Source organism: Atractosteus spatula, chromosome 14 (assembly GCF_055471065.1).
Source record: "Atractosteus spatula isolate fAtrSpa1 chromosome 14, fAtrSpa1.hap1, whole genome shotgun sequence".
NCBI classification, from domain to species: Eukaryota; Metazoa; Chordata; class Actinopteri; order Semionotiformes; family Lepisosteidae; genus Atractosteus; species Atractosteus spatula.
In genome coordinates, this window is record NC_142719.1 from 3607586 (window position 1) to 3675358 (window position 67773).

Consider the following 67773-nt stretch of genomic DNA (forward strand, 5'->3'; position numbering starts at 1 on the left):
AGGTTCAGCTGCCTTTGCCTTCTGTGATGTTTGAATGATTATCCAGAGCGAATCATTCAGTATTGCAAGACATTCTCATCCTTTCAGAAAGCTCCCACGGGGGTTACAGCAGAGCTGGGCGTGCTTTCTGTGAGAATCTAGTTTCTCCTTTGCTTTTCTGTCCTGCTGCTGTTCACAGATACAAGACACTTCTGCTGGTTTAGTAACTGCCCTCAGAGCTCAGATGTGTAGGCTGTTAACTATGCAAAAATGCAGCTGGGTTGCAGCCCTGTGATAATGTTCCCCAATCTTCATGTTTTCCTTTTAATATCTATTAATATTCCAGTATTTTTTTTTTATTGGCAATTTTTGTACATTTTTTTTCTACGTTGTCAATTGGCTATATTCCAAATTGTTTGAAAATGAGATGTTTTTATACATCTAGGTCTTGGATTTTTTTTATAGGTGTTGGGTATTTTGGGGAAAAAAAAAAGTTCTACAAGAAAGTGCCATACACTGGCATGTAAAAATAATAACCAAGCAACAGGTGTGTTACTAATAAAAATGTCTAAATGAGAAGGAATGGAGAAAAACATCTCCTTTTGCTTTAGGGTGGAGCCCGAGAGCTTTTTACTGGATTGGTGAGCCAGAGTTTACTTGCACCTGTAGATGTAAATAACAGGCAACATATCCATAAGAAGAATGTGAGAATATTGTTTGGAACAAAAAAAAGTAATGCACTCCTCTATTCACTGAAGTGCCAATCTGACCAATAAAGTCCCTGAAGGTTTGTCTGAGTATCTTCTTGGTCTTTATGACTTCTTGTTTTGTACTTGAATGTGCACAATTTTTTGTGCAAACTTTGCTGCTTTATTTGCTTAACTGATGAAGTTACATTACCTGCTACATTTTTTTAAAAAGTGGTGTCCTTTACTGTTCTTGCACTAAATTCTTTATATTGGATCAGAATTATTTAATTGTCAGGTTGATCTGTTTTTCTAATTTATTGTGTAGTACTGTTTTTCAGATCTGCTAGTGATGGAAGCCATGGTATCTGTATCCTGAGTTTTGGTCATTGTTTTTGTATGAACCTTACCTGCCGTGCTGAGGGTGCACCTCCCTGTAATTCATGGCAGCATGCTGCAGAAGTTAGCCACGGTTTTTGGGCAGCACCTGCTTGGCTCTTCCATGTCGAGCGATCGCAAGCTCTTCTGGTTTTTGTATCAGTTCAGTGGTTGTGGTCACAGAATGGTCAGCACAAAGTGTTTCTGGGCTTTCAAACCTCTGGTCAGTCATTAGACCTCCACGGTCTGTTCACCAGCTTTGCAGGTTTTTTTTTCCAGTCTTCTTTGAATGTTGTGAATGTTGGTGGTCAGTGGGGGTTACTGACATTAGTCAGCTGGGATTAGGATGGGATAAAATTGACTGGCGGAATTTCTGAATTTCTAGTTAAAAAAATCTCCTTACAGACCTCCCGAATCAAACTGTGAAAACATGAACCATGCAGATATAGCAATAGAAACCTCCCCCCATTTGTGCGGACAAAGGATAAATTCACCCTTCTCGTTTGAAGTGGTTGGGAATATTCTACAAATCTGGTGGAATTTTAAGCACAGGTTTGTTTCTTACATATCAATCAAGAGACTTGGAAGAACAAATCCAGTTGCAAGTTGTAGCACTAACTTCATGTGTTGATAGCTGTATTCTCACACTGCAAAAGTGTTCGTTGTCTTCTGTCATGAATTCCACAAATCGGGATCAGCCAGTAGCTTAAAATAGGCACATCCATATACTGATCCTTCAAGTCTGTTTTAATTCCCTCCTTCCTGTCTAGCTTCCATTTCCGATACATCTTGGTGTTATTATTTTACTGTTTCCTTTACAGAGCTTTTATGCAAGGTGTTTGTGCTGTTATGTTGCATATTTTAAACACTTATTGTATGTATTCCAGTTCAGTTTACAGGGTAGTTATGCACATTTCATATGTGCCACAGAGCAGAGTTCTATGGTTCAGGATGGATCACGTACTTGTAATGAGGTGGGGAGTGAGGACAGAATTGGAAAGGGCTGTAGAAAGTGTTTCTGCAGATTTGATATATGCTATACTGGATAACCCTGAGATCCTTTTTGGTCCTTTATTTTCTTTTTGTATTTGATTTTGGCTTGCTTGTGACTGACGCTTTGACACTGACTCTTCTTCAGCCGACCCTGTGAATGAGTGTGAGGACAGATTCAGACGTGAACACGAACAGAACATGATACACATATACATGAACATGAAACAGAAATTAACAAAATAAATGAAAAAGGTTATGTAGGGTTACAAATACTGTAAGAGAATAAAAGTTCAATAAAAATGTCATTGAAATCTTGTTGCAATCTTTGTTTTGTGTTTTCTTTGTGTTGTGACCAGTTATAGGAACTTAGAAAATCTACCAATTGTCTTGCATACCTTAGTATGCACCAGAATCGGGAGAGATGCATACATACAGTACCAGTGTGATTAAAATAAAGTCTGCATTCTGATGTTTCCTTGGTGAAACAGAATATACTGCCCTGAAGAAGAAACTGACATAAATTCTGAACATATCTAGTTAATTGTGATGGACTGGAAACATCCTTTACATAAAAACTGGGACCAGGAAGTATTCGCCCCTAACGGGCGGAGTGGTGGCTCTGTGGCTGGAAGGTAGCCAGTTCAAATCCCACGGCCGACAGAGGAATCCTAATCCGTCGGGCCCTTGAGCAATGCTCTTGACCCCAAGTGCTCCAGTGGTGCTGTATAAAGGGCTGACCCCAAGCTTCTCTCTCTCCGTCTGTGTGCCTGTGTCCTATGGAGAACAAGCTGGGGTATGCGAAAAGAGCAATTCCTAATGCAGGAAACTGTATATGGCTAATAAAGTAATCTTATCTGATCTTAATTTAATTGATTAATCTGATCCCTCAATTTACCTTCGGGATCAATAAAGTCTTATGATTAGCCTCAAGACTTCTTTGAGCTGCATGTCCAGTGTATAGGTCCCATTGATTCAAATGAAACTTGTGGCGCCTCTGCAGTAAGATGACATATTGCTTCCTAACAGGAACATGTGTCTTGCCGTATGATAGTCTCATGCAGAGTGTGATCAAGATTTAGACTGGGATGTGACTTTTTGGTGAGACAATCTCCAATCTCCTTCAGATGTCACAAACAGCATTAGTGCAGTGCTGAGACATTACATGCCAAACACTGTGTCCATGCTAAAAATGAGGTACCCAGAGGATGCCCACATGCAAAGATGTGGGTTGCAGATCAGGATCTTGGATCAGGGTCACACACCTCCGTAATGGAGCAGCCCATGCTGGAATATTCCGGTCTGACAGCCTCTGCGAGGTGAGGACGCATTTGAGTCAAAGATACCGACTGCACTTGGGCCCTGGGTTCAATTCTCCGTGTGCCGTGTGAGTGGAGTTTGCATGTTCCCCCCCATTTCTTGCAGGGTTCCTCCAGGTGCTCCCAGTTTGCTCCCACAGCCCCTGGTCAAAGACATACTGGTAAGTTAACTGACCTCTGGGAAAGTTGGCACTGCTGTGAGTGCCTGTGTCTGTGTGTGCCCTGCAATGGGCTGGTGTCCCACCTAGGGAATACTCTGCTTGGACCCCAGGCACTTGTCAGGATAGGCTCTGGCTTCTCCGTGACCAAGTACTGGATAAAGCTGTTAAAAAACCATTGATAAATATAAAATCCAAGTGTAAATACATCAGAAAGCAGGGAACCATTGGCAATTTTCAAATGTGTGAAAAAACAATGTGTTATTTGGTTAGGATTCCCATGAACCCCCAGTGGGGTTACCATACAGACGTCTTTTTCCAGACATGTCCACTCTTGTAGTTCTTAATTCTCTGTCCAGGAGGAATTTTCAAAACATCTTAAACAGACGGAGATTTTTTTCCTTAGATACTTTAATAGACCCTCCTACAAATACCACTGTCATCCGTCGACAGAGTGACCTCTCTTGAATGTTCAAATGGAAACCCTACCTAAAGTAGTAAAAAAAAAAAGTTTCATTTATGGTTATATACTACCACTACCTTAAAGGTTTATTTTAAATTACAAGCTGGTATCACTGCTTAAAGTATTATGCTCAAATCATAAAATATATAATCGACCTTAACAGGTGCCAATAATAGAGTATGAGCAGTTACCATTATTTATTTAGGTCTGGACAATAATTTAGAATTGTCTTTTGTGTACGGGGGCGAATTTGTTAGCTTTAGGAGTACCATAATTGTTTTATCCAAGTAAGTTTCGCTTTTTACCAACAGCTTTTTGTGTCACGCTTATGGGAAACAGAAAGTTTATTTTTCCAAATGCATTGTGGTGATTGAAGTCCTCTAGAAGCAGGAAGAAACTACATCGACCATGAAGCATTGCGAAACTCCGGACCACCCTCTCCAACTTTCCCCCAACGTCTTTTCCTTTTATCTTGCACATCCGCTTATGGCGTCGCCAATCAGAATGTACCAATTCACCGGTATTTCCGGTGTGTCAGTTGGCAGGAAAGCAGAGTGTTGAAGTATTTTATTTGCTCGTTTGAGACGATACAGATAATATTCCAGTGGTAAGTGTCGTAAAAATAACAAAATGCCTAGTTTTTTTTTTTTAGCAAGACTGGAATTACGAAACTGTGTTTTGTATGTCTAGGCGATTACGTGAAGTTGTGAGTAGCTGGTGAACGAAGAAATATTCGGTTCTTTTCAGTAATCCTATTTTGCTGATATCGTAGTGACTTTTGTCGTTAGCTGTGATCCACATGGATTTTTATGTTCGATTATATTCTAAAGAGATTTAAGTTTAGCTCACCTTTTTTTTGCTTAGAAAGTCTGTTACTAGTTTTGTATCACTGTTGGTTTTAAAGGGGACTGTCTGTTACAGTCGGCCAAATGTAACTTGATTTGCCTTTTTTAGTCGTGTTGTCCCACCTACGTGATGCTATTCAAATGCGTTATCATGGACAACTCTACGCATGTTTTAAAGTAATGATTGTATTTGTTGAGGGGTTAACAGAAACTTTGGGTTGATACACGAAGCGAAAATAAAACAATGTCCGATATCAATAAGACACTTAAGTGTCGTAGCGCTGGCTTCTGGCGGTTGGAGCCACTCAAGTTCAGTGCTTTCCAAAACAAAAAATAACGTTGTCATAACGGAGTCTCATGTCAATTTTAGTGTAGGTACGCAGGCGTATCGGGGTCTTACTCCAGTCCTGTTGGAGCCTTGATCCCGAATAATATTGTAGAGGCTGGTTTTGAAATCAGTGTAAGTGGCTTCAAAGAAACGGCTAATCGTGGCAAACATGTCACTGAAGTAACAGAACGAGTCAGTTGTTGTACTGTCTCCTGTTTCTCACGTTTGGCTTCATCTTAGTTTGGTTCTGCGAAATCCAGGAAATGTGTGCGCATTTCTAAATGTGCTCCTTGCTTAATTTGGGGATCTTTCCCCTGGAATGATGTAAAATCACGCAAGAGAAATGAATTCTTAATACGGTTCGTAGCTCACGACAGGATAAGTGTGCCTGTCGCCTGAAGGGTGTCGGAAGGGAGCAGGGGTGCGCGCTCAGAAGAAGATCCGTGTCTGTTTCACAGTTTCGTCGTTCTTTCTCTTCTGCTCTGAGAGGAGGAAATGTTGTCTTTGAAATCCATCCATGTTTTTTCTGACCGTTTTAACCAGTGCAGGGGCGCCGGGGAGCCGGAGCCTCTCCCTGTCCATCGCAGAGCACACACGGATACCAACGCACACACTCGCATCTGGGCCAGTTTTCCCAGAGCCCAGTTACCCCGCCAGCATGTCTTTGGACTGTGGGGGGAAGCCCACACAAACACAGGGAGAACATACAAACTCTGTGAACATAGCAGCTCAGGTCAGGAGCTGGGCCCAGGGCCTCAGCATTGAGAGGCAGTAGCACTAACCACTGCGCCAATGTGCCGCCCGAGCCTTTCCCTTGAAATTCAAAATTGAAACGGTAATCCCTTGCATACATGACGTGTAAGCCATTGGAATGGCTTGCTTTTTAGAGGCCACTTTCCCCAGCACTGGCAGCAGGCATGGGTCACTGTCAGGCATGGGTAATGATCATCACGACCTCAGTTACAGTGTAACCGCAGCAACAGCAGCGTCTAGTGAAAACAGCGGCCACTGCAGAGCTCCAGCCATCATGCCTTGCCCTTCCTCTTGGCAGCCGCTGTGATGAAGAAGCAGGACAGCGAAGGGCCCGAGCAGCTGTGCGGGGGCAGTGGGGCTCAGCCCGGAGAAGGGGAAGCCGCTGGGGGCGGCGGGGCGGCTCTGGAGCGCGCTGGCAGCCAGGAGTCTGCGGACAACCAGCAGCCCGACACTCCGCCTCCGGAGACGCAGGCCAAGAACGGGGGTGAGTCTTGTCCGCTGCTGGGGCCAAGTCGGAATCTGCTCCCGCATCTGTGGAGCGCTGCAGAGAAGTAACCCGGAGATCATGCACTACTTCGCACTCCATGTCTTCTGACGGAACCTACCACCCCAACCTCTTAGTCTTGTGGGAAACCATTTAAGCAGCTAGCCCTAGTCTTGGCTGAAGTTCAGGACAGAAGAAATTGAAATAGAATACAGTCGAGACAGTCTAACAGCCAGTGGGGATAGGTTTGGTTCCTGCTAGTGTAGCTCACATGATTGCAGTCCAGGCTTGCGTTGGAGCTACCAGAAAGAGAAAACTGATTGGGGCTTTAAACATCTTCAATCACCAGTAAACATTAATCTATTTTTTTTATTCCGGCGATAGGTAAAAGATGTTTTTCATTGCACATCTCGTCATATCACAGGCTTTACGAATGCAGTGTCCTTATATTATTGCAGCTCCCCAGCAGGGAACAAATATCACAACCTTGCCGACGCACTAGGAAACGGATGAAATGACAATCCAGAATGTCCATACGTGATGTTTGCTTCTTGTCCTGAAGGGCTGCCATCCAGCAAGCTGTCTTAAAGACGACTTAAAGGCCCCACTGGTGAAAGGCTTGGAATTCTCTGGAAAGAGCTTTCCAGTCCCTGTTAGAGAGGACCAAAATGTAGCTGTTATTTTAGATTTCATTGTCATGAACAGCCTTAGGATCCCTTGTGGTTGGTGAACTTGTCAATATAAAGGGTTATTATTCCAATTAAACCCTTATTCCTCAGGTCTTCAGGTGATGATGCTTCTGTCTTTTTATGTACCAGCGTTACTTAGACCTACCACCATTCAGAGTGCTTACACTCTTTCCATGCTCTCCTGTATCCTGGTGGGACCTGCAAATCTCCATTGGATACAAATGTAGCATCTTAAAAAATGTTGATCTGAAACCTAGAGCTGTTAGACTGTGTCTCTGAGTGAGGTTGGCTTGAGCGGTTTAGAAGACTGTCTGCCTCAGTAATTGCAGACGTTACTGGTGTCGGAGCCGCACTGACGGTGCGTGTCCCGCCCTCCGCAGCTGTGGGTGGAGACGGCGAATCTGTGTCCCGCGACATGTCGGAGGAGCTGAGCCGGCAGCTGGAGGACATCCTGAACACGTACTGCCAGGAGGACAGCGGGGAGGACGGGGCGCAGCCGGAGCCAGCAGAGGGCAGGAGCGAGTCGCCCCGCAATGGCGAGCCCGACTTGGACTGCCTGGTGGTCAACGGCCTGGCGGAGAAGGAAGACGGCAAGACGGAGGAGCCCAAGCTCAACGGGGACATCGCCGACAAAGACCAGAAGAAACCGCAGGAGAAGAAAAAGGTTAAGGGCCTCGGTAAGACTTTTCACTCGCTGATCACTGCACTTTGGCGCAGTGGAGCTGTTCTCCTGCGGCTTTAGACTCAGTTGATATATTTTAGATTGAATTGAGGGCAACAAAGACGAGACATTGTCCAGCACGTGTGGTTTGGACATGTGAGCCCGCCTGTCTTCAGTAATGTCAGTGGTCCTGTTCAAATTGCGCCTTCCTTTGTCCTTCAGGAAAGGAGATCACGCTGCTGATGCAGACCCTGAACACCCTCAGCACCCCAGAGGAGAAACTGGCTGCGCTCTGCAAGAAATATGCCGAGCTGGTGAGTGTCGTGAACCCGAGAGGTGTAAGGACTCAAGGGGTGAGATTTTTTCCAAGTGCTCATAGGTCGTTCTTCCTCTTCTAGCTGGAAGAACACAGGAACTCGCAGAAGCAGATGAGAGCGCTGCAGAAGAAGCAAACCCAGCTGATCCAGGAGAAGGACCACCTGAGGAACGAGCACAGCAAAGCCATCCTGGCCCGCAGCAAGCTGGAGAGCCTGTGCCGGGAGCTGCAGAGGCACAACCGCACACTGAAGGTGAGCTGCCACTGTCCTCGCTACGCACGCTGCTGCTCCAGACAGACCAGAGAGTCCTAGGCCTCAGCCCAGTCTTCGGTCGCCACATCAGTCCTCGTCCTCACTAATGTTATTCTAGATCCTTCTTTGCTGTTTGTCTTGCTTTTCAATTGACCTTTATCAGGAAAATGTGAATCTGTACTAAAAGAAACTCTTATTGCAGAAGATCTGTATCGTGTTTATTGTAAAAGGTGGCATATAATGCTGATGATTAAGAAAAAACCTAAAGATTTATGTTGTAAAGAGACAAAGGCCAATAGGGACGTCATTGGTGCCTGTTATTTTGCGCCATGTAAAGGTAGAAATATGAATATGAAAGCATCGGAATGTTTCTCGACGGAATCTCAAGGCTGTGTCCTCATGTGTCGTTGGAGTCTGCCAGGGAGGCTTTGGATTGTGATTTAATTCCCGGTCCCCTCCTGCAGGAGGATGGGATGCAGCGCGCCCGCGTGGAGGAGGAGAAGAGGAAGGAGGTGACCTCGCACTTCCAGGTGACCCTGAACGACATCCAGGTGCAGATGGAGCAGCACAACGAGCGCAACGCCAGCCTGCGGCAGGAGAACATGGAGCTGGCCGAGAAGCTGAAGAAGCTGATCGAGCAGTACGAGCTGCGGGAGGAGGTGGGAATGAACACCGTGGCGCTATCTCCCAGGATCGCTGTCGCGGTGCAAGTGAAGACTGGTTTAGAAATGGCCTTCTGCAAAACATTTAGGGTTGTAAACTAATCAAACTAATCAAAAACTGAGAAACCAGATATTTGCATGTTATTTCTCTATGTCCAGTATGAGATTGCTTTCCATCTAATGTTAGTGTGCCATATCGCAATGTGTCTCAGGTTAAAGTCTTGAGTAACACCGCTGTCCGTGAAATTCCACTGTGTAAAGGGTTATCTGCGGATCCCAGGTATGTAGGTATATTCCTACCTAGCGATGTGAATAGGCTCTGACTTGTGCACATTGTAGGCGGGGTGTGTTTGGCGTATCCTGAGTGTACTGTAGCTTGCTTGTCTGTCTTGCAGCACATCGACAAGGTGTTCAAGCACAAGGACCTGCAGCAGCAGCTGGTTGATGCCAAACTGCAGCAAGCGCAGGAGCTCCTGAAGGAGTCCGAGGACAGGCATCAGAGAGAGAAGGATTTTGTAAGGGCTCTCCCCCTCAGTCAAACCGATCGGGGCTCACAAAACACTGAAAGAAGATCATTTTGTGAAGCAGGACTCTAAAAGAGAATTGCAAGATAAGAGTAACACAGGCAACTAGTAAAACTAAGAAAATGTAGAAACCCATAGACAGTTTCAATGGGGCTTGATGCTCATTTCAGATGAGTGGTATTCACAGTATGCGTAAAGCACTATGCACTCTTCTTGATTGGCTCGTTACATTTTTTTGCCAGATTAATGCCAGAAGACGTTATAATTAAGGACTTCTAGGCTGTTGATAAAAAAAAAGTACCAAGACTGTAAAATGTTAGGATTAAGACCTTCAAGGTTTTGTCATAAAGTACAAACTTTATTGAAAGAAAGAAACCATGTAGACGTTGACCTCTCTCTCAAACTAAAAGGGTGTCAAAGGGCAGGTGCTGATCTCCATAACCGAGTAGATTAGTAAGAGATGTGAGCACTGCAGCGATGAACGGTCCCAGTAGCTGCACCGTGCACTTCAAGCCTGGACTATATAAACTGACAGTAGTGGGAAAAAAAACAAAGTTATGAGAGGCTGGATTCTTTGTTCTTAAGGTCTGGTGCATTGTATTGAACCAGGCAATAATGTCAAACAGGTGTGTTTTTTTCATGAATAACATAATAGTAAGATAGCACAGTGAAAGGAAAACTTATTTCAGAAAAGGAGGAGGCCTTGAAATAGACATACAGTTGCTGTAGACTACACATTCATTATAAATAAACTTCTGTACGAACAATTAAGGGGAGGTTTAGCAGCATAATCTGACAAGCTAAGGAAGATGGATCTTTTTCTGTGGTTAGGTTAAGCAATTTCTACTCCATAATAAAGATGTAAATCTTTTCAGTCCATGACAATGAGAGTTGTGTCAATTATCGGTTAAAAAAGATTTATGAAAGCAAGGCAACAGTGGTTTTCTGAAAACAATGTAAGAACAACCTCCGTTATAAGGTAGATAGGATCACTTTATTGGCCATATACAATTTCTTGTATTAGGAATTTGTCTTTACGCATACCCCAACTTGCTCTCCATGAGGCACACAGACATGGGGTCAGAGCCATTTATACGGCACCCCTGGAGCAGTTGGGGTTAAGGGCCTTGCTCAGGGGCCTAACTGAGTATGATTCCTGGGCCGGCCGCAGGATACAAACCGGCAACCACCCAGCCACAGGCGCAGATCCTGAGCCACAGAGCCACCGCTCTGCCCTGTTACAGTATCAAGGTGTTTGTAACTCCATAGTTGTGCTGTATCGGTAGATTACTTGCTTTGGAAGATTTGTAAGGAGCATTTTTCCTGCGTAGTAACGTGCCTCCATGTTTTGGGTTTTTCCCAGCTTCTGAAAGAGGCAGTGGAGTCCCAGAGGATGTGTGAACTGATGAAGCAACAAGAGGTTCACCTTAAGCAACAGGTAACTTTGCTGCCCTTTGGATAAGATGTAAAACCAAGGTCCTGACTCTCTGTGGTTGTTAAATATCCCAGGGTGTTTTCAAAAAGAGTAGGGGTGTTTCCCCAGTGTTCTGGCCAAATTCTCCCCCTGGCCTTTTGCAATCATGGCTAACATTCCCCATCTCTGAACTGGCGTCATCACTCTGCTCTCCTCCCCACTGAGAGCTGGTGTGTGGTGAGCGGACTGGTGCATCATCCAGGTGGGGCTGCACACTGGTGGACTGGTGGAAGTCCCCATTACTGTAAAGCACCTTGAGTGGAGTGTCCAGAAAGTTGATATACAAGGGGAATGATTATTATTAACTTAAGGAACAGGTCATTAAAACTTCTGGGTGTTCTTGAAAAACAAAGGACGACAGTTGTGTGAAAAGGTGTATAATATGCATTTGCCAAGTTACCAACATTCTGTAGGTTCCATACTGAACTGAGCTACGTTAGACTTTTTAAAGCCGTTTTCCAATTCACATGCTATGTATTGAAAGCATGCTTACTATTTTTTTCTTTCCTCCCATTCCACAGTTGTCACTGTACACTGAGAAATTTGAAGAGTTCCAAAACACGCTCTCTAAAAGCAACGAAGTGTTCACAACGTTTAAGCAAGAGATGGAAAAGGTACTTTTGTTGGGGTATTTTTTAAGAAAGAATAAAATGTCAACTCTGCCAGCAAACCTAATCTGTTGCTGTCTGCTCACCTCCTTTTAGATGACGAAGAAGATAAAGAAGCTGGAGAAAGAGACCACCATGTACCGCTCCAGATGGGAGAGCAGCAACAAGGCCCTGCTGGAGATGGCTGAGGAGGTAAATGTGAAGTACTGGACTGAAATTTTATTAAGCAGGTTTATTTTCTTCATTTGACAATAATTGGTATTTTACATATACCGTGTCTTTGAACTATGGGAGGAAACCAGACCACCTGACAAAGACCCACATGACTACAGGGAAGAACACGCAGTCTCCATACAGAAGGCAGCCCATGTCCACCATGCCCATCAAACCTGAGACTCAAGAGCTGTGAGGCAGTAACGCTAACTGCAGCACCACCATGATGTCTGTTTCACTCCTGCAGACTTTTAAAATACCAAAACGTTCAAAAATAACAGAAGTCCTAATGAATGACAATATTCCACTATAAAATTATGTAGAACAACTAGAAATAGGAATTATACTGGGCACTTGTATTTTTAATCCTTTCCATACAGGGGCTAGAGGAAAAATAAAGTCTGTTAGGACTGTTCTCACTGGAGCAGTGGAAAATGGGTGTGAATCACATTGGCCACCAAGAGCAGATGTTTCAGTACTATACTTGTTGCTAGTATTGTATGCGTCGGAAACGTGAAGCTACTGTCCTTGCTCTAAAGAGCAAAAATTGCGGTACAGTGTTGCTTTTGTGCAACACTTCAATTTGTGTCTGAGGACATTTCCTTCTGAGCTGTGCTGACAGACGTTTTCGCTCCCCTTCAGAAAACTCTGCGGGACAAAGAGTTCGAGAGCCTGCAGGTGAAAGTGCAGCGCCTGGAGAAGCTGTGCCGAGCCCTGCAGATCGAGCGCAATGAGCTGAGCAGGAAGGTGCAGAGCCTGAGCCAGCAGGAGGAGGCGCCCGCGCCGGCGGCGGACTTCGACGAAGGTAGCGGAGACTTCCCGGACATCCCTGACCCAGAGACTCCTCCAGACCGCGCACAGGCCTGCTCCGATCCCTGTCAGTGCGCTGCAGACACAGCCGTGGAGTCAAACGCACAGGCCTCCCAGGCATAGCCCTACACTGCTGCACTCTCGGGTTTCCCACTGAACGCATTTCCTGGTCTAGTATTCGTGCAATTTTGTTTTGGGTGATACTAATCTTTGAGGCTCGTACCTTATCTGGCCAGGAAAGATTATTCCTTCACAAAAAATCTTACTATTATTTTTTATAAATATAATGCATACTGTATACACACACATTCCCTGCAGACACAAACATTGGGTAACAGTGCTGCCTTTGTAAAAAAAGAAACATGGAGCATAGCATTTAACACGCCTTTGCAGTGTGGTTTTTCATCACGTTCCTGTTGCTCCAGCGCTAACGTTTTCCCCTTATTAGGAACAGAATGCCTTCCTGCTCCAAATGCATCTCTTCATGGTCTTTGTCATTTTAGTTCAAGCAAATCTTGGGCTTCAGCAAAGTGTTCTCAGATACCTGACGACATTAGCTCAGCACGCCAGCTGAAGGCACCCTGAGTGCTACAGTCAGAACTATAAATCTTCTGCCTTAATGTGTTTCCTCAAAGGTGCATGGTGTGGTTTGGGGTTTAATGGAAGTTTTTCTTTTTACAAAGAATCTCTTGGTTCACAGATATCTCTGGGGCAGGACCCATAACCTTGATAAGTCAAGGTTCTTGAGGGACTTCAACAGTTCTTGAAACTCGGTGAGGATTTTCAGATTCAGGGAACTATCAGCATATCATTGAAACGTGTGAAATAATATCACAGAGTTTAAAAAGACCATTCTGTTTTTTACTTTTTGTTTTTAAGAACACTTAGGTTTTTCATATAATCAGCCCCGCACAGCTCCTGGTCCTGTTCTTCAGCTGTGTTTTCAGAATGTCCCCTTTCGTAAGACTAGTTTTACTTCTGCAACAAGACTGCAGCGCATTCATGAAGATCTCCTGGGGATTATCCTTATTAATATTATTTATATAATTTCAGTAGAGTTTTGGAATATGTATTACTACATTTAAAATTATGGTATACGTTTTGGTGCGCTCCCAGTACTGTTTGGGAAGAACATTAGCAACATTCCAAAGTAGCAAGACAGAATAGAAACTAATTTTTATAGTTCAAATAAAGAGTTTAGAGCTTTTAGGAAAAAATCCTGCAGGAAGAAGCAGTGAAACTATTGGGTTTAGCAAGTTCACAATTCCAGTGTTTTTAACCGACTTGCTCTAAATGGTTCTATGGGGCTTTGGGGGAGTCACAGATGCTTGTGCATGACAGTAACTAACAATATCACTGCTCAGGCCACTTCTTGAATGTTCATTGGCTAATCTTGAATGTGGAACTCCTTGTTTTTAATCATTGTCCTTGATTGCAAAAAATGTTAACAAGGTGTGCCAGGAAGGGGAATTGTTAACCTTTGGTTATATAGTTTTCATGCCATGCTGACCCAAGCAGATAGCGAATAAGATCTGCCCCTGCTAATGTTGACCTTTTCTCGAATTTTGTACTCTTTTTGTTATAAGACTCACGTTTCAGGTTGGACACAATAAAAAGGAAGAGAAACACAGACCGTTCCTGGTTTTACTATGCAATCGCCATCTCTCTTTGCAGTGAGTAATGCAAAGCATTTAACTAACTTCACACTTCTTTTACACAGCGCTTGTGTTGTTACAAAGTGTCCCTACTTACTCAGATCCTTCCCATCTTATCCGTCTTGATCTTTAGCAGCAGTTCATCTGATTCACTCTCAAAAATGCACAGACTCCACGGAATTGATAGAAAGTTTCCTTTCATTTAGTTGTGATTGTTTTGTGCTCTGCAGATTGCTAATTGAAAATACACGACTCAAGTCCATCGTGAATGTTAAGTAACAGGTTCGAGTGCAGACAACCAGATTTACACAAACGTTTGGGCTGGACTATGGAGCTGGAGTCTTTTTTTTTGCTTTGATTTTATTCCTAAGAGATAAGTCATAGTGAAGGAGACGTATTCTGCCTCATAAGCTGGTCAGTCCTAAGAGCTAAGACATTCCATGGAACAAGACCAGTTCAGTGGAGATCTTTGACATAAGCTTATGTTCTGTCATCATCATCTGATGACAAGGTAATAGGAATGTAGTGCACTGCTCGGGTATTTTTCAAAATGAGACACTAAGATTTTACACAGTAATTAAAAAATACCCGATGGGTCACAATGCTCTTGTTAAAAAAACAATATTCCCCCATCTGTGTGATGTTTTTTTTTTTTTTTCGGTTGTGCCTGGGTGGAAAGTTGTAAGGACTGTAACTGGTTACAGGCAACTTGAATCTTCTTTACTATGAGTTAAGCCTTCCACATCCACAGTATATGCTGCAGAATCTTAAAAGCAGGTCTTTACACATGGGCAACACGCCTTTGAATGTGTGTCACTGTCATTGTACTGTATTATGGAATGTTTTTTTCTTCACTGTTTATCGTACTTATAGGGTTAGCATGTCTAATTTTGCTTAAATCAGGTACCAAAGATCGCATTACACACACACACACTTTGTAAAATTGTTTTTGTGTGTTACATGTTACTCCTTGGTCATTTTCATACTGTCTGTAAACATTTATTTAGTAATAAAGGAAAAGAAATTAATCAAGTGAACATCTTGGTCACGCTGTCCCGGTTTTCTGTCAGTGCGTGTATCCAGACCCATGGGGTGTGTTCAAGAAATTATCTTCACGCTCATTCCTCCGAGCAAGTGCTGCATCCTGCGGAAAGGGTTTAACTATGGAAAACGAGGAAAGAACGACTTTGAAGTCGGGACACTTCGGTGCTGCTTCAGTATGGAAGAATGATCCCAGTCGGGGGTAATTGGGTACACAAGACTGCCTTTGAGTGTGCACCGCCTACTAGAGGATGCGCGGATTGCTTTCAAGCCAAGAAGAGTGGAAAAACAAGGTGCCAGGGGTGCCAACGTTTTTCCTCCGTTTTCACCTGCACCTATTTCGGGGAGCAGCAAGTCGCCGTGCAGATCCCCAAACCGCTCCGCCGGGGGGAACCGTCTGCTTCATCTGCATTCACCCGGCGTGTGCCTTCCGCGGTGCCAGGCGACGAGGCTGCGCTTGGCACACACCTGCTGGGGCACCGCCAGCCTGCATAGAAAGAAGAGGTCCCGCTGTGTAGCTGTACATCCGCCGAGATTCGGGGGGGTTTCTCCTCGGGGCACAGGAATGCTCGACTGGGTTTCTCACAGGCCTTTATTCCTAAATGCACTTTCGAAAGAGGCCGTGAAACTGGATTACCTGCTGCCCGGGGGCACGGGGTTATTTTGATTCTGCTTTTCTCCCTGAGGGCTCTTCGGGGAAAACTCTCCCTCTCTCTCTCTCCGTGCTACTTAATCTTTCGATTTAGTTCAATTGGGATTTCTCTCATTATTGATCAGAAACGTGCTCACCGCGGCTCCTCCGCGGAGATGTGAACTAAAACGCGTTTGTTCTGCTTTATTCTGGGGATTTGAAGGTGGAGACGCGGGGAAGGAGACGCGGTGCGTTGTCCCTTTAAATGCAAACGAGACCTTTCCCTGACGCCGGGCGGTGGGGTTTTGTTCGGGCTCAGATCTGAATGAGCGGCTCGGCGTGTCCGCAAATTGCGCGTTGAATTGGGGTCAGAATTTCAGACTCTAACGTCAGATTATATAAAGCCTCGTCCGAGCGAGACCACCTCAGTTTCCTGATTTTTTTTTTCTGCGCCCGTCTTTACGGTAAGGAGCGAAGCATTTCCGTCCGCTGCTTGGGAGAATTTGTCTGATGTGACTGAACAGCATTGCTGGCGGTCTTTCAGAGCGTGTTATCATCATCATTATTTACGCAACTTCAGTAACATCCAGACTGTACCAGACTGATTTGCACATTTGAGTGATTCAGTTTCTTAAAATGTTGCATTTTATGAATCCAAATTTCTAATTTCAGCTAAAAGGATAGTCCAGATAACCTTTTCTTAGTTTAAAGCCTCAATATTGACAGTGCTCAAAGGAATTATGCAGCTATAAATAGCTTTACACGCTGCGGTTATTATTTTCGTGATTTCTGCTGTCTTTGTGAGGAAATACATTTTACGAGCATAAAAATAATGGAAATGTGGTCGACTGCCATTGCTATTGTAAAATAAACTATTTTTTATCATTCAGAAAGGCATGCAGTGGTGCTTACTGTTATTGAAAATCGTTTTTCGTTAACACACGGATAGAATATTCATTCCTATTGTAATATGAAGGAGCTGTAAATTGTAAACTGTAAATTGTGAGTCTTTGTTAATTGGTTTGTAAAATTGACGCTTTTAATGTGTTTTGATTTCACTCCACACAAGTGGCCCACATACGAATCAGGTTTATTATTAGTGAATTGAATCGGAGAGAAACCAGACTGCACCATGCTTAAAGGGACAGATCTGAGGCCCGGGCTCGACTACATTTGTGGTTTAAAATGTAGTTCTGCTCGGGTTTCAACATCGGTTTACTGAAGCGGCTGCTCGTGTTGTTTTTAGGTTCTGCTTATATAGACCAGATCTGTTTTTACCCTTTAGAGCTACAGGTTCCGTGCGAGGCATCGTTTATAATCTCCAACACTGCTTATATTAATTCAATTTAAAAATCAGGAGATACATTAATCAAAAGTATATTGTTAGGGTTAGGGTCATATGATTTTTTTTTAAATTAACTTTCCTTTGATTCGCAAGTCGTTTGAGGAGATCAGAAGATTTTTTATTAACATAATAATAGAGCTTATTATTTGAACTCGGTGACACCGTCAGAACCTTCCACACAGCTAAAGGCCCGGCAGACATATCCTGCATTAACATCAGCACATCATGATCTCATTTAATACTTGCACTTGGCATAAAATATACATGCAGACAGTTATCCATATAAAATGCTTGTTTTGCGCTTCAAATCATGAAAAGTACGAAGGAAGAGTCCGGGTGGAACCTTATACTGCTCAAGTTGATGTTTTTGTGTGTTAAGACTTGATGGTCAGCATACCACAGCACTCTTTTTGACCAGGGTGTACTAGATGGGGCAGCACAGTGGTGCAGGGGTCAGCATTGCTGCCACACAGCACAGGAGCCCTGGGATCACTTCCTGGGGTGCTGTCTGCGTGGAGTTTGCATGTTCTCCCCACGTTCCCGTGGGTTTCCTCCCACAGTCCAATGACATGCTGGTGGGTTAATTGGCTTCTTTCTGGGAGTGAGCATGTGTCTGCGTGTCCTGTGATGGACTGCTGTCCCGTTCAGGGTCTGTCCTGCCTTGCACCCGTTTCCTGCTGGGACTGTCTCTGGCTTCCTCGCAAGCCTGAATCAGGAGAAGCAGTTCGAAACTGGATGGATGGATGTTTACTAGGCTTGGTAAACAGTGTGCTGGGGGGAAAATTCCATCAGGACTGTATTCCTCCCAGTTTGCTGGGAGGGTAGTGTGGCCGAGCATGGGTCCGAATCCCACCGCTGCCCAGTTTCTTCCTGTTAACAGGCTGAAGTAGTTCAGGTGGGCAGCTGCGTCAGCATGCGTAGGCTGAAAAGGAACAAGTAAAGGTTTATTTCCTGATGAAAAGGGAAGAAGAAAAACGTAATGTTCCATCAGCTCCACAGCCGAAACGTTGTGTTTCCTTTCTTCTGTTTTCCGTGTCACGCCTCCCCCCTCCCCCAAGCCGAGATCCTGCCCCCATGCAGTGACTGAGCCCCCTTCTCCAGTACAGGCCTCCTCCCTGCCCGCAGATGGAGGACAAGAGGAAGAAGAGGAGCCCCAAGGTGTCCCTGGTGCAGCCCCCCCCGCCGCCTCCCGTCAACCCCCGCAAGCTCTCCGTGCCCGCCAGCAGGAGCGCCACCTTCTCCCTGGGCCTGCCGCAGCCGCCCTCGCCCAGACCTCGGGGCAAGTTCAAGAGGTCAGTGTGCCGGCCGGGACTCAGCAGGTTTACACAGCCCCGCTGGAGCCTTTGGAGAGAACAGGAGGAACTGCTGGAGATTTCAGAGTTTAGAGTTGGGAGCTCTTAAGTGCAGTTCGGGAGGGATGACGATGACAGCCAAACCACTTTCGCCTCACTGTTCTAGATTGAAATTATTTCTGACGTCTCGATTTCTCGTTAGTTATGTATACGCCTATTTCACATGTCTTACACACGCCTCCTGCAGGCCTTCTCCCCCCGCGCAGCTCCCTCTTGGTTCACCCCTCGGTCTGCATGAGGGTCCCCCCTCGTCCTGCGGCTGAGTAGGTTAAGCCAAATATCTAACATCAGGTGCCATTCCTCCTGAGGTTTTCCTCACAGGTGAATTCGTAGTGTGTGAAAATTGAAATTGTGTACGCACCCACATCTACAGTATGAACAGTGGCAGAAAGATATATCTTGTACCTAAATGAAGCATGTGCAATAATCTAGGTATAAAAGTACTAAACTACAAATAGTTCAAGTAGGGAGCTGCTTCAGCATGTGTAGGCTGCACAGAAACAAGTTAAGGTTTATTCTATGCTGAAAAAAAAAAAGAGAGAAGAAAACTAAACTATAAATAATAAAGGGTTATTCACCTTCACCTTCTCCAGGTTGACCCGAAGAAACATTGTGCTTCTTTTCTTCTCTTTTCAGCAGGGAATAAACCTTTACTTTTTCCTTTGCAGCCTGCGCATGCTAACGCAGCCACCTACTGTACTATAAATAATATCTACATTTAAAAGCTTATCAAATCATCACTGATCCTAGGAAGTTGTTGGCGAGATGGCACGACACTTAGCAAACAAATCCAGTGTGCAATACGCGCATCTGTGACCATGGGGTGTTCTCTGGAGAATCCCGCCTTGCGTGAGGGAGAACGGCGGTTTGCTGCAGACGGGCTCCTGAACCTCAGTGGTCCGAGGGACAGGGCGGCGAGCGTCAGTGAGAGCTGAGTCCCGGATCTGCCCTGTGCCCTGCAGGTCGCACAGGGAGAAGGCTCGCGCCCCCCCGGCCGCCGGCCCCGGTAAAGTGGCCCAGTCGTCCCCCCTGCAGCACTCCTTCCTCACTGACGTGTCCGACGTGCGGGAGATGGAGGGCGGCCTCCTGAACCTGCTCAACGACTTCCACTCGGGCAAGCTGCAGGCTTTCGGTGAGTCCTTCACGCCGGCGCTGGGGGAGCGACTTCGGGCACCTGAATGCTTTTTAGATTTGTTTCCGTCACCTCACAGATCTCCTCCCTGTGGTCTGGAAAGAGCCGGTCTGCGTCAGTCAGGAGTGACGTGGCCCGATCCAGGAAACCCCCAGTCCGGCAGGCGGCGTAACACAGATCATCTGTGAGATGAGAGCAGCGCAGCGGCACAGGGGTTATTACTGCAGCCTCACAGCGCTGGGACCCTGGGGTGCTGTCTGCATGGAGTGTGTATGTTCTCCCCATGTTCGTGTGGCTTTCCTCAGGGTGCTCCGGTTTCCTCCCACTGCTGGTGGGTTATTTGGCTTGGGGGAGAATTGGCCCTGGTGTGAGTGTGTGTGTCTGCCCGTCCGGGGTGTACCCAGCCTGGCGCCCGTTCCCTGCAGGAGTAGGCTCCGGCTCCCCAGCCACCCTGGGCTGGATGAAGTGGTTAGAAAATGGATGGATTTGTGCAGTGAAGTCATATAAAGAGCCTCTGGGATTAAATCATGTGCACCCGGCAACCTTCAGAACCAGTTACCTGCCCTGTCGCGTACAAACACGTCGGCGTTAAGGCTGACGGCTCATCGCCTCGGAAACCAGGCTGGGAAAGGTGTGTCCAGAGTCCTCCTCTCTCTCTTCCCCAGGGAAGGTGTGCTCGTTCGAGCAGCTGGAGCACGTGCGCGAGATGCAGGAGAAGCTGGCCCGCCTGCACTTCAGCCTGGACAGCCACGTGGAGGAGCTCTCAGAGGACCAGAAGAAATCCGCCTCCGACCACAACCTGGAGCACCTGCTGTGCAACGTAGGTTTCCCAGATAGTCTCGCACGGGCATGCCGCTGGGGGGCTGTCGGCTCCAGACTTCCACTCCTGTTCCCCTTTCCCGCGGCGCGTACCGTCATGAATAAGATTGTCAGACTTGTCCAAAGTGCGGGTCTGCTTGGCTGAGAGCTGCCAGGGACGGGTGGGCTGGGGTCCACCTGCATTTCCTAGGAGGGCCAGAAGATGGCACCTGCTGTGAGGTTGCACTCTTAGTCCAGCTCCAGCTCCTCCAATTGGTGCAAACTCTCCTGTAAAGCGCCGTGGAGCTGGCAGCTTGTCCGATGATGAAATCTTTAACTGAATTATGGGTACCCTGTGATAGGGTTATAATGAGTTCTTACCTGTCAAGTTTTAAGTTGGTTGAAATACCCCATCAGGCTTGCTTTGTAAAGCCGTGATAGTCTATCCACAGACATACCTTATTGAAATTGAAGGATTACATCTATGTAGAAATGGCTGCTGAGAACTAGAAGGATTAAAATGAATGTTTTAAGTAGGACTTTCAATATGTAGTGTAGAGGGGTTAGGTAAAGCCACTTTAATGTCAACAGACCCATTAAAGAGGCATCTACCACTCTTTAAAACTCTCACACCTGAAGAGCTGGGAGATGCTGTAAAATTTGAATTGATCTGAAGTCCAGCAGTCCTGAAATCATCTGTTTTTCACCCATACTGGGCTGACTGAGCTCTCTAAAATCTTACGCTGCTTTCATTAGAGAATCGAATTTAGCACTGTCATTTGGAAAAGAAGTCACCTTCTTATCAATGTCAGCAAATCATTTTTTTAGGTCTTCCATTAAAAACTAGTTATAATTTGACCTTCAAGGGCTGAAATTGCCTGATCCTGATTTATTTTTAAAAGGGAAGCTCACAACTTGGACAAGTTTATTTTAAAAAGCTGCTTCTCCTTTTCAGAGAAAAGATTTCCATTATCTCAGATGAGCAGGAAATTAATACCTAGTAACTGCAGAGCCCTGGTTTATAAAGGGATTCTGCAGAGGTTCCAAAACAGATGAATCATTGTCTTAAATATTCCTAGAAGTCACATTATGTGGGGGAGATGATCACACCTACTGCAGTATTGTTTCAGAATTCACTCGAGTGTTTTATTAAATGATGTGTTGTACTTGGAGATATTGTAGTGACACTGTCTTAAGTTGTGTAATGTGTATCAGTCAGCGTTGTGGGTTTTTTTCTTACAGCTGGAGGAACTCAGCAACTCCATGTATCCTTCAAAGCCTGACATTTTCTCTTCCCACACTGAGTGGCTTCTGGGTTTGACATACTCTGTCATATAGCTCATTTTACCTTGACTAATTTAAAGCAGCTGGGTAGAACTCAAAAGGTCTCTTATTATACTGTTTTTAAAGTGGTCAGATTTAAATATTGCAAAAGATAATGTCAGCATGTCAGAGCTATTTTTGCAAAACACTTCCTTATAAAAAACAGATTACCGGTATCTAATGATATCTATTCACTGTAGCACTGTTTGCTTTTTGTGGTGTAGTTAGAGTAGAACAGCTTGAATTTATAATCACCTCTACTTCTTTATTCCAGCACTCTCTGGTCTTACCCTCTCCTGGAATGGGTAACGTTCCTCAGTACTTTCTTTTAAAATCCCTGTATTTTCCTTCACCAAAATGTTTACAGACAGAAATTACATTTAGCAGAAAACCAAGAGCTCCCTAAGACACCTGCTTCATGAAGAGGAGCCCCAGTGAGGAAGACTGAGGGCTAAAAGGAGCAAGAGGAACTTCCAAGGGGAAGAGAGTGACTTGTGTGAAGGGACGTTGTGTGAGCATGGCAATCTGCTGTAGCAAGGTATAAAATGGATTGTGTAGGGCAGGTCATCGATCAAGCACAGATCCACTCTAAGCAAGCTGTGAGGTATTTTGCATTATACAAATTTCACAGTTCAGATGTTCAGTTCGCAGTATATTCATATTTCGGGTGATTTAAAAATAATTACTTTGAGGCAGCCCGCTAAGCTTTTTACAGTCAGTAGAGCACAAGCACAAGACAATCTTGCCAGTGTGACTGTTGTCAAACAATGAGAGACTTCAGGTGATTATTTACTATCCCTACTTTTTTAAAAAGAAGTTTGTGATCCATTGCCTTTCTGTCAGTGATTTCCAACTGTGATGTCTTAAGCACTAGTCATCCTGCTCATCTCCATCCATTTCCAACTGTTTCTTCTTTTCCTCAGGAGCAAATGAGTGTAGAAATAAGGGCTCATTCTGAAAAGAAGCCGTTTTTTTTCTAAAGTATGAACTCCATGTCACTTCACAACCTAAGATTTTGTAACTTGTGCAGGGTGAGACTGTTTGGTCACGTAATCACTACGCTAGAGAAACTATTTTTTTCCAGGATTGCTTTGCAGACACTCAGCCTCTGTAGTTGTCTGTATGCTTGATTGGAATAATTAGGTGCATGACTAAAAAAGCTGTGCTGTCGACACTGTTTCAATTGATTATCTTTACCTACTGAGTCCTTAAAATGGTGTTTGAATCTTGAAAGAGAATGTTTCGTAAACGTATGTATTTTAAATGTTGTATGCAAATTTTTGTTTGAAAACGGCAAAACTGTTGTTTAGGATTTGAGTAAATGAAGATGTGCATGCCTGAATTGGGCCTAGAGACGGCACGTGTTGTTTGGAAGCACAAAACAATTTTGAGGTGCTAAATTTAAAGAGTACAGTGGGCATAAAAGGAAATGAGAGTCTGAAAAACCAGAGCTGGAAGATTAGTGCGTTTTCATGGGCCAATTTTGTTTGACCAGCGTAGCAGGAATTATATTCTATTTTTTTTATTTCTGGGCACCACTGTATCATTATGATGATGATAACTGATGATGATGATGATTATTATTATTATTAGCCTTTCAACAGCTCTGCAAAAGCTTTACAGCTAAGCTTTGATGCTGGAGATCACACTGGCAGTCCTGGCCTGTTGGATATGGTGTCAATTTTGCTTTTCTGTGTGGACTACAATATTGATTTCGCCTGACTATTTTTAGTCATATTAAAGGAGACTTCCAAAGCCATTCGGGTTTAATAGCAAGAGCACCAATAAAACAGCAGTGCTAAAAAGTACTGTCATGTAGCAATTATAACAGCAAACATAGTTCCAGAGCAGATAACTACAGATCTTTAGAGCTTTATTCAAAGGCACAATGTGGCAGAGAATGGCAACTGATTTTCTTTTTCTTGAACTGGATCTCAGGCCAGCTTCTGACAAATTAAGTTGTCTGCACAATCTAACGCCTGTTCCTTCCTCCTTCCTGAGGGGGGGGGGTGTAGGTAGCTGTTTCTGCTAAGACATCTCACACCAAGCATTGTACTTGTGATGAGGCTCAAACAAGCCCTATTACATGTGCAGATCTGTTGTTGATTCATAGAATGTGTGCTATTTAAAAATTGATTGATATTTGAATGCAATTACACAAATGTAGCAACCGCACAAACAGTATAAATTTAAAATTGTTCCCTTTAGCTCTATGCTATCAAACAGCTTAGGGACATGTAGCCACATACAGTCTGGAAAACTAGCCTACAGAAATGGCTACCTACAGATATGAAACACAAGCATACTCAAACAGCAATCTTAATGCATGTGATATGCTAAGTAAATCCACACTGACAATGAATAAGACCTTATACTCATGTTCATCAAGCCTCAGAAGATGACTGTTCATTTATGATTATGGTATTTGTAGAAATTGTTAAGGGGAAATATTTGCAGCCCTGTACTATATTGCTATGTACTGGAAAACATTTTAAATTTATCCCTTAAATTACTGTGCAGAATGATCTACGAAGTTGTTTTTGCTTCAGCTCAAACGCCACTCCTCATTTTATGAATGCCATTGCAAGTTTATAGTGCAGATTTACTAAGAGAAAATAATCCCATATTAGTTTCACTTAAAACATTTCGGGAAAATACCCCCTTTTGATTTTTTGGAGTTAAGAAAAATGGTGAGTTCTTCAATGGCATCCCATTACTCTTTAACCGTGACAAGGAAATTCTCACGTGTGGAAAGATTAAGTAGTTATGCAGATAGCCATCTTAAATGGGATTATAGCCATAGTTTGAGCTTTGTCGAGTAAATAAAGGCAGCTAGGATGTTAAAAGGTGTTTTGAAGTTTTAATGTCTGCTGAAAAATTAAGAGTAGACTTCAGAATTAGACAGCAAAGGTGCTAAGTGTTTTTGTGGTATTTTCAAGGGAACCTTCAGCAAGCCAAGAGGTTTCAGGTATCTATTTCTTATATAATGTTTGAGGTTTCTAGTAGCCCATTTGTATGTTATTACTGTAATAAAATTGCATCGATCATAATTTTGCTGCCAGTAGTCATTTGAAAAACATAATTATTGTGCACTAATTGTTGGCATTCATTGTCATTTTGGGTCATATATGTTATACTAAACTGTATTTTCTAGATTGAATGGATTTTGTATTAACTTTAATTTAGAAATAAATAAAATAACGGTATATTCACATTTTCTTTCTTTTCATTTAATCTAATGTTTGGTATAGGAAAAGTGCATTAATTTTGTTTCTAAAAATGTGCTTAATGTTAAGCGTCCTGCAGGTCGAACTGTGAAGGAGCTGTAATTCAACAAACCTGCCACCAGAGGCCGCCAAAGACTAGGTCAGGAATCAGGATTTGCGGAAGATTATTTATTCCCATTATACATAAGCAAAATAAAATGTGAATAAGAAACCTTCAGTTAAATACAGTGAACCATTTTGTTTAAATGTGTCTCTTCCCATCATGGATGATACACCTGCAGTGTCCTTAACTCTCGCATTGGTGATCATTATCTTGTTAAAGACAGAATTTGAAACTGCTTTTAACCTGTAAGGCTATCCATAGCTGTGCCCTTGTATTTCATGTTATTTATTCATTATGTTCAAAGGAAAGAAAAGAATTTTCTAGGCAATTGGGTGGTAACATATGCCTGCAGCACAGTTATAAAATACAACATCATTATTTTACTCCGACTTCCTTCTTGGATCACTTCAAAGGCCTTGCAGCGCGTTTCGATTGAAAAGAGTAAATGGCCAGTTGTTGGTTCGGTCTTCGCTGAATTCCAGGTCATTTAACTGTAAATCTTGAAACTGGGACATTTTGAGACGGAATAACTGTTAACAATTTTAATAAAGGTGGGTGGGAGAATTATTAAAGTGTATTAACACATGACACTAAACATAAAATTATCGCTACAGCGACAAGCGACAATATCTCCCCATGATCTACCCGTCTGCTCCAGTGTCTTTTGACACTAAACCGTAAATGTATGAGGAGGGGTTCAAGGATATTACATGATACTGGGATTTGTCTTCTAAGGATATTCCCAAGCGATTCCTCATTATGCTCAATTTGGGCAAATAAAGTGGATTATGTAGCAGAATTCATATATATAAGAACACAATGTAACCTACAATTAAACTGCAGCAAATTACAAATCACCAATAACAGAGATATATACACACGTAGCACACCTTTTTGTTTTTTTATGTCAAGCACAAATATCAGAAGTACAATACATGGCCTAATTCTTTTCTGACAGCGACGGCCTGTTGCCAGCCGGAAGTTTAGCCCGTTTCTAAGGAAGTTGCTACGATGTGATTTCCTGCGGACCGTTTGAAATGGAGAATCCGGAGTTGGAGCGGCGCTTGACAGTGTTTCAGGTGTGACCAACACTGTGTTGTCTTTCTGTTATTAGGCTCTTCTTATAGTCAAGCTTTTTTCTTCTGTGTGCCTCTTCGCTGAAAAATAATTTCAGATAAATCGCCTGATAGTTTCAGGTAATCGACAGGTTCTTTTTAAAGATTTGCGACGACGTCTCTATTAACTTTGTAGAGCCAGTATCCGAAAAAGAAATGTCACTGTCTCTCACGGTTGAAGTTAGACGAGACAGAGTAAACCACATTATGTCGTCCTTTATTTGTGTCCTTTAAGCTCTGCACGTTGAAGAGAGCCAGAGCTAGACGAAATCGGCAATTCTGTTAAAAAACCGCCAGGTAATTTGGGGTTGTTTCTCTGTAACAGGCACTCATCCGCGGGTTCCTCGTCCGGCGACACTTCTCCAGTTTGCGGGGTGATTATGAAGACATTGTCAGAGAGATAGATGGAGATTTGAGCCATCTAGAATGGCATGGGAACCTTATACCTGTCCCTGGTTTCTCATATGAGGTGGGTAAACTGTGCTTGTGCATGAATTGGTATTGCTTTTCCATGAAGATAAAATTATTCATCTCCGAAGTACTCCCATTTGATATTAAGTTTTGATATTAATAAGTCGATGTGGTTTTGTGATTGTATGTGCAGACATAGTTCATAAGCTCTTTCTTCTGTTTTTTTTCTTTAGCCGAGTTCCTCATCACAGGCTAATTTATTTAGATGTTCTATTGTGGGCATAGTTTTAGATCTGCTTTCATCTCCTTAAGACATTGAATGGGATTCATAACTGGTATCTCTCATTCAAGTGTGTTGCCTGAAATATAAGCATCTAGCCCTCAGAAAAATCTGCTCATTTTGGCAATGTTTAACACGTGTGTCTTTTCTCCAGAGTTCATCTCCACCTCAGAGTTTTTTACTCAGATATAACGGTGAACAAGCTGGGGAGACACTGCTTGAAGTTCAGTAAACTGACACCTTTGAACTGGAATGAATATTAGCAGGCCGTGTTCCCTATGCTATAAATAATGTTTCTGTTAGGCTTGATAGAATGTCACCAAACATCATTATATAAAATTACAAACTGTTTTCCCATCCTCGAGTCAGCACCGTGGTTAGATTTTTAAAAATTTGTTAAAATTTAAAATATTTTTTTTCTTTTCGTTTCTTACAATTTTAAAAGCCTGACTCATCACCCCTCTCCTGTAGTCAAGCTGGTATTTATTTTTGTTTTATTATTATTATTTCTTACACTTATATGGCGCTTTACTGGACACACCTCTCAAAGTGCTTTAAAGGAAACGGGGACTCTCCTCCTCCACCACCACCTGGATGATGTGATGGCAGTACACTTGCCACACACCAGCTATCACTGGGGAGGAGAAGGGAGTAATGAAGCCAGTTCATAGATGTTCTGGCTCCTCAGTTCTCTAAGCCCACTGTACTACAAGTGGGAAGTTATCAAGGTCCTGAAGCAGGAGCAGGAGGTTGCTCTGTGTGTGTCTTGACCCAGCAGTGTTCTCCAGGTGCTGTTCCCGATGAGTCTCCGGCATCTAGTTCAGACAGAGGCCTCCTCAACCACAGTGGCTTTCTCTCACAGAAAGGTGCTGGGCCCAGAAGCCAGGACGGTCCAGCTGCAGGCCCGCCTGGGGCAGAACCTGGCTCTGGGAGCCGCGGGAACGAGCCGGGCCCAGCGATTGAAGTGCTGCAGCCCGAGAGAGACACGTCCGGGACGCAGGAACGGCAGGCCCCGGACGATCCCGCTGCCCCCGCCCCCACCGCGGAGACCTGCAGGGAAGCGCGGCAGCACAGCGAGGCGAGAGCCGGCCCGCAGGCGGACAGCACGGGCCGGCCCGCAGGCTGGGAGGACGGGAGACAGTCAGGGAGTCGGACCGATGCCACAGCCACGTGGGACCGGCTGCAGAGGAAGGAGATGCCCATGACTCGTGAGGGCTTGCGGCTCTACAGGAACAACCTGGCGATGGAGCTGCTGTGGCTGCAGCAGGCGATAGCCAGTCGGAAAAAAGTGAGTAGTTCTGCAAAGGATGTGTCATGACCTTTGAAGAAAGATGTAGGATGTGAAAAAGGGGTAAACTGATTTCTTTCTGCACAAAGACGACGTCTCGTGACACAAGACATTCCAGGTGCTTAAGCACCTTAAAGTTCTGGCAGGGATGGGAGTTAACTGATAAAGAGATTCCAAGTGCAAGATAGAGACCCCCTAACTAAGGAAAGATAAAACCGGCCATTCAAAGTGGCCAAGGTCTTGGGAATGTCCAAACACAGGTGACCTCCCCCCATTACCATGGTAACAATTAGCGTCAGAAAGGGCTGAAGATTGCTATATAAACTGGAAGTTTTGTACCTATAATACTTTGATCTTTTTGTTCCTTGCATGCAATAAATTCAGTTGTTTAAACTTCATCTTGGGATCCAGAACTTATTTGTCTGTTACAACACCTTAAATGCACATTTCCTCCATTGTTGGTATAGAAGAGAAGTAAACAGATTGCTGGTGCCACATTTTACTGTACTTTTAAGTTCTGTCAAATGCTAAAAATGATAAGTAGATGTGCTTTAAAGTCGCTTATATTTTATTCATTTTATTTAGAATCTTTATCCAACATTTTTAGATTTTACTATATATATTTGCATTATAGATATATAATTTATTAAATTCAAATTTTCATAAATTATTCTTTTAAAAAACTTTATCTTAATGATAGACAGTCAGGCTTTTTCTTTTTAATACTACTGCTCCCTTGATTATCTACATATTTATATTGCATTCAATTCCATAATTGAAGACAAAAGCTAAACTAAGTTGATCTTCATTTGTTTTATTCAATTCTTTTAGTATCTGGTCCTGAAGCAGAGACTGGGAACGCCGTAACCATGAACAATGAAGGTCACTTGTTGATCTACGGACAGACTGATTACTCGGAGAGAATTCAGGAGCTTCAGTGCTGTGGAAAACTGTGGCATAAGACAGTTCAGATTTGGGGAGATGTTCCTTCTATGTGGCTTTTGTTTCCCCAGAGAGAAAGTTCATGGTTTTCAAAGCCAGTGAGATGTTCAAGAGCACTTGGCTCAATTGTCTCAGGCTTCTCAGACCACCTCGTTAGATACTAGATGGGATATACTTACAGCTGACACAAAGCTGGAAAAAGAAATGTACGCCTTTTTAAGTGACCAGTGAGTACAAAGCCTAAAAGGAAAGTAACTTAACGCAAAGTGTAATACTGCATTTGTACCATTAGCCTTACACACCCAGAGCTTTATGTGTTGAGGTTAATCTTGTGATTTAATGATGTACTGTAAGCATGTTTTGTTGTACTGTTTTTTTTTAGAGTTCATTAGCAAATGTTCTGTAAATAATTTTAAAACATTTTCAAATGCCACTTCATGATACCTGCACTTTCACTTAATGTAAGTCATACGGCTTCATATTTTGTTGAAAATAATAAAATTGTTTATTTTTCCAGTAGATCTTAGTTGTTGTATTATTGGGTTCATAGTTGGATTATTTACAGTCTGCTCTCCCTGCTCTTACAAAAGTAATGAGCATTTGTGAACCTGTGCGTTGCTATTGTCAATCGTATTCCATATTTGCTTTCTTAAATATGCCTTTCACTGATATCTCTGTAACAGCAGACATGTTTTATTCTGTATCTTTACAATGTTGACAAAGCCTTTGTGTTGTGCAGTTTCTGATTGAAAATTATTTTGTTTACTGTGCTTCATGCACATAAACAGCCAGATGCATTCTCTGTTGCATGTTAACAAAATCCTCTACTGCATAGGGATCAGCTGCCCTTCTGGGAGGTGTTGGCTAATAGGATCCATATCGTTTCTCATTTGCTGGCTTAATGTTCATTACGAGCAGCACAGTTTTCTTAGTCACAGCTAAATCGTCACACAGTTTCCTCATCTAGAATAGAGTTACACACAAAGGTCTTTTGTAGGATTTAATTGTTTTTGAGTTTCAAGTAAGCCTCTTTTCAAAACGCTTTTTTTTAACTCATATTTCCTTCTGGTTTATTTGCTTTTACAGCCCCTGGAGTTCAGCCATTTGTCCTGCTTGTTTTGTCCAGTGGCACATAATTGTCAGCCGCTGGCCGGGGTGAAAGAGGCGGCTTTGTGTTTTAGGAGGCCGCATTGCCACACAGAAAAATAGAGTGAGGTGTGGAGATTATCTTATTGACTTAGCCTTGAGGAGGTTGTGTGTGGTGTTGGTGACTCGGCCTCCAAATACTGCCTTCGCTGTGCTTGCTGCCATAGCAACCAGGAAATACTCACAGCACAGCACAGTCCTGTACTACAGACCAGGCAGCAGAGCCCAGGGAACCAGAAACCTAGAAAGGTGTTTGCTACTAGAAATCTAATTCCTCTGTTCCGTCTTTGTTTTAGCATTCATACCCGGAAAGTAATAGCCGGATTTTGTCGGAGTGCCTGTGAAACTGCAAGGTGGGGAGTGAGGGGGGTGGGAGACGAAAATGACCTCCAACGGGACTGTGCTCCCACTGGCTAAGAACGTGGTGGTGTACAAGAACGGGGACCCGTTCTTCAACGGCAGGAAGCTGGTGGTGAACCAGAAGCAGTTCCTGACCTTCGAGTCGTTTCTGAACGAGGTGACCCACAGCATCCAGGCCCCGGCAGCGGTGAGGACCCTCTACACGCCCCGGGACGGCCATCGGGTCCGCGAGCTCCAGGACCTGCAGAACGGCAGTCAGTACGTGGCCGCGGGCTTCGAGAAGTTCAAGAGGCTGGAGTGAGTACCACGCCGCGTTTAACAGGCTTTCTCACTGAAAACATTGTGAAGGTGCTTGGCTCTAAATGCTTTTCTTAAGGAACCTGTAATCTGAGACTTCTTAGTCCAAAGTGACATCCAGGACGCTCCTGGGATATCTCCCTGAAGATTAAATATTATTAAACTTGGACCATGCTGCAGCCTAAGTGGTCATCTTGTTTTCGTTATACGGATTAATTAGAATGCTTCTGATTTCTTTCCATCTTCCGGGGGTCGTAGAAAATGAAGGAAGGGAGCTGAATGAAAATGCATTATAGAAAGTGAAGGAAACCTTATCTAAGAGGGTTAAGGAGGAAAGAAAGGTCCGACTCCCACTATGAATTATAAAGTACGTGGAAAATCAAATATGTGACCATCTGAAAACTATAATGTTCAAGGTTATTTATTTCTAATTTTATTTAGTTTTTTTTTTATCTTACCGCTGACCTTACAAATTTGCCATTCAGGTATAATAAGGTACCTGTCCAGATCCTGAAGGTAAAGCTGGAAACAACCGACACTGGGGAGAGCACTTGTTACTTTATTTAACACTTTCATTACGCATTTGTGTACCTGCGTTGTAGCTTAATGATTAGTTGTAGGAGAGATGTTTTTAACGTGTTTCTCTTTCATTTGTAGCTATTTGAACCCAGGGTCTAAAAAGCCAGTAAAGAGAAGTGAGGAGATACAGGTAAGCGTTTTTATAAGGTGAAACTGAGGACGTTACTTATTAATCTCAGTGCAGTCAGTGATTGCGAAGATAAATAGCAGACTGGAATTCCCTGCATGTGGTCAATGTACAGCCTTGAAATGGGTGGTTTGGCTGGAAGCAGTACATGTGTTGTCCATTGCTATGCCTTGATCAGCCAAGTAGAAAATGGAGTTTTTAGGTCTGTCATACTCACGTAGCACTAATGGGAGTGGTCTTTTGGTCCATTTATATTGAAAAAGAGCCATTTTCAAGGACAGCGGCCCTTAAAACAATTCAAAACATACAGTGAGATTGACCCTAACAGGATGGGAATGTAGCACACAAATTTTTTAATCCAAAAAGAGAAACGAACATTCATTACAGTGATATGATGAAATCTCGCAAAATACAGATGCTTAGGCATTAATTTTAGGTCAATGCTACGAACACGTGCCTGTTTCTGTCAGTATTAATAGATTAGGATTAAGGATGAAATGTTTTATGGAATTCCACTTGTAACCATGGCCGAGATCAAATTAAAACTTTGACTCTTCTGCCAATCTTTGCGTGTACACATCTGGAGTTCTGTTTGCTGGTAGGATTTCTTTACTTAGATTAAGATGCCAGGAATTGTAGAGTTTAGAATTTGTGACTGACGGGTGGGGAAAAGGTTCTTGACTTGATTCGGGCCTAAGGGTATAACATTACTGGTGAAAAGAAAAAGTTGTTCATCGGGATTTTTCAAACCAATAGCTTTCTATACCAAGGTACACAGCATTAGCCTTGCTGTCGCCTTGTATTATTAAGACTTGAGAAAAAAACACCAAGCAGAGTTCACCAAGCAAGGTCTCAGGACATTGTTGTGAGATGCTGCCGACTGAAAAATACGTTAATTTAATTTATAGCAAAAGAAAAGAAAGAAATTTCTGAATGTGGCCAATGTGCACCTTTGAAACGGTTAATGTAGGGAGAGATCTTGCAGAAATGTTGTTGAGAATTTTTAGTTGAACAGTTTAGCTGAACCATTTTTATGAGAAACTGCCATCCCATTATTGATAGTAATCTATTGTAGCTGTAGTTCACCATCCTATTGAGAATCTTCTTCGGTCTGACAAAGAAGTAGCTCATGTTATTAGTTTTTCCATATGGGCAGACCGTCAGGAGTATTGTGTTTGTCTGAAAACATGCCGCAGAGAGATTTCATTTAAAACAGGCACGCATATGCTTTGGAATGACCTTCTCCTCACAGCTCGCTGTTCGGTCACAGATTCCTGACGCTTCCATATGCTAGAGACAGATGCGAAATTAATCACGGACGTTTCAGCAACAGCTGCTGGAGATCAAGCTCATTTGTCTCTTGTGTCGTATTTTTGCGCAAGGCTGTCTCATTCCTTGTCTACTCTGTCACTACTTCTTTTATAAAGGAATGTTTGTGTGGCATGTTGCCTGAAGTAAAGATGGCAAAAAGTGACCTGGAAGATTAATATGATTGGGGGCTTTGTAAGACAATGTAAAGCAGTTTATTAAATTTGAAGATGCATCAGCAACAGCTCTGTATATCCAGCCACCACACTCTCTGATTTCTGTTCCTCCAGGATTGCTCTGGGGGTCTTGGCTTGGTATGAATAAGGAGTGTCTGAATTAGGCTGCAATTCTGTGCAATTCTGAGAAAAACAGCTCCTCACAGGACTCTCTGGTTCTGGTGTCACTTGGTGTCATTACGGATGGCTGCTTTTAAAGAATCAGATATTCACAACTTAATTAAAATTAGGAGTGAAACCACAAGAAGAATGGGAGCTGAGAGCGCAGAAGACATTTCTTCTGGCACCTCTTCAGCCGTTAGTATGCATGTGATTTGAACGTTAGCCCAGACTTGAAAGGATTGCAGTAGCTCAGATGATGTCTCTCACAGAGCCTCCTGCCCTGTGTGACTCACACCTGTGTTCCAGGTAACATTCCTGGGAGCTCTTCAGACCTCAGTTATCACACTTTGATTTCCATGCAGCCTCATGGTGTCCTAAATTACAGCAGACACTTAATCTGGATCAGTTTCTCTGGGGAACGCCCTGCATATTGTTAGGTTTCCTTAGTTTCAGTGTCGTTGTCAGTTGCGTTGTTTCACACAGGAAGTTTTGGTGTGGGAGTTGGAGGTTGTGGCCACCCAGGGTTGAGGTGTGTCAGTCTTGGCCACAGCAAGGAGAAACCGTTACCCGTAATGAAAGACTGCAGGCACCGAACACGCGTGACCTACCTGGCAAGAGGGAGGCGTGGCAGAGCAGCCGTGGGAAAAACTACTGGCCAGAACACAGAAGTCATTGGAGAAGGTCGACGTGGCAACCGAGGGCTTGGTCGCCCAGGCAACGGCCCCACGGCCGCACAGGCAGGTCCCCCTGACAGGAGAGGACAGCAGGAGGCTGGAGGGCACTGTGTTGCTGGGGCGAAGCTCACTGTGGGAGCTGCAGTGGAGATCAGCCCCGAGCAGCACAGACCGAAGAGCAGCCATTCTTTCAGGAGAACAAAACTAAGGCTGCGCTGATTATTAGAGAGCTATGCATGCCCAGACTTGTTTGAGCCCATACCTACACCTCTTGTGTTTGAGGTAAACACTGTGGTCCAGCTCCTTCAATCAAAGTGGCAACATTGTTTTTAACTGTTGTGCATGTAAACAGTGCAAAGTTACAAAGGGGTTTTCTTTTCCTCTGGCAGTGTGTTTTTTAGGTTTCATCACTGTTCTAACCCAGTGTTTCCCGTGTGCTGTAGTGTGCTGTGCAATCGGAAGAGATCATGTTTAAAGAGAGTGGATCAGGAACTAGCTCTGTTCAGCAATTAACTCAGTATTAAACAGTTCTGTTCCTTAAAGCCCTAGTTTCAAGTGATAAAAAATAAAATAATAATATTGTAATGAAACAAGTGAAGCCAAAGTAACTTTACAATTGCTTTGAATCTGGGACCCCTACATCTCAGCAAACATCCCTTTGCATTGAAGCTGGAAATGTTGACACTACCCAGATGTTTCTCATTTTATCTGTGATATTGTGTATTGTGTTATTGCCAGCAGCTTGTCTGCTTATACCTGCGACTCGCACCTGGCAGCCCACTGAAGCTCAGCAGGTGTGAGCCTGGTCAGTACCTGGATGGGAGACCTCCTGGGAAAGCTCAGGTTGCTGCTGGAAGAGGTGTTAGTGGGGCAGTAGGAGGCGCTCACCCTGAGGTCTGTGTGGATCCTAATGCCCCAATATAGTGACAGGGACAGTATATATTGTAAAAAAGGCGCCGACCTTCAGATAAGACGTAAGACCGAATTCCTGACTCTCTGTGCTCATTAAAAATCCCAGGGGGTTTCTCAAAAAGAGTAGGGGTGTTACCCCTGTGACCTGGCCAAACTTGTCCCTGGCCTTTAGCAATCATAATAATATTTCCCATCTATGAACTGGCTTCATTACTGTCTTATCCCCCCTACTGATAGCTGATGTGTCATGTGTACTGCTGTCACATCACCCAGGTGGGGCTGCACATGGGTGGTGGTGGAGGGAAGTCCCCATTAGCTGTATAGCACTTTGAGTGGAGTGTCCAGAAAAGTGCTATGTAAGTGTAAGAGTATGATTATTATCTGGATTCTTTAAGACACTTCGTAACAATATTTTTTTGCGATATTAATGCTGATTAGTAGCACTCTCTTTTCCTGTGTTTAAAGATCAACTCCAGTGACTAGTGCTCTAAGAGTTAAGTTGCTGTTCAGGTTTAGCATAGACCCGGGCAGACCTGTATTTTAACTGAAAGTAGTAGACTTTATGCCACATGGCCATCCAACCTTTTCCCTGCTATTTCATCCAAAATCACAGGGCACACAAACACACACACACTCACATCAGGGCCAGCTTCCATTTTTAAAAGGTTTTGGTTTTTGCTTACTTAGCCTTTGCACACTTAATTCTGATAGTCTTGTGTGACTTATCATCCTTTAGCACTCCTATTTCATGTAATCAATAAATGTGTATTGTCCTTTGGAATTTAAATGTATGCACGGACTCTGGTTGTGAGCTCCCTTTGGCTTCAATGGGGTTCACATTTCTTCTGTTGCAGGTAAGAACAGTCTACCGACTGAATGTGTCTGCAAAATGGAGAAAGACTATACACATGCCATCTGTCATACAGTAAGTGATCTGAAGGTCTGAAATACCTACACTCAAGTTAGATTTGTGTGTTTACTGCCTTGTCAATAGTGGTTGTCGAAATAATATGGCGGTTTTCCTGTTGCAATGCAGCTGTGGCTCCTGGGATGACTGACCCTGTCGTGAGTGCGTGCTTGTGCTTGTCTGTGTCTGTCCTTCGATGGACTGCTGTCCATCCAGGGTGAATCCCACCTTGTGCCTGTTGCATGCTGGGATAGGCTCCAGCTACCCCACGATCCTGTATTGGATTATGCAGTTTGAAAACGGATGGATTGTGTTTCCTTAGGAGCCCGTCAATGAAGAAACCAAGGTAAGCTAATAATCTGCTGTTTTTTTCCCCTTCACAGCGTGTTTCGAAACGGGGATCTCCTGTGCCCCCCATTCCGGCTAATTATTCCCAAGAACATGCTTCAGGACTGGGAGAGTATCCTCACCATGCTTACAGAACGAGCCAACCTGAGAACTGGCGCAGTGCGGAGGTCAGGGCGAGGGGCCGGGCAGAGAATGGGAATATGGGTAGCGGTTCCAAAAACAAACCCGACTTAGAGAGAAGTGAGATAGGTCTGTGAAAAGTCAGAAAAGTGAAAATCAGAATAAGATAATGGTGTTCAACACTTTTAAACCAAGAAATTGAATACTGATAAGAAAACAAATCTCAAAACGGGGATTGGGGCACTATACTGTAAAAAAGGCGCCGTCCTTCAGATGAGACGTAAATCTGAGGCCCTGACTCTTTGCGGTCATTACAACTCCCAGGGCGTTTCTTGGAAAGAGAAGGGGAAAAAAGTAGGGGTGTTACCCCAATATCCTGGTCACAGTTTGCCCTGGCCTTTACTAGTCATGGCCTCCTAATAATCCCCATCTCTGAACTGGCTTCATCACTCTGCTCTCCTCCCCACTGAGAGCTGGTGTGTGGGGAGCGGACTGGCGCACTCTGGCTGCCGTCGCATCATCCAGGTGGGGCTGCACACTGGTGGTGGTGGAGGGGATCCCCATTACCTGTAAAGCGCTTTGAGTGGAGCGTCCAGAAAAGCGCTATATAAGTGTAAGGAATTAAATGCCAGCTTTTGATTTTCCTAACACTGTGAGATCTGGGCAGCAGGTGGCGGTGTTCACCAGGTTTTGACTGCTGATCTTGTGTTTTAAACTGCCCTGCTTGGCTGTTGCCCTGTATCCCCCTGCAGACTGTGCACGCTGGAGGGGGACGCTGTGTCCAGTGGCGAGGAGCTGGAGAATGGACAGTACTATGTCGCTGTAGGAAGTGAGAAGTTCAAGAAACTTCCGTATGTGGAGCTCCTGGTGCCCAAGGCTCCATTGCACAACCTCAGGTAGGGAGGACACAGCATAACGAGCTCTGTACTGGGGAATATGAAAATTAAGATTCTGCAGTTGTAGTAGAAATTCCAAGAAAGGGAGATTTCAAGAAAATAACAAAGTCTGTTCCTCATCTTGACATGCAAGGAAACTTAATTCGCTCTGCTCTGAATGCCCCTCAGAGATTTCAAATCAGCGATTGTGCAATTCACCGTAGCACTGAATCAAAGTCCTGTGCAGGGTTAAATGGAAGTACTCCAATTCACCCCGCAATCCTGCACTGTTTCTTGCTTTTTTTGGTCCCAAGAAATAATATGCATGGGCCCACAGTTCTATGAAATGGGGTTGAATAAGAAAGTGTCAGGGTAAGCTGACTTCAAGTGGGAGAATTGCCTTGCCCTTTCAGATAAACGTGCGCTAGCAGAGAGTAAGTGCTGTAGAGGAGGCTAATTGTGTAAGAAAACACTGAGTTACCCTTTCTCTAATGTGTCAGACTGTTTTATTGGATCTTTTTCCATTATTCCTTCTTAGAAGCCATCCAGGAAGGAGATTCTTAACAAAGAAACAGGAGGTAGGCCATCTTTTGTAGAACTTTACATGTTGTAAAAATCTATTATTTTTGCATTGATCTTGAATGCAAAAGGGAAAAACACAATTTGCGGATGAACACAGAAAATGAACTGGTTGCAGTTGCATTAATGAACCCTGAAGACTTTAAAGAAGAGACTAAATTCAATTCAGAATTGGTTTAAAGGTTCTGTTTAAGGCACAGTGAGTACAAGCGTGTTTGTGCAATCAGGATGTTCTGGTGTGTTGAGGGCTGTGCTACTCAAGTCCCACTGTTCGTTCTGCCAGTACAGGAAACCAGTAAGTGTCCCACAGGATGGGTACAGTGACCCTGGCCTGCTGGAATCACCTGGAGAGGTAAAGCCCATTCTCGTGCCTTCTGCGGCCCTGCTCAGTACCCAGGGCCGCCCTGGTCACTCTTCTTCTGCGTGTTGCAGTCGGACGGCCGACGGGTGAAGTCAACGGGGGATGAGACTAACGGGAATGCGGTGGCGCACCGGGCCGTGCGCAGGAAGCCCAGGAAGAACGCCAAGGAAGAAGACTCCATCTTCTATGCCAAACCAGTCAGGGTCAGGAAGAAGAGAACTAACCAACCCAAACCCCCTCCACTGAGGAAGGAAGAAGGCGAGTACCTGTTAATAAGCAAAACAGCCACTGCACACCTGCAGAGTCTCTGGTGTGGATGGATGCTACTGTGTCCTTTCGGTTGTTTGTGATAAATACTACATTGTAAGTTTACAATATACACTTGGCTAAACAATCTGTCAATAGACTGTAATTTTTCTGTAATGTATTTCTTGGCCTTTCTTGCTGGAGGGAAGAGAAAGCAAAGCCATGACTCTAAAACGTGCTCGAGTTAGTTTTACGTCTTCCAAAACGCTTTTGACAAGAGGGGTGACTCACAGAGCACGATGACGGGTGTGTTGCAGAGGAGGAGGGGGTCTTTAAAGGAAGCAGCGTGAGGCGGGAGGTCCAAGGCGCAGCAGAGGTGGCGGAAGACGAGAACACCGCCGTGGAGCTCCCTGTCGACCAGGTACCGCAAGCTACCTCCGCAAACATCCACACGGCCCTCCTTGTCGACAGGCAGGACTTACAAGCGCTGACTCGTATGCTAATCAGAGAAATAAGAGAGGGACATTAAAAACCAATGCTCACGTTGTGTTCTGTAAGAAATGCAATAGGTGAGCCCTGCCATGAACTACGTGACACTTAGCTGTTTAGAGAAGTTGACCATTTGTTTCTGAGGTTTTTAAAAGGATAAGAGGTGATTGGAAAGTTGCTTGCTATAGAGCCGACTTCCATGTACTACAGACTAAGGGGTTTGCTGTAAACTGCAGACTGGAATTTCTTAAATGAGCTCTTTTAGCTTCAATTTCAATTTTTAACACCACAGTAGCTCAGTTGTTGTAATTTTAGTACCACATGGACGAAACACCTCAACTGTAGCAGCAGTGTGTAATAGTGGTCAGGGCTGGACTAGCTGGAAGGCTGTGAGTTCATATTGCAGCTGTTGTACCCGTGAGCTTGGTACTAACTCAGAAAACTCCCAACATGCTCAGCTGTAAATGGGAAGAAAGGTAAGCTGCTTCGATGAGAAACGTCAGCCAAATTAATAGCCTTAAAAATATGATAGCACTTTGGTGCTCAGATTGATGAGACCAAATATTGAAGGCATGCTACTTCGAAAGACTTAAGAAAATAGCCTGCAAGTCTAATCTAATCTCTATTTTCGTTCTGTATTTGTCAGAGAGTAGCAGAAACTGTTGAAGATGAAGTCATAAATGAAAATGATCACCAACAAAATCGGGTAAGGTGTAGATAAAATCTTGAGAAGTCTCAAATCATCACTTTGTTTAACTTTACTAACTAAGGTACTTCTTTTCCTTTGGTTAAGGAGATTACACCTTGGGAAAACAAAGCTGATTCTGTTGCAGAAAATCGTAACTCACAAGATTTAAGCAATGGACAACACACTGGCAGAGCAAGCTACGTGTCTACCCACAGACAAGAGGCTTGAAAAGATCCCCAGTCCCCTGCACACTGCAGAACCTGAAAAGCCTTATCAATACTCTGTGGTACAACACAAGCAATGCAATCTGTGCCTTTTTAAAAGGAAAAGAACCATTTAGGACTCGGCCTTCATTACAAACTGCTGTATTTTTTTACATTTTATATCAGAAAGTAATAAGAAATTAAATATGATATAGAACTGTAAGGACCTTTCGAGAGTAATGTGGCTGCTATTATCAACTTCATCTTGTAATAGAGAAACCATGAACATTAGAACTTGATTTATAATAGCATTACTTTTGTTTTAATGTACAATGTTTGAATAATGCCTATACATTTTAATCTGCCTCCCTGCATGACTAGATGAATTCTGTAGTTCTGATTATGGATATGTGACCATTTTTGTATCTATATTTTGTTTAATGCAAGTCAACATAATGTATATCATTAAAAATTGGAAGTATTTCCTGTTATAACTGTGTAAGTCATAGCATAAAATAATATGATGAAGTATATATATGCTTTTAAAATCACAATTTTCTTCATCATTTTATTGTATGAGTTTTCTTTACCTCTTTATTTTTTTCATGAGCTGCATTTAAAACCAGTCTTACAAAAAGTGTCCAAATTTTATTTTTAAATTGTTAAAATTCACCAGTTATTGAGATTTAGTCTTCCAAAATATGCAACACACATTTTGGTCAGTTGTTTCTACATCACAGTTGAGTAATACTACTCTCTACCCACTATTCAGCCTGGGTGATAACATAACCATAACAAAACATTCTGACACAATGGCTCATATTTGTACAGAGCAAAAAAAACACAGTTCAATATTTATACAATGAAAAGAATGGATAAAGAAAACCTTTAAAGCTGTGTTGATAAATGATGTGAAAAAGGCATTAAAAATTTCTGTTGTTGTAACAAGTAGTCTTCCTTCACTTGGAATTTCCTGAGCAGCAAGAAGTGACTCCTTTGTCAAACTTGCTCAAGTAACAGCTTTTCCTTTTTTTTTATGGTGTCTGGGTTTGATGCTGTACAAGTGGAGAAACTCCACGTCCACATTCAGATCCTCCAGTGCAAGAAAGCAGGACCACACAAAGGCTGGATTCATAAGTTATTATACAGGACTACTTGGTGAATTATAGCATATAGTTCCATATGCAACATTTCAGATTCTTGATCCCATTGGTGTATTATCGATCCATATTATCCTCTTCTTTTCAGACGGCCCGTGATCTATTTTAAGTCTGGTCATTCTGGGTCATCTCACCCACAGAACTCGCCACGCATAACGTAACGCCAATCATAGTGAGAAACATTCCGAAGACAGCTCCTGCCAAAGAAACAGAGTGCAGCTTTCAAGAACCCTCCAAACAGCAGAATCTGGTACAGGCTATCATCCTCCTTGTTTTCAACCTGCTGTGAAAGTGAAAATTTGTCTCTTTAAACTTGGCCCACACCACCTAGTCCTGGCCCACCCATGGACAAGAACAGGAGACTGCACACGTGCTCCCCCAACCAGCCCACCCATCACACTATTACTCTTTTGACAACCAGCAAGATAGCACCTGATAGGACACTTAGCATCAAATGGAGAAGTGATGCGTCTCTCACAGATTTTACTGCATGTAGTATGTATACTGCATGTAGTATGAGTCTTGACAGGAGTTTTAACAAGAGCCTAGTCAGCTAATCTCCACACCCTAAAACTAGCAGTACTGACATTTAACTTCCTTAGCAAGGAGGAAATCATATTTAATTTTAAGACGTCCACATCCTAAAGCTAAACTCATTCAGTCGAGAGGTATTGTTACCTGGCAATAATACCTTTTATTCCTTTCATTCGTAACGTGGTTTTCCTACATATACTTCCAAGTTATCCACCGTCCAAGAAAGAGCCACCACCAAAACCAAAGTAGTAATTGAAAGTTTTCAGATTAGAATTAATCTGGATGGCATGCTAAGATTTTTATTTACAGGGGTGTTTTCTAGATCTTTGGAATACGATTCGCAAAAATCCCCTTCCGGTGTAAGAAAAAAATATTTTTGGTGTTAAAAACAAGCAAAAGGCAATGACTCACGTTTTCCTCCCAACTCTTCACCTAGGAACCTTCCTGTAAGTAGTGTGAACAGGAAGGTGAGAGAGTTGGTTACAGGCACAGCTAGCGACAAATCTGTTGAAAGAGAACAACCGTGGTGATTTAGAGGGTGAAAATGAACAAACCGACAGGACCAGGTAAAATACAGTTAGGCGTAGGGAAAACTTAAAAAATGAAAACATGGGCTATTATAAAAATATTAGCTAAACCACACAAAGCAACATCTTCATTAACTTTTGTGCCTTCGGGGATTTAAAATGACTCGTTGGGTTACTGGAATGTGTTAAATACTCAGATCATACTCACCTGTGGTGGCAAGTGTACAATAATACACTACTGATCCACTTTGATTTAAGAGGAAGGGCACCAAATACTGAAAAAGAAACAGCAAATTAGGAATGGGAAATAAAACCTGGAAGAAAGCAATACGTGTCAGCTTTAAAAAAAATGCATAGTTTACCAATAACACTGAACTGAATTAGTCCCTGCAGCGTCTGTAGCTATAACACAACAGGACTTAACTAGGGGGTCTCGCAGAACTTATTTGACTTGTTGTTTTTAACAGTTAAACTGAAGAGTGATGTCAGCTTCACAAGGTGCTCAGGGCTGGACAAAGCCACGCTTCCACGCTGGCAAAGGGCTCACCTGGACGTTGAGGAACAGAAACTTAATTTCGGCTACGACCTGCCGGACAATGTTGCACTCCTTAACTCTTTCTATGCCCTCAGTACCCTTTTTCAGGAAAGGGTTGGTGCCTCCCCACAGCACAGACACAACACACAGGCACAGCACTTCCGCTGTAAGAAGAAAGGCCAAAACATGGGACAGTAATTGTACTGGTTAATAAAAAAGACTATTGTTCGTACGTGTTCACGTTTCTATGGGAAGCAGGTGAAGTGAGCAGGTCTTTGTCATGAATCCCAGGACCATATAAAATAATATTTCAGTTCTGGAAATTTTATTTGCACAAATAATGTCATTTTCACAATAGTTTATTTACCAGTATGACAACACTATGCCTCTGTCACGGTATCAGCCATGTACTATAATTCGGGTTATAACATCGAACATTTAAAACCAGAACTAATGCATCCTACACCACCTTCTGATAAAATTATTAAATGTACTAAAATTACAACATGATTATTGTTAGGAAATGAAAACGGCTCACCTAAAGATACCATAGCAACTCGCCACACCAAAAAAAAACCTGGCTACGTCACGTGACTCGTCTCTTTTTTCTTCTTCAACTTTGACCCAGGAAGTAGTTCTTTCCTTTTAGCCGGGTGTGTGGTGTAGTGGCGCACGCTGTTGTTTAAGGCCTTACTAGGCTGCCGTTTCATTCTCATTATTTCAAACAAATAATCAGCAAAAGGGATCAGATTTACAATCCGATACTAAAAAGAGCTAAGATGGTGAGTCCAGTCGGATATCTGCTGTTTTGGGCGTTAATCGGTATCTAAACTGCGTTAGTCGAGACCAGAGGGTGGCCAAGCCGAAACTATGGAGGCGGATTTTCAATTCATGACGATGTGCTTCAGCCTGTTATTGGACATTCTTGATATTTTAAAGAAGTTATGAAGTGGAATTAAAATCCCGTTCATATTGTAAAATGTTAAGATCCTTGCTGTGTGCCAGTTGAAGTGTCGTTCGTTTTAAGGAGTGGAAAGTTTACTGGATGAATTCAAATAGTAGCGCTTCCACTGGATTATTTTTGCCTTGTCTCGCTCCATTGTTTTAGTTGATTTGGTAGAACCCGTTAACCTTTCCAAGATGACAACCCGTTATGATAGGAAAAAAACGATGGGGGAATTAAGTGACCTCTGGGCAGAAGCCGAAACGTCGCTATGGGAGCAGTCTCTTGCTTCGTTAAAGATGTGTCGGTAAACGGCTTGCATGTTTTCTCTCGCACCGAAACAGACGTGGCGTTGCAAAGCTCGGACTATGCTGTTTTGTTGTGCCATAGTACCGATACCTGCAGAAAACAGCCTTCTGGGCTCAGGAGCGTCCACGGTGAGCTGTGATCGTGAGTCTTGTTTCCCTCTAACGGTTTTGCCCTTCTTGATTTTCTTCAGAAACCCATTCTTCTGCAGGGCCATGAACGGTCCATCACACAGATCAAGTACAACCGAGAAGGAGACCTGCTCTTCTCCGTGGCTAAAGACACAGTACGAGTTTCCTTGAGTTTTTTTTTTTCTTTTACCTTTGGTGTCTGTCGTCGCTCATTGGGGAGAAGTCTGTAATTTTACCTTAATGCAAGTTTTTCTTATCTTGCCTGCCTGACTTGATCATTCTTTCCCTGATTTCCCCGTCTTAATTGCACCAAATTACGTCTTAATTTCGACCGCTTGCAGAGAGACGCTTTTGCCGTTGTGTTTACGGTTGTGTTCTGCGGTGTTGTGCCCAGGTGGTGAACGTGTGGTACTCGGTGAACGGAGAGAGGCTGGGCACCTACAATGGGCACACTGGAGCAGTGTGGTGTGTGGACGTGGACTGTATCCTTTTGCAAAGAAGTTTCAGTCATTTGTTGTTCCAGACAAGAAAAACCGTAATGAATTGTTTCCCAGTAGAAGAGTCCCCTGAGGTTTTCTTACTCGTCTAAAAGCAACACTGGGACTGACGCAGGGCCTTTCCTTCTGGCGGCTGGAAAAGCAGCGGTAGTTGTAGTCTTTGCATCGAGACGTGCGGGTTATATTTGCAACCGAGGTTCTGGCGTCTGACAAGACTCCACACTGTGGATCTTGTTGTGGACAGTGAATTTAAAAGTACTAAAAGAAGGCACTTTTTTTACACAGCGATCTGTTGCAGCAGTTGGAAGCACGTCTGCTTGTACTGGGAGCATGTGTGCTTCAGTTACTGGTGATGCTCCTTACTGTCTTGATCCTCTCTGTTGCAAGTCGTTTTTCTGCCCGGGAGTGAAGCTGACCAGTCGGCAGTTTCTCAAGGGGCTTTGTGGAGGGTCAGTTGGTACGCGGAGATGCCCTGTGCTGGGGATACATCTGTGCCTGTTCTCCTTGTCACTTTGTTTTAAGCCTTAACCAGAGGACACAGGGGACACAAAAAATGTGTTGACGGGCTCTGCAGACAACAGCTGCCGTCTGTGGGACTGCGAGACAGGTATGTACTTTTCCCTTGAATTCAGTTTTGATCTAATTTCAGGGGTTTTTTTGCATTGCGGTAATGTTTGTGCTATAGATCTGTCTTCCAGTCCTGGGTCTTGATAGTTTGTGCTGAGTATATTGGCTGGGCCCTGCTTTTTCTCATTGCTTTCAGGGTCTCTCTGCTACTGGTCCTGCAGTGGCTGATGGGTCACTGTGCATGAATCCCACCTGTTGTAGAAGGTCAGGTACAGCATCACTGGCCATCATCACAAGCTGTTAAAGGTCTCTGCTGCCTCGCTCTGTGGTTCCTACTACGGTTTGTTGACATTGAAGTGTTTGTCTGTGCAGGTAAACAGCTGGCTTTTCTGAAGACTAGCTCGGCAGTGAGGACCTGTGGCTTCGACTTCAGCGGGAACATCATCATGTTCTCTACAGACAAGCAGATGGGTTATCAGTGTTACCTCAACTTCTTTGACCTCCGAGACCCATCTCAGATTGGTAAGCCACCCGCAGTTTCTTTCCGATGGTTTTAGCGCTATAACGGCGTGCTGACGGACCGTTGTTCTTATTTTGCCCACAGCAGGTAACTTGGTCCTGTAGGTGCGAATCTCTAATAAGCGTGCAATGCAATGAAAAACATATAACTTCTCTGTAGCATTGCACGTACAGCACTTTGGCTCTGCAAAATCCAACATGCTGCTCTGCATAAGCGTCAAGGGTTTGCTGTGTCACAGACCAGACCGTTCAGTTGGAGTGCAGTTCCCTGCACACATTTCTGCGTACTTACAGGCTTGATCGCGGTTCTCTGCGCTTCTCCGAAGCTCACGGGCAGTGTTGCTTTCTCTCCTCAGAGGACAACACCCCGTACGTGTCGGTTCCGTGCAGCGAGTCAAAGGTCACCAGCGCAGTGTGGGGTCCCCTGGGCGAGTTCGTCATCGCTGGGCACGAGAACGGAGAAATTAACCAGTTCAGTGCCAAGGTGTGTAGCCTTCCGACCTCCCATAACGGGATTAAAAGTTGATTTCACTTGGCGTGTAACTCATTAAGGACTGGGTGAATGAGTAAATGTATAAATCTAGCTAGTTTGACAAAATGTTGACAACGTCACCAGCAAAAGGCAGCAGTCTCTGAATGTCCTGTATATATACAGGTGCTTCCATGATCTGTACAGAGGTGCTAATTTTCTTCCCCATTTTCTCACCTATGGTGGTGGAATGTGAAAACTCTTTTTGCAGTCTTAAGGATTTTTAATCGGGCTCTAGCTCACAATCCCAGAAGGCTGGATCCTCCTATTTTCCTTAAGAAAAGTACAGTCTTCCAGGATTGTCACTCCACAGGAGCTCTGAATGACTGAGGAACCCCTTGCCTCGGCGTCTTTATGTCAGGGCTGGTATTATTAAACATCCCAGTAGAGGCATTAAACATCAAGAGATCAGTTATGGATTTCCTGCTTTATGGAATAATACCCACATTCTGTTCAGGATGATGTCGGGTAACTGCTCTTCTTTCTCCTGTCCCCCCACAGTCAGGAGAGGTGCTGAAGAATGTGAAGGAGCATACCAAGCAGATCAACGACATCCAGACGTCCATGGATCTCACCATGGTCATCACTGCTTCGAAGGACAACTCAGCCAAGGTTGTAGGGGCCTGCTTGACTCGGAGGGGGGTGGGGAAAATTCACTCGGAGAGTCGAGGAAATTGATGTATTTGATTTCGGTCTGTTTTCTGTGTTTTGGTGCTTCAGTGTTTTAACAAGGGCCAGTCGGCACAGCTCTTGGCTAAAGCCCAACGGCAGACAACATACATTCTGATGCCAAGTACTTGCTTTTTTGAGGCGGGGACACTTCATTCTCCTCTCTCAAAACTATCGGTACAAGACTGAGATAGTGGGAAGAGTATTGCTTGCAGTGTTTGTTTTTACAGTGTAGTCAGGCCCGTCAGTTCCTGGTGACAGAAGTTTGTATCCCCTGAATTTCTCACTGCTTCTGCAGTGCAGGTTCAGAGATTCATTCGTCGGCGTTCCTTTTCTTGCTCTTGCAGTTGTTTGATTCAACGTCGCTGGATCACATCAAAACCTTCAAGACCGAGAGACCGGTGAACTCCGCCGCCATTTCCCCCATCATGGACCATGTAAGAGATCTTCATGTTAAACATGATCTTTCAGTCACACCACAGCACTTTTTTTTTTGTTTTGCGGAAGTTTTTCTGGATCACCTCGCTTGCACTGGTGTCGGATAAGTTACTCTTCCCACCCCCGGCTGGTAAATGAACACTCCCTGGCATTAGACTTGTCTTGGAACTTTGATAGTTTTAAACCTGTAGGCAGATCTGTTTTTTTACACGTTACAGTCGAGTTCTCCTCAAGAAATTCATCCCAGCGTATAGCGCTGGGATCTGCCAAGTGTCTCGTTGTTCTGTTTTAGTCAGGGGTGTATGCTCATGTTGCCTATCATGAATATAATGAAGAACAGGTAATAGCAGTGAGTCTCTGTCCTTTCCTGGTGTGGTCTGGAACCAGAGCAGGCCATTTTCTCAATTCCTTTTGCATCCGTCATTGGAATCGCTGCCGGGAACATCGGATAACGTTTGGAGTCCCGCCTGCTGCCAGGCGGTCTAACAGGCTTGTTTCAGGGAAGCGTGTCGTGCTCGGCTATGTGTGTGCAGCGTAAGGTGCGCGCTTGTCACAGCCCTGTGTCCTGCATGCAGATGGCCTGGGCTAATGCCTGAGTGGCTCTCGTTTTCGCTGATGTGGCGTACCCAGCATATGCCCTGCTGCCTCAGAGCTGAAGTCCGTCCTTGAGTGCTGACCAGGACTGGTCTGCTTGGCGGTTCTTCCTTCTGAAATGACATGATTGTCAGCATTCAAGCGTGGCTCTCGGTGTGTCTGTCCTCAGGTGGTGATGGGAGGCGGGCAGGAAGCCATGGAAGTCACAACCACCTCCACCAGGATTGGCAAGTTCGAAGCCAGGTGAGCCCGGAAGGCCAACCTGCATCTGGACAACTGCAGAGGGAAACGCCTTTAAGAACTTCTAACCAAGTTCCATTCCGCCTTTCAAAGTGAATGTCGGCGGATAGGGTTGGAATGCTGGGTTGGCCATGCTGTTTTCATCTTGCTCTGTGTGCCTCGAGTCGTGGCTCAAGTGGTGTGTCTGCGGGCCACTAATCGATAGTCAGTGATGTGTTTGGGTCATGCTGGTCAGTACTGATGACCAGAATGTCTCGCAGCAGCATGCAGCGGACCAAGCACCATGGGACTTGAGTAGAGGTTAATCGGATAGGCTGATTCTGGAGCAATAGTGACCAGCCTCCAGTAAGACAGAGCCACGCTGCTTTTCCTGATGGGCAGACCGAACCTTGCAGAGTATCAAAAGATGGATGTCTCTGACCTCTTTAAAGCTACTGTAGCCAGCATGCTTTAATACTTTTTTTCAGCCAAGACTAGATGCCATTAGAGCAAGTTTTAGTATTGGAACAAGAACGATTTTGAAATTCGACCTGAGAAGGCAAGGTTTCGGTTAGTGCTGTTCGTGTGTTTTCTTGAGGTTGGACAGGCCAGTGATTGTCATGTTCCAACGCTGGTGGAGACCCTCCGCCAGCCTCCTGTGAGATTTCTCTCCCTGTGTCCCTCTCCCAGGTTTTTCCACGCGGCTTTTGAAGAGGAGTTCGGCAGAGTGAAGGGACACTTCGGCCCCATCAACTGCGTGGCGTTCCATCCGGATGGAAAGAGGTGAGGCTTTTAACCTCTGCGCAGGGGTTCAAGTACAGCAGGCAGAACAATGGTGACATCACAAGGTGACCTGCGATGTCTCCGAGGGGTATCGCTGCTGCCGTGAGGTTTGCTCGTGAGATGTAGGGATTGTCAAACCCACATCTGCCGAGTAAGCAAGTACTCTGCTGTGAAGGTGCTGGGCTTTGCAGAAAAACATGGCAAAGAGACAGTCTGACTCTGTAGCTGTACCACACTCAAGTCCTAAAACAGACTGAAGCCTGTGAGCACAAGGTTCAGAATATGAACCCCAAACCCCGCCTCTGGCTCCCCCTGGTGGGCGGGGCACGACTGGATCTTAGCCCAGGCAGAGTCTTGAGTCGGTAACCTTACAATGTGATGGACAATGACACAAATAGGACGGAAGACAAAATAATGTGGTTCCGCAACATAATACATAGACAGTCGGAATGATGACAATGCAATACTGTAAATGCTGGTGTCAATCTGGAATGCCAAAGCACAGGTGGGTCTATGCATGCAGGCGTGTGGGTACCTTTGTGAGGGTGTATGCACATGTGATGCCTGACCTCACAAGGGCGGGAGATGAAGACACTAGTTAATTCTTACAGGAGCTCTTAATAGAGGATCCTGTTCCTCGTAGCCCTTAAAGACAATGCAGGTTTTGTCGTCTCTGGCTCAAATATGCCCTGAAATTGTTCCTCCGCTGGTCTCTTCACAGCTACAGCAGCGGTGGTGAAGATGGTTACGTCAGGATCCATTACTTCGACCCCCAGTACTTTGAGTATGAGTTTGAGGTTTAGTGCAGCCATGTGGAAGGCTGATTCCTCTCTGTTAACTCAACGTGAAAAGCAGTGCATTCTCAATAATGCATCCAGCAGTGACAGAAACTATTCTCCATGGCTCATTCAGATTCAGTATGGCGTTCAATACTATGCCCCTTTGGACTCTGCAAAAAAAAAAAGGATTTTCACACCTTATTTCTGATTTTCCTCTCGTTCCGTGTACAGCAGCTAGATTGGGTTTGGGGGAAAATCATGCCTTGTTCAGAATGGAAGCGGAAGGGGTTAAATTAAGCTTCTGTTAATGTTCATTAATAAACTGAATTTCAGTTGCATTTTGTCTTCTTGCATTATCATGTCATGCTGGTAGGATAACAGGCTTGTTTCTGGTTTTGGACACATTTGTCATACAAAATGCTAATATATGTAGCTCATTTCTGAATGGAATGCACTTGATGCTTTTTCTTATGTGGTTGGTTGCAAGTCGTTTGTTTATTTATGGGCTGGTCTAGATTCAGCAACACACCAGTAGAATATCTGCTGTTTTGTGATTTCTGAGCTGTTGGTATAGGAGAAGGGTGATATGAAAAGTACTGTCTTTTCTCTTTGGAGATTCAGAAAGGTTGCTGAGAGGGAGATGTACCACAATGTGTAGGATAATGCTCATATAAAAAGTGCAATGCTGGAATCCCAGGTATATGAGCGTTTAGAAAGTTGCTTGCCTTGCAGCATAAGGTAATCAAAGTAAACATCTTTGTTTTCCACATTTTGTATAATGACAAACCTAACTTGTAAGCATTTTACTCCAGAAGGAGAATAAAGCTTTAAGGAAATTCACCTTTGCTCCTGTGTAATCACAGCTTAATTTCTAACACTGCAGAAAAAAATTCCTTTGGTCAATCTGTATACTAATATCAGACTGTTTGCACACAGCTGCATTGTTATAGGAGCTCCACTGTAGTGTAGCTTCTCCTTGCTTTGCCCTTGTGCAACAGTGGGATTTGACGCAGGATCCGTCGTTCCGGGGAGATTTAGTACAGCGGACCTCTGCATTCTTGCAATGGATCATTGATTTCCTAGGTGTCCTTTCTGCTCTTTTCAATAGTGTAGTGAAAGATTGTTCTAGACAGCGCACAACAAGACTACCATGTAGGTAACAACCCATGGCTAATTCCAATTAAGAGAAATGGAATAAGTGAATACATAATATTAATACTTAACATTTATTCAGAAGGAACACTGCAAGATGTCAAGTGCTTCTTCATGTAGTAGGAACAGGGATGATAGTCTTTGTCCTCAGGTCTTTTGTACAACCAAGTTGTGTGTACAACATTACTGTTTTTCAAGCAAGTTAATACAGTTAAAAACTTTAATTTACCACATATTTACAGAATGATTTACTGGGAAAAAATACTTATCATAATCGCAATAATCCCAATGTCCAGAAGGCTGTCTGCCCCTCCCACATACACCCTGATTGTAAATACACATGCAGGTGAGGAGACCCCTTGCAGGTACATAGAAGGAGAGGGCTCTGCCACACAATGGGTATCGCCACGGAGACCTGGGAGGTGGTGAAGATCGCCATGGAAACCTGAAAGGTTGTGCTAGATCACCATGGACACCTGGGAGGGTGACACGAGCTTGTCCTTGGGTGGTCCTTCTGTGTCTGGGCCTTGATGGTGCTCAGCATGTCGGAGACCAGCTCGGGCAGCCCAAACTCTGGCCTCCAGCCCCAGTCCCTGCGAGCGTTGCTGTCGTCAAAGCTCATCGGCCAGCCGTCGGCTACAAATGCGAACGGGCGTTAGAAAATGCACTCCAGGCAGTAAGCAATATTGCACAACAGAAAAGAAATGATATTTTAAGTTTACAGTCATGGATGATCCTGTAAATCCCTCCTATCCTCAGATACCCGGCTTGCTGCAGGTTTTACCGGTAGTTTTCAATTTGCAACCAATCAAAAACTGGTGATTTTTATATCTAATTGGGACTTATAGATTAGTTAAATAGATCCGAGCTAGAATGAAGACCTGAGTACCCTTGGGTCACCCAAGGAGCAAATCTGCTCATTATTGCTTTAAGTTTGACTTTATTGTTCATTATTATTAGTAGTAGTATTATACTTGGCGCAAGTCTTTTAGCTTTTCATTAAGCTAAAACCATGTCTTGGATGGGCAAGAAATGTAATTATTCCTCTATCATATATTTTCTCCCACCCCAGAAAAATGGACTAGAACCTAAAACACCTGAAAGAACATGTAAAGTGCAGCTCTTCCTTCATGGTCTTGCTTTGGAGATGTTCTCAGTGGGCCCTTGTGCAACAGCAAGGTTGATCTGTAATTTGCAGTTTATAATGAGGTTCGGGTCAGACTTCAGCACGGAGTGGGCAAATAATGTAGTGCTTCACTGTGTTGTGGCTGAAGGTGACTTGCCGATTCAATTCAAGATTTTTACGGTCCTGTGACCAGCCCAGGGCCTGGTGATCAATCACAGCACAGAGTCTCCCTGCGGTCACCTTCATACAGCACCCTGCTGAGGGAGGAAGGGGCTGTCCTGGGAGATGTGCTCAGCATTCAGGGTGGAGACTGAATGTGTAAGATTCTTCAAAGGTCTTTGGACTGTATATACAAACGCAAATCTTACATTTTAAATTTTCGTTTACATTCAGCTTACTGTTATCGCTGTTCAGTGTTCGAACCAATCTGGAACACGACCGACCCGCAAGACTGAAATCTCCTCTGCGTTTCTCACAATGTGAGCAAAGTAGTGCCTGCAATTCGGCGAAGCCTGGTTTCGAATGTGGTCCCTAAGTGACGTTTTCCAGAAACAGCTTGAAAGCCGTTGCTGGAGGAGTAAAGGACAGCCGATGCGTTTAAAGATAAATTATCCTAAATGTGGAAACATAACAAAACCTGATGTTGAATTCCGGCTTCTAGTAATCCAAGCTCTGCATTACAAAAGAAATGGGTGACTCGATTGAACCGGTGTGACGTTTTTAGAGGCACCGGGCGCTTCTCCGTTTGAAATTGCAAGAAAACCTAAAGCGCCCCCCGTGACGCACCGATGCCCTGCCGGACGCAGTCGGGCGTGTAGGTGACCTCCAGGCGGGGCAGGTGATGGCGCAGCTCGGCGGCCAGCTCCCCGGGCGTGAAGTTCAAGGCGGCGATGTTGTAGGTCCTGAGGGAGAGCTGCCTCTCCGGGGCCTGCAGGAACTCCAGCGTGGCGCGGTGGCAGTCAGAGATGTGCATCATGGGCAGCCGGGTGTCGGCGCGCAGGTCGCACTCGAACCTGCCGCTTCGCAGGGCGTCGTGAAAGATCTTCACCGCGTAGTCTCGTTGGGGAGAGAAAAGGGCGAAGGCGGTGAGGTTTCGAGTTGAGCCAGTAAACAAACCAAGTTAAACAATTAAAAATACTCAATAATAAACTAGCAGGTACTGGATATTTGAGCAGTACACAGTATGTTCTTTTGAGCAGCAAAACAATACACACCGAGGACACCAGACCAAAACCTTCTTTTCTCAGAGAGAATCTAACCAAGATGTGAGGACAGGGGATATACGTGTATTTTCAGTTCCCTTTATCTCAGGGCGGGAATGGAAATGGAACTGAAGGTTTTGGGAAGGATCAGATCAGCTGGAGCGGGGAAAAGCTGACTGGAAGCGCAGCAGTAACTCAGAGGCGGCAGCCAGAGGGTACCAGCTGTTCGCAGAACTGGTTCCAGTAATTGAAGACTCTGTCGGTGGTGGAGGTGGAATCTGCACATAGAAACCTCAGCTGGTAGGTTGATCACGTCAGTGCCACAGAATCTGTTCTCCTGAGAGACGGGTGCGAAACAGCTGTTTGAACTTGTGAGTTGGGATGTAGCACTGGTTTGCTCTTGTCTGTCTAAGATGTTCACCAGCATGTGGAATCTCATCATGAGGCAAAGCTGAAGAACCCTTTGTCTGACATTAGTGATGCTATCATCATACCTTTGTGGTGGCTTTGAACTTTGAAACTGAACGGATTTTGCTTGCCAAATCTGTGGAGACTGACGGAGAGAAATGGGTTCCTCTCTTAAGCAGGGGTAGGGTAGGGAGGTCCGGAAGAAAGCCATCCACAAACAGTGGGGAGGGGAGTGGAGTTAATAACCTGGGAGACTGTTAACCAAGCTGCTAGCTCAGGGGGGGCAGATTACCATAGTGTATTTTACAAAGAAACAGGTAAAGGTGTGTTCCCTGCTGAAAAGAGAAGAAAAGAAACACAATGTTTCAGCTGTGGAGCCTTCCTCGGGTGACTTGTAGCGTGCAGTAGTGTATTTTCGCCTGTGAGGGCCCCAGGGTCCGCTGCCACCAGAGGGGACCGTGCGCAGGAGTGAGGATACCTGTCGTTCCTCCACCTGGCTCCGTGTCGGCCGAGATGATCCCGGGGTAGCGGAGACAGCGGAAATCCAGGCCGTACTTGTGATGGAAATACTGCCGAACGGAAACGTAAGGTGGTACTTAGGAGGAGTGTCCTTGCGGTCGCCCAGTCCTCGTCTTTCACACTCTCGCCCGCTCCCTGGCTGTCCCTGCACCTCCACCGGCCAGGCTAACCTGGCTCTGTCTGCCCGGGGGACTCAGCAGCAGACATGGCTGCAGAGAGGGACGTCATTTGCAATGGCAGCTCCACGAAAGCCTCTTTCTAAGCCTGAGAGAGGCTGTTTTTATGTGTAATAAATAGACATTCAGCTTAAATACAGCTGATTGACAGAAAAGCTGATTCTCCCCAAAACAAACCAATGATTAATTCTGGATGCTGGGAGGCTGCCTGTCATAGTTTCATGCAGCCCAGAACTCTGTATTAACTAAGCTGGGCACCAAGAGAGGCCAAGCAGGGCTTTGGTAAAATTGATCCTTTCATTTGACCAAAATGCCTAGCTTACAATCGATTAAACAGTCACTTGTCTGCTGTCAAGCTCATGAATCATCCCCCATGTTTGTCGTATCTGCTGTTTGTTCTCTCACATCTGCCAGCTTCAGTGAAGACGCCCGACTCATCCTATAATGTTTATAATGAACAACTGGAAATGTACATTGTCACCGGGAGCAGAAACAGTGTGAGAAAGCCCTGCGATGGGCGAGGGAGGGGGAAAGTGAGCTGGCGAGGGCCGGGTGTCGGCTCAGGCGGTCTCTCACCTCCCCCATCAGCTCGCAGTGCACTTTGGACACCCCGTAGATGGTACGCGGCCGCTGGATGCACAGGTCGGGAGTGGGGTGGCGTGGGGAGGTGGGGCCGAAGGCGCCGATGGTGCTGGGGACGAAGAGCCGGAGGGAGTGCTCCAGCGCCAGGTCCAGCACGTTGTGAAGGCCTGGGGGGACAGTGAGGGGGGTCAGGACCGTGCGCCAGTGACAACCCAGCGCGGGATGTGAAGACAAAGAGAGAGACCCCTCAGAAAAGGGAGCAGTTGCCCGCCTTGCAGATTCTTTGCAGATTTAAAAAAAAAACTTTTTAAAAAAATGCTTTGCACTTTCCTCTCCGCTTACACACCACACACAATTGCAATTCCATGATTTGATTCTCCGTGGAAGTACTGATTTTCTGTATCTTGGTCTTCAAAGTACAGTAGGCTAGGTATTGCTAGGTATTTTTTTAAGGACCTCACTGCTCCTTGTGCACTTTAATTTGTATAATGGAATGTCACTTTCTGTCTTGGTTGTGCCCCTATTTAATGATCTAAGACAGCGAAACCCCCAGACCTGGTCTGAAAATGAGGGAGCCCTAGCCGTAATTAACGTGACACCACAAAGCAAATTCCAGCTCCCGCCTCCACATTCAGCAGCAGGCTGTACTCGGGAGAAGCCGACGGCAAGATGGCACTGCCCCCGGTGCCCCCGGGCTCTACCTGTGATATTGACGCGGCGCGCCAGAGCTACGTTGGCCTCCCCGGCCGCACTGAGGAGGGCGCTGTAGTGGACCAGCCAGGTGACGCGGTGGTTGGTCACCAGCTCCCGCAGGTTGTTGTAGTCGGTGACATCGGCGTAGACGAAGGGACCTGCCGGCAGAGAGAGAGGGGGTCAGCGCCGGGCTGATCCAGCCCTCGTTCAGCAGACCCTAGCCTGCCCGGGGAGAGGGGGCGGGGGGTGCCAGGAGTCAGCCCCCTGAGCTGGGCACAGCACGGGGCTCCCAGCAGCCTGACCTCGGCCTCTCTGGGTTGTACACTGTACACCGGGAACGGGCCGTGCAGTGGTCTGACTGCCAGCACGCCGGCTGCCCTCCGAGCCGGTGTGTGAAAGGGCAGGGAGCCGATCACGGGGAGGGAGACCACAGTCGGTCAGGTCATGTTGTTCGGGCTGGATTCACGGCAGGAATAGCTGAACAGCAGAAGAAGAATCTTTTTTTTTTATGAGAAGATTCTCTTAAGGTTTCCCTTTTGATCTTCATGGCCTGCAATATCTGCGCACATACCGCTTTTATACACTTCGTCAGAAGGCTTCTTGATGTCGGACAGGATTACGTTGTCTGTTCCGTACTGCTTCCTGTGGCAGGGAAAGAGGGGATTACGTAAATAGAAAATTACTCAGAAATAATTTGTATGCAAATTAATCCCAAAAGGTTGCACAAGCTGCTGTTAAGGATTTCGACAGCGGCACTACACTGCTACTGCCGTGCAGAGGGCAGAATACACTCTAGAAAGGAAAAGGAGATAGTCTAGTCGCTGATAGTCTAGAAATAACGGCTAGGATGGACGTTACTGGAGCTCAGAGTATTGTCCGACTCCTGCCGACCGAACCCAGGGCACAAGCAGAATAATGTCGTTTTCCGCACCTTAAAAGACGGGCCAATCCGATCCCAAGCTGTCCCAGACCACCTAGAGAATAACATAAGTGTCAGAACAATTCGAACTGAAACCCGCAAACAATATACTTTGTTCTACAGAATGCGTATAATCTTGTGCACTTCATTTTTTAAATGAAATGTTACTTTCAGTCTTAGTTGTGTCAGTATTAAATGATTTAAAAAATAAAACAAGATCCCCACTCACCTGTACTGAAATGAAGGGAGTCCTAACTGATAGCGGTGGTATTTTGTTCAATTATACACGTTCATATTTTCAAATGATGTGGAAAATATGTAATTCAATCGCTTTTATATTCAGATCTTGGTCGTCTTCGAAATCATTTCATTTAACATGTAGATGCAACCTGTATACATAATTCGCAAACCTACACGCCGCGTCTTGCTCTGATAAACAGTATTTAGATATATATATATAAACACATTTCTGGGGAACTCCAGCCGTGGCGTGTGAGGTAAAATAATTCTGCCACTATACAGTATACTTCTCGAAATGATCATGTAGTTCTCTTTGAGAAGATTAGACTTCACCGCGTTATTTACTGATGCGCAGTTTCAGAGTGCTTTGCGCTCACGGGGGAATTTAAACCTTAAGAGCACGTCTGGGGCGCCTTCTTTTCGGCGGTACCTGTGATGAGCACTCGCGGGCTCCCTGGTGTGGGGGTGTCGCCCGGGTCCGGATGTCTTGTGCTGGCCTGGCGCTGGGACCAACAACCGCAACGGAGCGACTTCTGCACAGCCGCAGCGGGCACACAGAGCCGCACAGCCGGCGGCAACATAGCGAACAGCAGCGGCCTCTGGGCAGGAGGTGACAGGTAGAGGGGGGGAGGGGGGGGAAGGCGAAGCGTCGCACACATATGCAGATCGATTCAAATCCCAGGAGACCCTTTTCCGTGATTTCACTGGAAGCACTAACTGTAATGAAAACTGTAAACACGTCTATCGTAGCTGATTTGGGTTTTCTTGGATATCATATACTTGGGGGCGTGGGAAAAAATGGATTTTTCTGAGTTTCATGTTTTGGGGAAATAAATACAAAGCCGACCCCCCATCCACACACGCAAAAATGTTAAACGCAAAACGCAGAGTATCGGACTGAATCTCCTTGTGCGTTAACAGTGTTTCTTCCAGCCCCTATCAATGTTACAGCGGGCTTAGTCAAGCCTACTGAGGCGCTCCATCTTTCTGAAATAATAGCCGTGAACGCATGAAAAGAACGAAAAAGATTCAGAGATTCGACTTCTCGAGGTTTGTTCTGCGTTTCTGCGTGTTGTTAGTGAAATTGTTTTAAATGAAACACAAAAAAAATAATAACAAGGGCAAAATAAACATATTTGGTTCCAGTACCTCTGTCTTTGGGGGGCATTTTTGTTTATCTGCATGAAGACCTTTAACTGTCAAATTGTACCTCAGCGCTTTAACGGTGAACATTCGAATAAAATCCAAAGAAAATTTCTGAAACTCCGAAACTATCGAGATTAAAGTGAGCCGACTTACCCCCAAAGATCTTGAAGACGCCACTGTACTGAAGTAGAACTACTAAAAAAAAGACAATTAAGAAGCGCAGTTAATTTCCGCACCTTCACGGCAAATTTATGGGAAATAACAGTGATAAGGATTTTGAGGTATTTAACCGTTAGAATTACAGGATTACCGTCTGATTGGCTGCGGGCAGAGCGGACAGAACACTCATTGGTCGAATGTGTAGCCTTTGAGTTGCATGCTGGGAAATGTAGTTCCATTGTTCCTGCGCAGGATGTGCAAGTTGCTCGGTGCGGTTTCCGTAAGACTACATAACCCACTTTGCAAAGGAAAGTGTATGTTGAAATATGCTGATTTGCCGCACGCTGCGAATTTCTATTGTGTTTGGTGTGTGGTTGTTTAGCTGACCTGGGCTTTTGGGGGAGACAGCAAAAGATTTAGTTGAAAAACAAAACAGCACGTGTCTGTTGTTGTTTTTTTTCATAGTGAGAACATAGAATGGGGGATTAGTTTAAAGTTTTATTAACTCAGAGTGCAGAATGCAGATTGTATTTCCCTGTCTGAAAAATGATGAAAAGTGTGGCTCTCGCAATCGGTTTTTTTCATATTGTAAGCAAGCGAAGTTTTGTTTCTGAACTGTTATTTAATCCAGTACTATTTAATAGCAATATAAAGATCTCAAACGGAGAATGTACAACTACGCAACCCCTACCGGTGATGCATATAATTAACCATATAGCTATTTAAAAAGTTGTATATAAAAATTATTTAGTGGTGAGTCGCCTATTCTGTCCCAGGATAATTATAGTATCGGAGGCTATGAGAATCAACTGATCGGATCCGTGGGATTAGTTAACTGTTCTCTCAGAGCCGCTTTCCCTGTGACTCTGAGCGTGATGAGGGCTGTCGGCGGTTTCGCTGTTCATTCCGCTTACGGCACGGGGTAACAACATATCACTCATAATGAATAATGAAAGTGCTCGTTCGTAACAAAAAGGTGATTCCCATCAGGGTTGCTGTTTAGCTATAAGATGCGTCAGGTAAGGAATTAAAGGATCGACTGCAAATAATTAGGATTTCGTAAACTAGCATCGGAGCCATCCGTCTTTAGCACGCCGCTATCTGACGCTCGCAAGTGACCCGCGTGTTGCTGTTTTTATTATTAGCAGTTTTAGTTATGATTTAGGCTCCACTTCAAACTTGTGAAAAGAGCGGGAATTAGAACACCTGCTCCAGGTCATTAGGAAACAGAGGATTAAATGATCGGATTCCCTCAAAACTACAGTAAAATGAAAATGTATGACTGATACTCTGTATAGCTCGGAGCTCCACATCGACTTCTTTTCTGTGATGCAGCGTTTTGTATTGCTCGTCTCCTTCCTTCAGGAGATGTAATTAATTGGCTATCCAATCCCATCCAAAGATAATCAGCGCTGATTAAAAAGAATTGTGAATGAATGACGGTCAAGAGTTTATAGCGGAAGGGTACAGTACATTGCTACCTTAATCGAATTCCTGTGAAATCGAGGCGTTTTTGTTAAATTAAAGCACAACTCGTTGTTAAATAATACCTTTCAGTTTTTTCCTAAAAAGGTACACTCCAAACAGGACTTGATATGAGCAAAATTGTTCATAGATTTCTCTACCTGAAAACATTCAGAAGCGTCTTTTCTGTGATATACTGTCACGATCGTAAACCCCTCCTCTTAAGGACGCTCCAGCCGTACCTTGTTTATACTCATCTCCTGCACCTGCCTCCGGTTCCAGCCCCCCGTGTTATAGAAACCTGACGTTCCTGCCTATCGGGGCTCACCTTTGGAAAATGGACGCCTGCCTACCCAGGAGCGACTCGACTCGGGGTCCCCCCTTTTCATTCCGCCGGATCCCGCTCCAGCTTTTAACTCTGTTTGTCTGTCAGGATGGATCACCCGGTCTTGGATGTTTGCTACACTCCTGGATTCGCCTCGGATTCCCTCGGACTGTTTGCCTCGGCCGCACCTCCCCCCAACACCAGCGCACCGTGGACGCGCCCCCTGTTTTCCTTCCAGCCCCCAGCATGCCTCTTTCCCCGGGTTTTCTTCACTCCCCTCGGATTGTGTTGTCTGCACAGGGTCCTGAAAGAACGCTTCGTGACATACAGTATAACTTTGATTTTTTTTTCTTGCATTTATGTGCAGCATATTGGGGGGTGGTGTCGATTCTGCTAGTATAGCAGATATTCAGTTAGAGCCTCAGTCCACTCTTGCTTTTGGTGTTTTACAGCCATTGCTGTGGTTTATGGATCCCTGTGATGTAAAAAGGCAGTCCTCAAGGACAGTCCCTACCGCATCATTTTTCCATTTTGAGCACATAATTAGTTTAGGTTGTAAAGAAAATCTGAGGTGGCAAGAAAACTCCAGGAACATTGGGGTTTTAAGGGCTGAAGCTGGGTACTCCTAGGATATTGAAGGGAAGGCCTGTGTTAAATCAAAACTTCAATATATCTGCGATACTCAAGTATAAATCATTAATTAAGAATGATCCTTTGTTTGCCAGGCACTTCTTCCTCATACACAGTGGAACCACATCACATCACAACATCTGCTGAGTTTCTTCAACAAGAAAGTCAATATTGCAGTTTAATCCAGGTCTAAGCCTGTTTTAACATCTCGACAATCCATCACATTCAAACTGGGAAAACAAGCAGGAGATGACCGAGATCTTTAACATTCAGCTCTGTCAGCTGCTAGCACACAGTACAGTCTGTATAGAATACATTCCCCTCTATCACCAGCACAGCATTTTGAGAAGAACAGTGTACACTACAAAATGCTAGTGGAATTTTTTAGAAGCTTGGCGCTTATACAGTAGTCATTCTTATCTACCCTGTGATTTACAGCAGTCTTCTCCGTGTCTATTGCTTTGTGTCCCTTTTCCACCCATTTGCAGTTATGTGGTTGGTCATCCATCTGTTCTTCAGCTCTTCCTAGGCTCCGAGAGCTGGCGGGGTGGCGTGTTGCTGTTAATATCATGGACTTCAGTGCATCATACTGAGGTGCAGAGCGCGTGTCCTAAACTGCAACCTGGGCAGCAGGAGTCTCCAGCCCCCTGCTGCTCTTGCAGCCTTCTGCTTTGCTTTGATTCACTAGGTGGCTGATTTCCTCCCAGGCCTCTTGCAGATATCTGGCGTTGTGCGTCCATCTGAAGAACAGCCCTAAAAACAGGGCAGAGGAAGAGAGGATCGGGTGAGAAGGTGGAAGGTTACAAGTGGGAGTAGGTCATTCTGTCCGCCAAGCTTTCCAGTTGCTAGGAGCAGGAGAGTGATCTAAGGATCCTGTCCAGCTGTTCTGGTGACAACCTGACAAGACCCAGTTTATTCACTGGGGTTTAGTGAATCTTCCATGGGCCAGACTCTCTTAAGAAATAGAATTTAGACTTTTCTCAGACAAAAGATTTACAGAATTTCTGCACATGGGAGGCATCATTTTTTCTCATTAGTAGGCTCCAGATATTTTTCTCTCACAGCAGTCTTTAGAAAGACCTAAGGGTCTAGATTGAGTTACAGGCCCCAAGTCACACTCGGCATGTCATACTAAGTCTGGTGAAGCCCAGCTGGACTGTTAGAAGGGTCTGGACTGCTGTCCACGGTAGAAGGCAGTGAGGAGTCCATATCCTTTAGAAAAGACTCCCAGTCAGACAGACCACAGAGGCGTAACATGAAATCCCTGCTGTTACTGCCCACACTACCACCCCCACAGGCCGTGAAGCAACCTTAGGTTGGGGTGCAGATTATTAGGAGGAACATCTTAGATCTTTCAGCATAACACCCTCTGAGGGCTTGGGGACCTTGTAGTTAATTCGCTGTCATTCCGCAGCATGTTTTGCAGTTTTCTGGCTGCTGTGCCTCGGAGCTGTGGTGCCGTAGGTACACCCGTGCCCTCCCACCCACCTCTCCACAGCTGTATGGCCTGGGGCTTCACGCAGGGCCAGATGGCCAGCTCTGTGGGCTGGTAGAGAGGGCTGGTGAGCTTGTCTTGCTCACAGGGCTGGCTGAGCCACCCCCAGAGGCAGTGGGTCTTCGTCTTCACTCCCAGAGCGCACCTGGAGACAGCAGGCCAGGGGGCTCCGGTTAAAAAGCAAAACATTAATAGAACATCTTTGGCACAAGCTAAGACAGAATCCTGTGCTCTGCACTTCAGTGCCTGAGCGAGCCAAATTAAGTCTGTTAGTTTCCAAATAAGCCTGACAAAACAGGAATAGGTATTCACAAGAACAGGATAGGCGAGCCCGTGAGAAAAGACATCAAATCACATTTTTCTACTCAGTGACTTGCCTCTGAGAGTCTGTCTACTATAAAGTCAAACTCAGGAGTACTTCATGACACTGGAAAGGGATGGTGTAAGGACAGTGCCAAAACTCCTTTCACTTGCCAACAGTGGGCTTGAGATTTCAGCGAGGCAGAAAGCTATGCGCTCATTACTGCCAGCTAAGGGCTGTAAGGAGAACAGCTGTTTTAAAAAAATGTATCTCTATGTTGCATCATCCATAATGATGAAAGCACTAGCTAACAACAGAAGTAAGCATGACAAATTGTTACATTTCTTTGGGTAAATGAAATATACTGTAGTGTGCTAAATATTTCACTTGACCACTCCTTTTTTTCATTTGTCCTCTTTTTGTTTCCTAAAACCTACATGTCTCACAGTAGAATACCTAATATTATAAATATCTTATAAAGTGCTAATCTGTGTTTGATTTAGATCAAAGCATCCTAAGCAGTTCAGAATTATAGTATGTTACACGACTGTAATTAATGTCTAAAGAGGCAGGCTCATTGGCACCACAGACGGTCCTATTAGTTATTCCCAGGATGCCCTGCTCCTGCTCACCTCTCCTTCTCGCTGTTGCAGAGGAAGGTGCCGAAGTTGGAGGCGTAGGCCTCCCGAGCCAGCCGGAGCAGCAGGGCCTCGCTGAACTCCAGCGCCAGGGGGAACTGGCGGCACAGCTGCCAGCAGCAGTCCAGGAGCAGCAGGAAGGTGGGCGCCTCGTGGCGCGGGCGGGCGTGGGAGAAGGCCGAGCGGGCGCAGCGCTGCTGGAAGGGGTGGCCAGCCTGGAGCGGGCAGGGGCAGACATCGGGACAGCACGGAGGAGGAGGAGTGAGTGAGTGAGTGCTCAGGCGCTGCTCAGCGAGACAGGCCGTCTAGTTAAACAATGCAGGGCTAATCGCTCATCTCAGCTCGCGCCATGAGCTGACAGCGGGCAATTTCTACTCCACATAGTGTGTTCCACTGCTTAGCAGCTCAGAGCACTCGATAAAGTAAAGCAGCAGTGGGAAAACTTAGCTGGGTTTCATAGGAAGGCAGAGAGCGGACAGCGGGGTGGTCCTGCACGCACCCAGCCACCTGGGGCCTCACCTGCAGCCACTCCCTCTCGATCAGAGCCAGGAATCCCCCGAAGGTGCGGCAGTGGGGGTCCAGGATGAGCTGGGCCAGCGACGTGACCAGCAGGGTGGTGTCGGTGCCCTCGGAGCCGTGCACCAGCGCTGAGCAGCCCTCCCTGCGCACACGGGACACAGACACCTCAGGTGGGCACAGCCTGATGCAGCCCCCATCCCTACAACCTGCCCAGCATGGAAATCAGACCCCCCCCCCCCCCACGGTAAAGCACTGTGATCCAGACAGATTTCAGGAGATGGTATTTGTACCGGTTAAGGAAAAAAAAACAACAGATATGTTTACGATTTCGGACTACTATTGAAGTTCTACTCAAAAAGAAAGTAACGTTAGATATACAGCAGCTGGTATTGGTTTAGGTGCTAGGATTTGCAGCTATTCAAGCCCGTAACCCTCGGTTAAAGGAGTCTTATTTTCATTCCGGAGACTGTACCAGCAGGCTACTGCAAAGAGCTCGGGGTGATCCGAACAGTGCTGCTCTCCTTTGAGCCTAAATGCGCCAGCAACTCCACTGACTCCCATAGCTCTATAAATGGCTAGGGCTGCCAGACTCGGACCACTTCCTCTTGAGTGGAAACCACATTAGCTTTACACGTGTGGTGGATGAGTGGTTGCTAGTTAGGACATCTTCAGTACTTTGTGTTCAACAGAGCTCAGATCATCTGCTTCCCATACCAGACCTGTTTAATTGCCTTAACATAACAAAAATTTGCATTTCTAGTCTACTTCCAGCTGCCCCTTAAGCATTAAGGTGGTACAGAACTGTACAGGGACCTCGGGACACTACATCATACAGTTCATAAGAGCTTATTACTCTACACCACTCCAATCGTGGTTCTGCAGAGCTCCGGCTCTTCACGAGTTTTTTATAGCCATCATCAATTTGAGGCTAAAGGTTAAATAATTGTTTCTATGTCATAATTGAGAGCTCGATTAGCCTCAGAAACATATGACTCATGAGCTCTCTGGAAATGGTCCAACATTGTGACTCCATACTTGGCATCTTCTTTAGCTCATTATTGTGCCTTTCCTCTCATCACTTGTGCTGTTACACTGACTTTGCGATCTGATGTGTTCTTCATGTGTGAGAGCTGCTCTCTTCTGACTGGCTCTCATCCAAAGGTGGGGCATGGTTTGGAGAAGAGGTTAAGACGCTGGATCCTTCAACAGACGGCCTCATTTTTAAGTTATCAGTGATCAATAATGACACCAATGTAGTCCACGATTGCTGAAATCCAACCCATCTGTTTAAATGGGTTTCATCACTTTCACCAGCAGTTTTATACGGTATCTCATCTTGGGCAGGGCGTAATCTGCTTACAGTGGAAGAGCAAGTGGATGAAGAGGAAGAATAGGATTTCTTTACATCAAGAGTTGTGGGAGACTGGAACAAGCTATCCAGCCACGCTGTTAAACCCCCCTCTTCTCTGTAACCTTTCTAGCATTCTAGTGTGCTGCTAGAGAGACTGGAATTAAGCATCAGCTGTAAATACCGGCGGAGGCTCACCGCTCTACACACTCCGCCAGCAGTCCTGCAGCCACCAGGGCGGCGCTGACGTGCGACAGCCACCTGCAGCTCTCCAGCCGGCTCAGCCAGCGGTCCGTGCTGTTGGACTGGTCAGTGCAGGCCTCCACCAGCTTGATCAGGCTCTCCTGAAGCGCCTTCCCCCTGCGCGACACAACACACAAGGCACGAGTGTAAACAGAGGCTGTCGTGGAGTCCTGACCCCTGCTCCTTCACCAGCAGAAAGATGATTTTCTCTTTTGCCATGTTTCTCCTTCCTGGTTTCAGGGTCAACCGCTGTATTCATTCAGTGCTGGCCAAGTCCTACTGTCGGGGACACGGTTTCTGTAGCCTCTGCGCAGTGTGTCTGAAAATCGGTTAATTCAATCTAATAAATGAATCTAATCTAAATTCATTTAATCTAATAAAATCAAGATCAATCAGATTCACAGTGAATGCTGCCAAGTAGCCTGGGGGACAGGCAGTTTTTAAAGATTCAAGAATCGTTCTCACACAATCACTTAAAAAGTGCACTTAAAACTAAGAACAGGTGGCATTTCTTTGCCCAGGAGGTTGTGGGAGAATGGAACAAGCTGCCCAGCAATGTTGTTGGAGCTGGTTCCCTGGATTCTTTAAAGAAACGGTCAGATAAGATGATCCTCAGACCAGTTAGCTACTAGCTAGCAACTGGGCTGAATGTCCTCCTCTCATTTAGAACCATTCTTATGCTCTTTCACAGAATGTCTATATATACAGTATTACAACTGTGCTTCTTCTTTATACGGCTTCAAGTAAACCAAATGTCTGTCTGAGATCGAAACATCTGTGCTGTATTGTTCTGCTGAGCACTAATCCTGATTAATATGTTGAAAGAAAAAACCAGGCAGAAACACAAAGGGGTGGATGGAGTTGAACGCAAGAATTTCGCCAAAATGTTTTGCGTCCTGTACTACTTTGCCAGCAGGGGGCACTAGAGCCCCCCCGCCTCGGCGCAAGACCACTGATCCTGCTAACGTCTCCCACCTCTCCAGGTGGCGGTGCAGCCTCTTAAAGTTGCAGTAGTTGGATTTGGACTCGAAGCCGCCCCCCGTCACCCGGGCCTGCTGGGCCAGCTGTGGGGAGCGCGTGTCGATGACGTAGCCTCGCTCGGAGCCCTCCATCACCGCCTGGAGCAGGAGCTCGTCCTCCCGGCAGCGCCTCCTGTTGGCGCCGGTGAGTGGCTGGCTGCTTCGCACGATCACCTGGGGAAGAGACGGGAGAGGCTCAGGCCTGCCGGCACCCGGCCTGAATTCCTCGCGAGCCCTTCCCCACACCCAGCTGCCGAATCAGAAACAAACCACTTACTGTAAGCCGTTTTATTAATTTCAGATTCTTTGTTTTGCAAGTGATTTCCAATTTCAGTAGTTCAGTCAGATCCTATTGAGTCTAATAGAAGGACAAGGAAGAGATGATTTGGGAATGCAAAGGAACAAGTAAAGGCTTATTCCATTCCGAAAAGAGAAGAGAAGAAATGCAACGTTTCGGTTGTGGAGCCTTCTTCAGGTGTGCTCTTACTTGTTCCTTTGCAGCCTATGCACGCTGACGCAGCTCCCTACCTGAACTAGCTGAGGGAACGGCAGTGTCACGATCGTTACTCCTCCTCTTAAGGGCGCTCCAGCCCTTCCTTGTTCTGTCCCATTCCCCACACCTGTTCCTTATTCCAGCCCCTCTTCTGTTCCACCTTTAAAGCCAGACGCAGGCGATTGCTCGGGGCTCCTCATTGATTTGCGCATCGTGAGAGCCCGGGGTCCTGCCGCGTCTGGCTCCGTTATGGTTTTAGTTTCCTGTTCCTGATTCCCTGCCCCGCCGGTCCCGACCCGGTTCTGGTTTTAGCTTCGGATGGATCCCCTGGTCTTGGACTAAACCTTCCCCCTTGGATTGTTCGCCCTGGATTCACTCCCCCTGGACACCTGCACTCCTCGGACACGCCCCCTGCTTCCTGCCCCTTCTCCTGCATGACTATTTTCCCAATTGTATCCTCACATTCCGGATCATGTCGTCCGCATAGGGCCCGGAAAGAACTGCTCCTGACAGGCAGCCTAGCCCATTTCAGATCCCACCCCCAGTTTGGAAACCCAAACCTATAGCAATAGAGGCTCACTGGAAAAAGAATGAAGTTTCTTTGTTTGTGTTTTTTAATTGGCCTTCAAGAATACGTCCGATCCCCAGGCCTGTTTGCAGACTGTGTGCTCACGTGCTCCTCTCTGCATTTCTTCTCACTGTTCTCACTCTCATGGGGAAACTCATGTGGAAGTCATTATGCGCAGAACAGATCTGCTGTTTAGATAGGATTAAAAAAAGTCCAAGACGTTTGTTATGGTATCCGAGGAATTCTGCACTAACTGTAGCGGATATCAAAACACAGCTGGGCACAGGGTTTTGGGTCTTATAAAGTACTGACCAGAATCAGAACAGCTTCTTCCCTGTGGCCATCACCCTGCTTGACCAGAACACACAAATACAGCATGTAGTGTGTATTTAATGTTTAAACTTGTGGCCTGTGCATGTTCTTTGTGTGAAGTGCTATGTTTTTGCACCAGACCAAATTCCTTGCACATGTAACACAATTGGCGAATAAAGTGATTCTGAGTCTGATTATAAGAGGCACTCAGAAGGTCAGTTTTCTCAAAACAGTGTCTGCTGGCGTAAAGCCCAGCACATCATGCTTAGACATGTTGCAGATGCATGCGAATTCTTTTTTTACTGGCACTTTGAACTTAAGATGAGAGCTGTTGGTGAAAAAGCACATTTATCACAGTTAGCATTACAAAAGTGAGACAAACATGCACTACAGTTACAGGCTTTCAAACGGAACTGAGGACTTTCACTTTAGCTCTGCAATTCTCAGAAGTGTCTGAAAAAAAAAGTCAAGTGAGAAGCTCCTTCATGTTGCGTTTTGTGAAAGTACCTTCAGCGTTTCAGTACTTTCTGACATTCGGCAGCTGTTGTACTGTATAGCCACTCTGAACAATAC

At 45.0% G+C, this 67773-nt stretch overlaps 8 protein-coding genes across 9 annotated transcripts in view; 5 read left to right on the top strand and 3 right to left on the bottom strand.

Annotated features, from left to right (window-relative positions):
* The first annotated feature begins 4484 nt into the window (after window positions 1–4484).
* Window positions 4485–14223, top strand: txlna (taxilin alpha). The gene is made up of 11 exons (XM_088931599.1): window positions 4485–4580; window positions 6198–6383; window positions 7453–7749; window positions 7956–8047; window positions 8132–8302; window positions 8767–8961; window positions 9360–9479; window positions 10852–10926; window positions 11484–11576; window positions 11667–11762; window positions 12426–14223. The coding sequence occupies exons 2-11, from the start codon at window positions 6206–6208 to the stop codon at window positions 12714–12716; spliced, it is 1608 nt and encodes a 535-aa protein (XP_088787725.1). The 5' UTR covers window positions 4485–4580; window positions 6198–6205; the 3' UTR covers window positions 12717–14223.
* Window positions 14224–15974: 1751 nt separating this feature from the next.
* Window positions 15975–25076, top strand: ccdc28b (coiled-coil domain containing 28B). The gene is made up of 6 exons (XM_088932224.1): window positions 15975–16384; window positions 18372–18557; window positions 19580–19749; window positions 20415–20569; window positions 21790–21812; window positions 22238–25076. The coding sequence occupies exons 2-6, from the start codon at window positions 18391–18393 to the stop codon at window positions 22290–22292; spliced, it is 570 nt and encodes a 189-aa protein (XP_088788350.1). The 5' UTR covers window positions 15975–16384; window positions 18372–18390; the 3' UTR covers window positions 22293–25076.
* A 1160-nt stretch (window positions 25077–26236) lies between these two features.
* iqcc (IQ motif containing C) lies at window positions 26237–29258 on the top strand. The gene is made up of 4 exons (XM_088932641.1): window positions 26237–26279; window positions 26641–26784; window positions 27869–28294; window positions 29126–29258. Exons 1-4 carry the CDS (start codon window positions 26238–26240, stop codon window positions 29159–29161), a joined length of 648 nt encoding a protein of 215 aa, XP_088788767.1. The 5' UTR covers window position 26237; the 3' UTR covers window positions 29162–29258.
* Window positions 29259–30759: 1501 nt separating this feature from the next.
* On the top strand, window positions 30760–40738 carry dcdc2b (doublecortin domain containing 2B). Its single transcript, XM_088932803.1, has 11 exons — window positions 30760–31039; window positions 31697–31748; window positions 35832–35902; window positions 36268–36399; window positions 37105–37248; window positions 37766–37805; window positions 38090–38158; window positions 38239–38425; window positions 38731–38834; window positions 39549–39608; window positions 39696–40738. The coding sequence occupies exons 1-11, from the start codon at window positions 30765–30767 to the stop codon at window positions 39816–39818; spliced, it is 1257 nt and encodes a 418-aa protein (XP_088788929.1). The 5' UTR covers window positions 30760–30764; the 3' UTR covers window positions 39819–40738.
* On the bottom strand, window positions 40334–43162 carry tmem234 (transmembrane protein 234). Its single transcript, XM_088932802.1, has 5 exons — window positions 43088–43162; window positions 42562–42713; window positions 42223–42289; window positions 41899–41991; window positions 40334–41150 (listed from the first exon to the last, which is right to left on the bottom strand). Exons 1-5 carry the CDS (start codon window positions 43098–43100, stop codon window positions 41059–41061), a joined length of 417 nt encoding a protein of 138 aa, XP_088788928.1. The 5' UTR covers window positions 43101–43162; the 3' UTR covers window positions 40334–41058.
* A 20-nt stretch (window positions 43163–43182) lies between these two features.
* Window positions 43183–49861, top strand: eif3i (eukaryotic translation initiation factor 3, subunit I). The gene is made up of 11 exons (XM_088932801.1): window positions 43183–43331; window positions 43992–44084; window positions 44324–44411; window positions 44968–45033; window positions 45366–45515; window positions 45869–45996; window positions 46543–46653; window positions 47058–47147; window positions 47912–47985; window positions 48652–48744; window positions 49466–49861. The coding sequence occupies exons 1-11, from the start codon at window positions 43329–43331 to the stop codon at window positions 49545–49547; spliced, it is 978 nt and encodes a 325-aa protein (XP_088788927.1). The 5' UTR covers window positions 43183–43328; the 3' UTR covers window positions 49548–49861.
* A 1190-nt stretch (window positions 49862–51051) lies between these two features.
* On the bottom strand, window positions 51052–57121 carry tdh2 (L-threonine dehydrogenase 2). Its single transcript, XM_088932944.1, has 8 exons — window positions 56971–57121; window positions 56313–56355; window positions 55953–56023; window positions 55390–55539; window positions 54683–54855; window positions 53890–53980; window positions 52588–52857; window positions 51052–51311 (listed from the first exon to the last, which is right to left on the bottom strand). The coding sequence occupies exons 1-8, from the start codon at window positions 57119–57121 to the stop codon at window positions 51139–51141; spliced, it is 1122 nt and encodes a 373-aa protein (XP_088789070.1). The 3' UTR covers window positions 51052–51138.
* A 3291-nt stretch (window positions 57122–60412) lies between these two features.
* The window catches only part of LOC148820421 (myotubularin-related protein 9-like), a 15656-nt gene continuing 8295 nt past the window's right edge, over window positions 60413–67773 (bottom strand). For both annotated transcript variants that reach the window (XM_088932805.1, XM_088932804.1), the window contains 6 exons: window positions 65784–66001; window positions 64764–64925; window positions 63218–63359; window positions 62693–62913; window positions 61753–61904; window positions 60413–61017 (listed from right to left, as the gene is read on the bottom strand). In XM_088932805.1, the coding sequence (XP_088788931.1) occupies window positions 60875–61017; window positions 61753–61904; window positions 62693–62913; window positions 63218–63359; window positions 64764–64925; window positions 65784–66001 (1038 nt within the window). In that variant the 3' untranslated portion in view covers window positions 60413–60874. The remainder of the gene's footprint in view (window positions 61018–61752; window positions 61905–62692; window positions 62914–63217; window positions 63360–64763; window positions 64926–65783; window positions 66002–67773) is intronic.

What these genes read in the sequence shown, in the direction of transcription:
- iqcc (XM_088932641.1), top strand. Translation starts at nt 26,238, where the DNA reads ATGGAGAATCCGGAGTTGGAGCGGCGCTTGACAGTGTTTCAG. An exon ending in TCCCTGGTTTCTCATATGAG is followed by an intron (nt 26,785 to 27,868) that starts GTGGGTAAACTG and finishes TTTCTCTCACAG; the next exon opens with AAAGGTGCTGGGCCCAGAAG. An exon ending in CGATAGCCAGTCGGAAAAAA is followed by an intron (nt 28,295 to 29,125) that starts GTGAGTAGTTCT and finishes CAATTCTTTTAG; the next exon opens with TATCTGGTCCTGAAGCAGAG.
- eif3i (XM_088932801.1), top strand. An exon ending in TCTCCGTGGCTAAAGACACA is followed by an intron (nt 44,085 to 44,323) that starts GTACGAGTTTCC and finishes TGTTGTGCCCAG; the next exon opens with GTGGTGAACGTGTGGTACTC. An exon ending in TTCCATCCGGATGGAAAGAG is followed by an intron (nt 48,745 to 49,465) that starts GTGAGGCTTTTA and finishes GTCTCTTCACAG; the next exon opens with CTACAGCAGCGGTGGTGAAG.
- dcdc2b (XM_088932803.1), top strand. Translation starts at nt 30,765, where the DNA reads ATGACCTCCAACGGGACTGTGCTCCCACTGGCTAAGAACGTGGTGGTG. An exon ending in AGAGAAGTGAGGAGATACAG is followed by an intron (nt 31,749 to 35,831) that starts GTAAGCGTTTTT and finishes CTTCTGTTGCAG; the next exon opens with GTAAGAACAGTCTACCGACT. An exon ending in ATGATCACCAACAAAATCGG is followed by an intron (nt 39,609 to 39,695) that starts GTAAGGTGTAGA and finishes CCTTTGGTTAAG; the next exon opens with GAGATTACACCTTGGGAAAA.
- tdh2 (XM_088932944.1), bottom strand. Translation starts at nt 57,121, where the DNA reads ATGTTGCCGCCGGCTGTGCGGCTCTGTGTGCCCGCTGCGGCTGTGCAG. An exon ending in GCGCCGCGTCAATATCACAG is followed by an intron (nt 54,856 to 55,389) that starts GTAGAGCCCGGG and finishes CTGTCCCCCCAG; the next exon opens with GCCTTCACAACGTGCTGGAC. An exon ending in ACTGCGAGCTGATGGGGGAG is followed by an intron (nt 53,981 to 54,682) that starts GTGAGAGACCGC and finishes TCCGTTCGGCAG; the next exon opens with TATTTCCATCACAAGTACGG.
- txlna (XM_088931599.1), top strand. Translation starts at nt 6,206, where the DNA reads ATGAAGAAGCAGGACAGCGAAGGGCCCGAGCAGCTGTGCGGGGGCAGT. An exon ending in GAAAAAGGTTAAGGGCCTCG is followed by an intron (nt 7,750 to 7,955) that starts GTAAGACTTTTC and finishes TTTGTCCTTCAG; the next exon opens with GAAAGGAGATCACGCTGCTG. An exon ending in GCAAGAAATATGCCGAGCTG is followed by an intron (nt 8,048 to 8,131) that starts GTGAGTGTCGTG and finishes TTCCTCTTCTAG; the next exon opens with CTGGAAGAACACAGGAACTC.
- tmem234 (XM_088932802.1), bottom strand. An exon ending in TTCTGTTCCTCAACGTCCAG is followed by an intron (nt 42,290 to 42,561) that starts GTGAGCCCTTTG and finishes TTTCTTTTTCAG; the next exon opens with TATTTGGTGCCCTTCCTCTT. An exon ending in TTGTACACTTGCCACCACAG is followed by an intron (nt 41,992 to 42,222) that starts GTGAGTATGATC and finishes CTCTTTCAACAG; the next exon opens with ATTTGTCGCTAGCTGTGCCT.
- ccdc28b (XM_088932224.1), top strand. Translation starts at nt 18,391, where the DNA reads ATGGAGGACAAGAGGAAGAAGAGGAGCCCCAAGGTGTCCCTGGTGCAG. An exon ending in TGGAGCACCTGCTGTGCAAC is followed by an intron (nt 20,570 to 21,789) that starts GTAGGTTTCCCA and finishes TTTTTCTTACAG; the next exon opens with CTGGAGGAACTCAGCAACTC. An exon ending in GAGGAACTCAGCAACTCCAT is followed by an intron (nt 21,813 to 22,237) that starts GTATCCTTCAAA and finishes AAATGTTTACAG; the next exon opens with ACAGAAATTACATTTAGCAG.